Source organism: Hoplias malabaricus, chromosome 1 (genome assembly GCF_029633855.1).
Source record: "Hoplias malabaricus isolate fHopMal1 chromosome 1, fHopMal1.hap1, whole genome shotgun sequence".
Taxonomy (NCBI): Eukaryota; Metazoa; Chordata; class Actinopteri; order Characiformes; family Erythrinidae; genus Hoplias; species Hoplias malabaricus.
Window position 1 is genome coordinate 80,608,777 of NC_089800.1, and position 69,277 is coordinate 80,678,053.

General features: G+C 42.4%; 4 protein-coding genes and 2 non-coding genes across 11 annotated transcripts; 4 read left to right on the top strand and 2 right to left on the bottom strand.

The window, feature by feature from the left end:
- The first annotated feature begins 6,317 nt into the window (after positions 1 to 6,317).
- eprs1 (glutamyl-prolyl-tRNA synthetase 1) lies at positions 6,318 to 27,403 on the top strand. Its single transcript, XM_066674824.1, has 34 exons — positions 6,318 to 6,454; positions 8,554 to 8,638; positions 8,739 to 8,838; positions 8,937 to 9,093; positions 9,915 to 10,048; positions 10,371 to 10,471; positions 10,578 to 10,704; positions 11,132 to 11,324; positions 11,443 to 11,614; positions 12,155 to 12,388; positions 12,478 to 12,562; positions 12,651 to 12,710; positions 16,222 to 16,332; positions 16,463 to 16,599; positions 16,766 to 16,973; positions 18,128 to 18,240; positions 18,670 to 18,787; positions 18,877 to 19,260; positions 19,357 to 19,569; positions 19,889 to 20,134; positions 20,218 to 20,448; positions 20,585 to 20,862; positions 21,542 to 21,593; positions 22,083 to 22,292; positions 22,374 to 22,446; positions 22,554 to 22,633; positions 22,954 to 23,055; positions 23,141 to 23,296; positions 24,389 to 24,586; positions 24,671 to 24,844; positions 24,928 to 25,088; positions 25,206 to 25,284; positions 25,381 to 25,445; positions 26,864 to 27,403. The coding sequence occupies exons 1-34, from the start codon at positions 6,412 to 6,414 to the stop codon at positions 27,012 to 27,014; spliced, it is 5,031 nt and encodes a 1,676-aa protein (XP_066530921.1). The 5' UTR covers positions 6,318 to 6,411; the 3' UTR covers positions 27,015 to 27,403.
- Positions 17,349 to 17,479, top strand: LOC136671050 (small nucleolar RNA SNORA47). The gene has a single exon (XR_010795679.1). It is a non-coding gene; the product is annotated as a small nucleolar RNA SNORA47 (small nucleolar RNA).
- On the top strand, positions 20,913 to 21,043 carry LOC136671061 (small nucleolar RNA SNORA47). Its single transcript, XR_010795680.1, has one exon. It is a non-coding gene; the product is annotated as a small nucleolar RNA SNORA47 (small nucleolar RNA).
- Positions 27,404 to 28,875: 1,472 nt separating the features above from the next.
- On the top strand, positions 28,876 to 36,946 carry si:dkey-229e3.2 (uncharacterized). 5 transcript variants are annotated; one of them, XM_066674871.1, is made up of 6 exons: positions 28,876 to 28,923; positions 31,271 to 31,909; positions 32,992 to 33,140; positions 33,941 to 34,079; positions 34,431 to 34,499; positions 35,635 to 36,946. In XM_066674871.1, exons 2-6 carry the CDS (start codon positions 31,694 to 31,696, stop codon positions 35,737 to 35,739), a joined length of 678 nt encoding a protein of 225 aa, XP_066530968.1. In that variant the 5' UTR covers positions 28,876 to 28,923; positions 31,271 to 31,693; the 3' UTR covers positions 35,740 to 36,946. The 5 variants fall into 5 exon arrangements, with proteins under 5 accessions (XP_066530968.1, XP_066530942.1, XP_066530934.1 ...); XM_066674845.1 differs by lacking the exon at positions 28,876 to 28,923 and adding an exon at positions 28,935 to 29,233; XM_066674837.1 differs by lacking the exon at positions 28,876 to 28,923 and adding an exon at positions 28,935 to 29,228.
- Positions 36,947 to 40,121: 3,175 nt separating this feature from the next.
- Positions 40,122 to 44,189, bottom strand: gpr132a (G protein-coupled receptor 132a). Of its 2 annotated transcripts, none has more exons than XM_066643380.1 (2): positions 44,144 to 44,189; positions 40,122 to 41,601 (listed from the first exon to the last, which is right to left on the bottom strand). In XM_066643380.1, the coding sequence occupies exon 2, from the start codon at positions 41,594 to 41,596 to the stop codon at positions 40,601 to 40,603; it is 996 nt and encodes a 331-aa protein (XP_066499477.1). In that variant the 5' UTR covers positions 41,597 to 41,601; positions 44,144 to 44,189; the 3' UTR covers positions 40,122 to 40,600. The 2 variants fall into 2 exon arrangements, with proteins under 2 accessions (XP_066499477.1, XP_066499467.1); XM_066643370.1 differs by lacking the exon at positions 44,144 to 44,189 and adding an exon at positions 41,694 to 41,906.
- Positions 44,190 to 45,341: 1,152 nt separating this feature from the next.
- Positions 45,342 to 51,445, bottom strand: zmp:0000001267 (b(0,+)-type amino acid transporter 1). Its single transcript, XM_066642467.1, has 6 exons — positions 50,735 to 51,445; positions 48,073 to 48,206; positions 47,432 to 47,561; positions 47,112 to 47,236; positions 45,929 to 46,016; positions 45,342 to 45,813 (listed from the first exon to the last, which is right to left on the bottom strand). Exons 1-6 carry the CDS (start codon positions 51,443 to 51,445, stop codon positions 45,583 to 45,585), a joined length of 1,419 nt encoding a protein of 472 aa, XP_066498564.1. The 3' UTR covers positions 45,342 to 45,582.
- Between the last annotated feature and the right edge of the window lie 17,832 nt (positions 51,446 to 69,277).

The window sequence follows — 69,277 nt, forward strand, 5'->3', positions numbered from 1 at the left end:
ATGACATTTCACACCTCGATTGTCACTTCTGCTGGGTGAATATTAACAGGTGCCCTGTGGTATACTGAGTTGTTGAACATTTCTCATTTTCTCCACTGGGTTTATTACTCTTATAATGCACCACAAATCACCGAAAACAACTGAGAATTCGTTTCCTCTGGTGTATGAAGTAAATCAGAGGATGTAATCGTAGGAGAAAAGCCTGGCTCTCTTCAGTGTAAAGCAGCAGTCTCTAATGGTCCACTTGGCAAAGGTGTCTCCGCGATCCAGATCTCAACTAATAAGGCTGATCCTGGGCTTGGGCTGTAATGCTGTTTTCCGACATCAGCCAAGAAGGCTACTGTGTCCTTTAAGAGCTTTGCGGTCTGCTTCCGTCCGTGTAATCAAAGCTGCCTCCTCTCTCAGCACGAGTTTCAAAGGAAAAGGAAAACCCTGACAGATCAACAAGGTTTCTCTAAGCAAAGCACTATTCCTTAATGTTGTTACAGACTGAAATTCCACAGACCTGCACTGTTATATGAGAGAAATCCACTTGGGTTCAGCAGTGGAGACAAAGATATTGCAGTCCACTTCACTGTGTGTGATCACTGCTCTCTTCTTTTGTATTCTCGAACTGTGAAATTGGAACGGAGTTTGGAAAGTGGTTTGCCAACGAAAACCCAGCACCCGAGACACACTGTTACATTCAATCTTCTGTGAGCCCTTCATCCAGCGTCACCATGGATCCGGGGTCCACCTGGAAATACTGAAGACAAGGCAGGGATACGCTGGACAGGACGCCAGTCCATCACAGGGGATCACACACACCCTCCATGAACGTAATTTCAGTCTTTACAAACTGGTCAATCATTTTTAGCGTCAAGAAAAAGTAGGAAACCTATTCATTACTATGAAAATTACCCATAAGCCTCAGCACCTTTGTTTTTAACACTGTTTCCAATGACAGTGTCAGCGACTCTGAAATCTGAGAGGTCAGTCTATTGTTCTCAGGGCATTAGTTCACTGCTTCCTCATTAGCAGCATCTGTACATCTACACTACCACACCAAGAGCACTGGGTCGTTCTTCTCACAACAGAAAGATGGACAGAAACACATGGATCTTCTCAGATCCAAATTGAGATTTTGTTCCTGAAGATTTTAATCTTTGGTGTACTAAACCTTGCTTGGTGCTTATGCTTCTTGTTTACATCCTTTTGCTTTCAAATATTCTTATACATGTTTGAACCTCACCCTAAAACATTTGCCGAAAACTTTAAACCCAATGGCTATTTTGACCAAAGATATAAAGAAAAATAAATGAGGGTTTTATTAGTGATTTTGAGCAGTTCACAAATTATACACACACTTTCACCAGGGTTTATTCTTGCATCCTCCTCTCAGAGACATTTCCACAGTGAGGTTCATCTGCAGAAACACACCTCCATCTGCTGGCCACAGCGTGCTTCTCTTTTCATGCATCATTCATTCAGTTTATTCACAGAACAAATCCGTTCAGTAAATGAGCCTCTCGCTGTGTGTCTTTGTGTCAGTGCCGCTGAGGGCAGGTGAGGCGCAGTCATTTCGTCAATTGAATCCATTATTCCCACACGAGAATATGGCAAAGTGTAAATGTCCAAAGTAATTTCTCTCTCCTCTCGCCGAGGCCTTCTGTCTAGGTGAGGTGACAAGACAATTACGGCATGGAGATTGACAGAGAGAAAGACCTTTCATTTTTCTGACAATTACAGACATGGCATGGGGTTATTATTAAGACGTGGCCATGTCCCACTGTGTCTCACCGCCAAGAAACAAAGACGAACCAAGTGACGTCTAACTGTCTTACTGCTTTGGAGTTTCTCAAAATTACACTCCCACTGAAACAATAGTGGCAGCACTGAGTTCTGTGGTTCTGTTGGGACAGTTTGAGGGTGAGTTCCCATCATGCCCCACACATCAGTTTGAGAGATTTTATTGTTGTTGTTTTTTGCTTTTTTTTATTGTTTAGTTGCAAATATAGCTTGTGTCTTTATGTGTTATTTTGTGTGTAAAGACAGTGACCGTGTGTATGTTTTGGTAGTTTACATTGTTCGCACGTTCCTTCCATAGTAATCACCTCCCCTACACTGGTGTCAGAAGTGGGATCGTGCCTCAGATCTGGAAGTCTTGAGCTATTTCTCAGCTGAAAGGCAAAAGGCATTAAACTATTAATGTGTGCACATCTGGGGAACATTTGTGGTATTTTAAATGTGCACTTGTATATATTCACCTAAGTTCCTGTCTCTCCGGTTGGGTTCCTTAAGGAATGTCGGTCCATCAAGCTTCCATTTTTATAGTATTAAGCCCTTTTAGAAAATGACTAGTTTTGCCTATGGATGTGGGGTAAGGTTCACTCATTTTTCCGGACTGCACAATCCTGTTTCAAGAAAGATTCCTGAGCCTTTTACCTACTGTAAAATGAGCAGTAAAAATAACCGCAGTTTATTAATCCCATCTGAACTGTCATGTGGTGGAATATCCTGAGGTAATGGAGTGTTTCGCAAGCCCTCAGATAACTGAAAGTGGAGGTAATGTGTAGCCCAATGTAGCACCTGTAAAGGGTGAAAAGAATCAAAATATATATAACATAATTGAATGTTTGATTATGGTTGGCTAAGAGTATATGAAACAGGGGCAGAGTCAGTTTGGGGAGTGAGTTCACAGGTGAAAGACCTGTTTTGTTGCCTGTGGGTGAAATGTCTTGATTGCCTCCCAGCTATAGGCATATTTTCCTACTGCTGTTTCTGAATGTTGTTGTGTCAGAGACTGAACTTCAAATGACTAAGTGGAGTCAAACAATACCCAATGCAAAAATTAAAACATTTATTTCTTTGTGTAACGTTTTTATTTTTTGTTTACGTTGTTTACGTCAGAGATGTGAATTCTAAAAAACATACTTTGTGTGAAAATTATATTGGAGTTTTGAATGGTCCATACAAGGTCATCCTGGCTTCCTACACTTTCCACTTAACCATGTGTAAATCCTACCTTCCCATCTTACACAGCACTTGAAAGTGAGCTGGAAGAAGTCAGTCATACTACAAACTGGTCATCATCACTTGTCCTGGACTTTACAATGACTTTATCCTCCCAGTGCCAGGTTAAAGATCCAGGTGAGGTCAAAGTTCGCGCATGTGTGAATGGAGCCGCTAATGTCCCGGAGAATTCCCTGTACTCATTGCGAGCGCTGCAGATGTCCACCCAATGTGGCACAGAAAACCTCCTGCTGTGCACTGCATGTGTGAAAGGACAACTCCAGGACATCGCTGGACCTGACACATAGGAATTTTTCCGGAGTTCATATTGTCACTATCCAAAGAAAAACACATTTCTCCCAATATAGTAACTTTATAAGAGGAGGGAAAAAAATTATTCAGAGTAATTTTAGAGCATTTCTATTGGCCCATTCATCATGAAGTTTTCACACAGTGTGAAGAACAGCTGTTGGGTTCCGACAAGGCAATAATCTAAAAATCCACAAAATTGAGATAAATGTTTTGACAGTAAAAAATGTGCAAGGGGCATTGAAGATGTGGTCATGGAGGGCGACTGCATCCAGTGTCTGTGTGCGCAGATGGAGTCTGTGTACCTTTTCACACAGCAGCAGCACCAAGGAGATGCAAGTGTGTGCCGAAGAGCACTGTGAGGCACTTGGGTCTGGCTATTGATTCACGTAATGAAAAAGGGACATTGCCCAAAGCATCAGACACCATAGGGAAGACTTCGTTGGGTTGAAACCCACCTGTGTGAGGTTCTGTACTGGGGCTGTTCACTCACCCATAACATCCCCAGGAGCATGAGGAAGCTGTTACAGAGGATGGACAGTGTTAGGCCTAAGCAGCTGAGCCACGGAACAGGCCAAACCAGCTTCGAGAGAGGACTGGTTTAACATAAATCAAAGAGATGGTTATCTTTTGAGAGGGGAGGTTTGCTAAGGCTCCATGGGCTCTGCTTTTCTGCTGGGTTCAAAATATACATAAAGAAACTGTAAGGAAACTATAAAAAAAAAACGCTGCAAAGAATTAATTCATCTGTGGAAGAGAGGAGAAGGTGGAGAACACGGAGGAAAACGCGAAGTTTAGTTTTCGACAAAGAGAGCCCTGCTTTGCAGATAAGCTTTACAAATTCATCACACACGACTCTGATATAATTCAGCTAGGGTTCTTTTCCTGTCTGCTGCATCTGTGATTTCACGTATGGAATTGTTCTGCAGATTAATAGGCTTACACCAGCTTAATGTGTGAAAATGTCAGCCCCCAACTGCAGACTTCAGTGAACAAACAAGCTGCATTTCCATATTTCATCAGACTGGGGTGTTACCTGCTGAAGCGTCAGGCGTTATTAGGTTTTATGTTTCTGCCTTTTGAAATGATAAATGTGATGTGGTATCTCACTGCTCTCATTTCGAGGTGAATGCTAATGCTCTGGTAAATCCCAGGCTCGAGTGGCCACCGTGGCATGAGGCGTTTCAGGGGATGCTTCCATTAGCGCTACGGTGTCTTTTCACCACACATAAATAACAGCTCAGTAGTATTTCATGTTTTTGTCTCATAAAAGGCCATAAAAATGAAAAAGAACAACAATAAAGTACACAAAAAGAATGGTTTTGTGCTTTTAAGTGCTTCACTTAAACTGGCAAAAAGCGGTCATATATTTATGCTAATATGTCTCCTCTGTCCTGGAACTCTAGGTACAACTTATTATTGTGGCTCCTGGGCTCCCTCTACAGTTGCAGAGTGTAACTGACTTTTACAGCACTGAAATCAAGGGGAAGCAGAGGACTGTAGATTTCTACCCTCCTTCAAAAGTTACATAGTGCAGTTTCTGTAGTGCTGAGCCCAGAACAGCAATGACAGAGACTCTAACCTCCCTATTACAGCTCTATGGGGCATCACAATGATGTTAAGGTAAAAATACTACTTAGAGTTGCTTTCAAAGCTGATGTCAAAGTTAAGTCTGTAATGCTTAATTGAGCAAAACTCCTGTGCACAAACAGAACTTCATGAGCAAGTGAATCCACTCTCGGACTCGTGCAGTGCTCTGTGTGCTTTTGCTTGGGCTCTCAGCACAGTATCCACAGAGTGAGATTACTTTTTTATGTGAAAGCATAAAACTACAAAGCCTCTGAGAAAATCTGTAGTGCTTTGCTTTCGTTAGCTTGAAACAAAGTGTTAACCTTGGTACTGGAAATAAAACTGTCCACAATAAGGGAGACATTAAATATAAAATTTTATTTAAAAATTGAGATCAAGTTTTTATCAGTGCGCCGCACTACTCTCTTCAACACAGTGCACTGTTAAAGAGTGTTCCTTTAAAATATAAATCACTATAAGCTGTAGCACATATTTCATTTAAAGTCACCATTAAAATGATATCAGATGCAGAATAGAAACAGAATGATTCTGTAGTGAATAAAGTGAGTGGAATATAAATGTACCCTTTGAGACTTGATTAGATGCTGAAAAGCAGGTATTAAAAAAATACTGATATTATCAGTTAATATATCAGCAGAGGAAAGGAAAGCAAGGCATCTAAAAGAAACCCATACAGACACAGGGAGAACACACCACACAGACAGTGTCCTGAGGCAGGGTTCAATCCCAATTCCCCAAATCCCTGGAGCACGACTGTGGCACCCTTTCCAAATAGTGCAAAATTTTCATTGTAGTAAAACAATCCCATAATGCACCACAATATACAATATACTTGTAGTGTATACTGTGAGGCGGCACGGTGGCGCAGCAGGTAGTGTCACACAGCTAGTGTCTGCGTGGGTTTCCTCCAGGTGCTCCGGTTTCCTCCCACAGTCCAAAAACACACGTTGAGTGAATGTGTGTATGTGTTGCCCTGTGAAGGACTGGCGCACCCCCTCCAGGGTGTATTCCCACCTTGCGCCCAATGATTCCAGGTAGGCTCTGGATCCACCTCGACCCTGAACTGGATAAGCGCTTACAAATAATGGATGAATGTATACTGTGAATAGGACACATTTTGGACACGGTCATATTGAGTCTAAGTATTGATTATGGAATTGTTCTTAGTATATACAATATTTACACAAGTTTGTAACTATGTTACATATTAATAAACTAGCTAGTAGTAGTAAGTGTGCAACTAGAACACACACAAAAATCATTTAAGTTCCATCTAAAAGTGCTCTATGTAGTGAGTAAATGACGTAGGAAGAGTCAGCACACTCTGTCATCCTTTTAGTTCCCTGTGATAGTGCACTCTGTAGTGATAGGTGGCCATTTGGAACACAGCTCCCTTGATCCCTTGTAGTGCGGAAGTGTAGCGGAGGGGTCGGTTTGTCGGGTTTGGAGGCAGCAGGCGGCGCTTCTGCCTCAGTCTCAGAGCAGGGGACAGAGAGAGACAGGAGAGAAAGCGGAGGCAGCATGGCTTTAAACCTCACCATCAACACCAACAACCCGCCGCTAGGTAAGGAGCCTCCCGCCTGTGTGTATCTCTGGTGTGTGTGTGCTGTAAGTTGGTGGTGTGCTCTGGTGTGGAGGGTGGTAGTGTGTAGTCGGCGTGCTGTCGTGGCATCTGTGCTCGTCTGTCTGTGTGCGTTTAGCCCCGGCTTGTCTCCACCCAGGCTTTAAATTCACGGTCAATTCGCCCTAGGGTTTTCTCAACGCCTGGTTACGTCGTTGCTGCCGCATATTCTTCTTCCAGTGGTCTGTTCCACCTTAAATCGTGCCGGGGATATATGTGCCAGAGTGGCAACGCTGCACCGTTTAAGGTGGAACGGCTCATTCGGTTAAGAACTTGCTCTAGCCTCGTGTAGTCATTCAGATATTGATAACTGTGTGTGTGTGTGTGTGTTCCAGAGACTGGGGAGTATGTTCCTGAAGTCTCCCACCACTCTAATTAGGGGTTGAGTTTAACTTAAAGGCTGGTTTTGCAGGAAAAACGTGCTGCGATTTCTGCAGTGGCATGTACTCTAAATATACCTCTGTGTGACTGAGCCACACTCGCCTGCAGTGGCGCCACCCTTTGTTCGGAAGCGGTATTACTGGCTGATGCAAGCGAGCAGAAAGACGAATGTGGTCAGCGTACTTAAAAAAAAAAATCAAATAAAAATGAAAACCTCATCTCTGTTCATCAGAATTACAGATTTATAAGTTACTGCCATTGAAGTGATCCCCAAATATGTGTATATCCAGTGTTTACCCGTTAGTAGAACCCCTTTAAGAACACTACCCTTACAAACTGTAAATAAATATGAATTAAATTATCATTATCAGTGCTTGTTAATTAGGTTGTAATCATCTTAATAATGTAAAACACAGGAGAAAAAAAGCAACAGGGACCTGTTGTTTGCCCAAGGGGGGGACAATTAAACGTTTACAGAGAAGGTTATCGACCAATAACGGTAGCTCTACAGTCAGACCGTCCAATCAGAAGATTTTAGGCTACTTCACCACGCCCCCTTCTCACTCAAGAAACACTCAACTGAACGAAACGCTTCTCGAAATTCTATGTAAACTCTAGAAAAACAAAAATCCCGGACGTTTGTGAAATTCCGCCCTGTGAAATTGTCCGGGTAAAAGAGGACGTCTGGTCACCCTAGGTGTTTATAACTTAATTAAATACCACTGTACTATTTATAAACATAGTACTACATGTACATACATACCTTACATAAACATAATGTATTTCTGTACTGCAGACCACATTTTTCGTACATGTATGCTAATTAATTTTTCATTGGCATGTACTCATTTAACACTAGCATAAATATTGTATGGTTTTAGTGTTTAAATTTGAAACAATTTTGTGGCTGAGCATTTCCACTTCAGGTTTCCAAACACAGATTCAGACAGAAAGGGTTTTATACCTCACACACCTAAGGAACCAATCCCGCAGCTTGTGGGGTGGGGCTTTCCAGCTGCAGGCAAGCAGTTATAAAAAAGGGGTGTGTGGCACATCAAAAGCTTTCTGTGTTTGATCTGAATCAGTGCCCAACAATCATCCTATTCTGCGGCCTGTGTGCAGCTGCTGCTTTGTCATATCCAGAAAAGTGGTGGGTTTTTATTTTTTTAATCCACACACTTCTGTCCATCCCTTGGGTCAGCAAGTGTGTGCACCTCTTTGAAACCACAGCTTCTGCTCCAAAATAATGCAGTGGATAACAGAAGATGAGCCGTGAGAGTGAGAGCTGAGTATAAATGGACTTGTGTTAAACGTATTGTGCAGTGCTTGGGTGTAGAGGCTGTTATTTAAAAGCTTACATCCCTCACTACACGGGGCTAAGGGAACCATTTGGGATGGAGCCATATAAACATATCAGTGTACGCATGGCCATGCTCATCCTGAACACGAATAGCCCATGTTCAACACACATGGGACCCACTAAGATTTGCCCTTTTGATGTACAGGAGATTGTGAAAATGGTGCATAAACAAAAACAGACCCCTGCGTCGTTCTGAGCTATTTAACCATTTAATGGTATATGTCCTAACATTTTATTTCATAAATTTATGAAAAAAGTATTTTCCCAGTGTTTTAATATCTGTTCCACTGTCTGCCTGCAGGGGCGCTACTGGCAGCAGAGCATGTGAAGGGCAGCGTCCCTCTCTCTGTGCAGGAAGGCAAAGACACCAAGCTCCATGTCTCTGAGTGAGTATCCTGATGATGACGTGTTAAGCACTAATCCAGGAGCTTTTCTTTAGACCATGTTCTGTGTCTAATTTTTGTTGTTTTTCACTCATTTTTTCAGTCAGGTGCAGTTCAGTGATGTGAACTCCATCACGCGCTACCTTGCTCGCGTGGCTCCCGGTCTGGGTCTGTACGGCTCCAACATGATGGAACAAACTGAGGTCAGAGGACAGAGACGTGCTCTCACTCAGCGCTGTATAAAAATAAGCCTAAAGCGGTTTGTAAGGGCTGTGAATAACTCTGTCCCTCTCTCCTGTAGGTAGACCACTGGCTTGAGTTCAGCGCTCGACGTATCAGTGCTCAGTCAGACCTGCTTTCTGCTCTGAGGGATCTTGACGCAGCTCTTTCTTTGCGTACATTCTTGGTGGGCCATGGCCTCACACTCGCCGACCTTTGTGTCTGGGCTGCTCTTAAAGGTGAGGGTATATGATGGTGCTTCTTTTGCTGCATGGTCCCTACACTACTCGACCGGGATCTGCTCGGTTTTTCCACTTTTACGTTAGTTTAATCTGGTCCTGGTTCTGGAAGCGGGTTCTTGTTTAGTGGCTGTTCTCTCGTGGTTCAGAGCGAGTCGAGTAGGGACTAAACCGTGGGGTGTAAACCTTGCAGAGCGCTGATTGTCCAGAGAGAGTCGTCACTCTACGCCACGCAACGCAGACGACCAGCACCAACTCTCCATCTGTAAAATCTCCAGCTGCAGCAGAGATCACGTTTGTTTTTATCCGACTCACGACGGCAGCTTGTAAAATTACGCCGTGGTCTTTTGAAGAGGTTCGAACGCTCCTTGGATCGGTGGCCGACGAAAGAATCCAGCGAGAGCTGGACGCTGCAACAAGGAAGGAACAAACTCTACTGATCTGTCTGAACTGATGACGGAGCTGTGTTCAGTCCCAAACAACAACAACAAGCCAATACAGGCAATACAATACAAGCCATGAGTAAACACCGCTTAACGTTACCGCCGCCGTTGTTGTAGTTTCCAAAGCCCACTATTCCCCTTAGAGATGGGGTTTGTTTTAGACGACACAAGGTACATTTCAAGGGGGGAGCTGTGGGAGTGGAGAATGAACCAGGGACCAAACAGAGAGTAGAGCTGAATAGTGTTGGTACCATGCAGTGCAAAGCACTTTATTTCACATCATTAATATTTCATAACACCCAGGTAATGCTTTTCATGACACATGCACAGATTTAATCGTCATGAAATGTGAAGGTTTGTTTACTCATTGTTCTACAGGATGCGGAGAGTGGCAGGCTAAGCCAGGCTCTTTTCCTCATGTGTGCCGCTGGTTCTCTTTCCTGAGCTCTCAGGTCCCCTTCAGTGATGTGGGCAGCAAGTGGGCGAGCAAGCTCACAACCGGTCAGCCTGCCGTAAGTCTTACAGCACTTCGGTGGTACTCGTTTCTTCTTTATCTCTCTTTATCTATTCACCAATCACAGTCGCAGCTGATGGAGCATCAGAGCATTTGATGGCTGTAGGTGTGGTAATAGTATTCCAAGAAATGTAACGAGCTGTTTTAAAGACAGATCACCCACTCCAGCTTTAAGTTTAGATGTCGTTTCCAAACTTGAATAATCTTTCAGAGGGGCACCATTCCCAAAAAAAGTGAACATTTTCAAGTAAATATGTTTAAGACCCTGCTCAGCTTCAGTTGTGCTGTGGCCATCGTCATGTCCTGGTCCTGTCTTTCAGGCAGTGGAAAAGGAGAAGAAACCAGACGTGGGCAAGTTTGTGGAGCTGCCTGGAGCCGAGATGGGCAAAGTGGTGGTGCGGTTCCCCCCTGAGGCCAGTGGGTGCGTGACCTCCAAATGCTGTACAGAGGAAATGGTTGAGTACTGTGGACTTGGGTTTCTCCGTTTGGACTACGTAACATGCTCTGTGTTGTGTCTGTGTCTGCAGTTACCTGCACATCGGCCATGCAAAGGCTGCGCTGCTCAACCAGCACTATCAGGTCAACTTTAAGGGCAAGCTCATCATGCGTTTCGACGACACCAACCCTGAGAAGGAGAAGGAGGACTTTGAGAAGGTATGGAGCGTATGGCACTGTTTCCTACTGCTGTATCAGTGCACTCCTCAGTGCCAGGGGGAGTCTTCCCAGTCCTAGTTTCATTTGCACAAAGTTATTCACAGTGTGAATAGAAGATGGAGCAGAGCCCCCTCTGCTCTGTATCAGAATTATATCGTATCGACTAAAATTAAGAAACATATCGTGATATAAATTTTGACCGTATCGTCCAGCCCTAGCTTTGAGCCGTAATTTCGAGTTTTCATATTTTCTCTTGGGAACCCGGAGCATTGCAACATTTTGCAGTTCTCCTTTATCAATAGCCAACATTTAGCAAAAGTATAATAATACCAAACCAAAACCTACCAAATGAATAAATAAATAAACCTGATTAAACATTCAGGATAAGCCTGAGCTCGTATGTTTATAGTTCTTCTGTGGTCCTCAGGTGATCTTGGAGGACGTGGCCATGCTGCAGATTAAGCCAGACCAGTTCACCTACACGAGTGACCACTTCCCCACTATCCAGCGTCTGGCTGAGCAGCTGCTGCGGGAGGGCAAGGCCTACATCGATGACACGCCCCCTGACGTCATGAAGCAGGAGAGAGAGCAGAGGGTCGAGTCACGCCACCGCAACAACTGTGAGCGCTTGGGTTTATCAGTGAATGTGAATAAAGTTCAACAAATCCCTCCCTTCCACTGACAAGATATTTATATTTTCTCTTTCTTCCTTGTTTCTTTTTTTCTTCGCATTGTAAGCGGTGGAGAAGAACGTGCAGATGTGGGAGGAGATGAAGAAAGGCACAGAGTTCGGTCAGACGTGTTGTATGAGAGCGAAGATCGACATGAACTCCAACAATGGCTGTATGCGTGATCCAACGCTTTACCGCTGCAAGAACGCCCCTCACCCCCGCACTGGCAGCACTTACAAGTAAATGAACACAGAAAAACACAAACTAGGGATATCAGGGAGTGACTCATTAACAATTAACATGAACACAGCCGTCGATCAATTGTATTCACACATAGACAATCAGTGTGTGTCATTCAAGATGGGAGTGATACTCCAGTGTGATCAACTTCTACGTCATTCCTCTCATCACATCTACATTAAAGCATTACTGGGTCCTTTTTTTACTGTGGTTTTATTGTGATGCTCCGCTGAGCTGGAATAGGGAGAGTATAGAGCATCTGTCTTTCTTACTCCAGGCTCAGCACCACAGAATCTGCACCATGTAACTTTTTGGGAAGCGTAGAAAAGCAACAAAGACGACGCTGATGCTTTTTCCCTCACCTCGATCTCTGTTCCTTGTGGCTAATGTTTTTCCAAAGTGACCATATATTTCTGTCAGTGTCTTCCACCTCTTCCAAACCTCTGATGTCTAAGGAAATCTCTCACTCTGTAGTGTGACAGAAAACAGGACCTGATCTGTGTTTTGCACTTACCGACCCGGCCCTTCTCTTCCTCCAGGGTTTACCCCACGTATGATTTTGCCTGCCCCATCGTAGACAGCATAGAGGGTGTGACCCATGCCCTTCGCACCACTGAGTACCACGATCGAGATGAGCAGTTCTACTGGGTGATCGATGCTCTGCGGCTGCGTAAGCCTTACATCTGGGAGTACGCCCGCCTCAATCTGAACAACACGGTTCTTTCCAAGAGGAAGCTCACCTGGTTTGTGGATCAGGGTTATGTGGACGGCTGGTGAGTTCTCTCAGAGCATTTCCCTGTTTTCAGACTTGAAGTAGAGGTATGAAGTGTGTAAAACACTGTGTTCTGTACTTCTCCCTCAGGGATGACCCCCGATTCCCCACAGTCAGAGGTGTCCTGCGCAGAGGAATGACCGTGGAGGGGCTCAAGCAGTTCATCGCAGCTCAGGTACATGGATGTTTTTGTACTGTATTTAATGCATTTTATTTTTGTGGGGTTATTTTTTTTGTCTTATTTTCTTGTCGTCCTCAAACAGGGAGGGTCCAGGTCTGTGGTCAATATGGAGTGGGATAAGATCTGGTCATTCAACAAAAAGGTAAAGACTCATTGATCTTCACTACGTCTAAACAGAATGTGTCTGAAGTCATGGTATTAGTGCTTATCCACTGCACGCTACATGCTCTACTCTACTGGACCCTACTCGGGTTTTTTGCTTTTTTTTTCGCTGATTGTCCAGAGAGAGGCTTCACTCTACGCCACGCAACGCAGACGTCCAGCACCAACTCTCCATTCATAAAATCTCTAGCTGCAGCAGAGATCACGTTTGTTTTTATCCGACTCACGACGGCAGCTCGTAATTACACCGTGATCTTTTAAAGAGGTTCAAACGCTTCTTGGATCGGTTGCTGACGAAAGAATCCAGCGAGAGCTGGACGCTGCAACAAGGAAGGAACAAACTCTACTGATCTGTCTGAACTGATGACGGAGCTGTGTTCAGTCCCAAACAACAACAACACGCCGATACACCATGAGTAAACACTGGTTAACGTTACCGCCACCGTTGTTGTTGTTGTTCCAAATCCCACTGTTCCCCTTAGAGACGGTGTTTTGAGACGACAGTGGTAGTGAAAATTTACCCAGGTCCAGTTGAGTAGTGGACATACCATGCAGTGGAATAGCACCATTAGAGACAGTGACTACTCTACACATCTGGTTCCTTTCACCATTCACTCAGGGTTCTCTAAAATGGCAAGTTTCAAACCACACTGACATTGCCTGGAGTTTCTCTCCTTCGCACTTGCTCTTGTCCATGCATGGCTCTGCCTCCCCTCTCTGTCCCTCTGTCTCATTGTCCCCTTCATCCATTCTTTCTTTTGCACCTTCTTAGGCCTGTATAAGTCCCCAGCTGCTCTTTGAAAGCAAAGGCTTCATGTCTCTCATATTACCACAGCTGTTCCTCTGTTTGATTCTAACACAGAGTCACTGGCTGTGATTTAGCAGAGTAAAGTAAGGAGGCAGTACTCTCTCAGAAGTGTTTTGCATCATGTGTATCCCATTTCTCACACAGTGCATGTCTCAGGCTCAGACGCTCTGCTCGGCAGCTTCCAGTCCATCCCATCCCACTCCCCTTTGGTTGAAGTTAACAGTCATTTCATGGCTCTTTAGTGTAGATGTTTTTTGGTGCTTAAACCAAGGTCTTTGGAAGAAGTAGAAGATGGTGAAATATAAAACAGTGGGAGATATTTTGAACATTGAGCGGTGCTTGCCCCCCTGCATCAGCATTTTACCTTGAAACACACTATTAAAGGAGGCACTGTGCGTTGTTGCCTTTTCTCTGATCGTGAGCTGTTCTCGTATCTGTTAAAAACATTACCGTTAGTGATTTAATAAAAAAAAAAAAATGTTAACACACAAAAAGTAAAACCTGTAGCCACAGAGTGTGTGCATGCCTGTACACATTGCACTTCTCACACCGCGTCCTGGCTGCAAGCGAGCAACACCAGAGCGACGTGACACGTTACACTACATCTACTGCACAAGCTCAAAGTCTGAGCTTAAATCAGCTACTGACGGATCTGAAAACAACTTGAGACTTCACCTAAAATGAGGGATTATCCTGGAAACTATGTTTTTGGATCTCACGCTAACATTCGAAGCAGCTGTAGACATCTGTACGGTTTATAATTGTTGTTAACCCTGCCACACTCTTTCTTCGCTGGCAGCTAGGACATGGTGTTAGAGCTGTGAAGCAGTGGAACTACATTCTCTGGAAACGTGGAGCTCTGTTTAATATCTCAGAGATTGAGCTGGAGCATGGTCTGTGATCCAAATTCAGTTTTATATCTTCACTGACCTCTCCTTTCTAGTGTTCTTGATGCTGTTGCTGTGTGTAAAACAGAGGTCTTCAAATCCGGACCTTGGATCCAGGTTCCAGTCCAGGATTTTAAAATGGCCGGCTTGTACGATACTATAGCTGCGTTCCAAAACCTAGGCTGCGGCCAAGCTCGGCTCATCATAGAAAGCAGTTCCGACGTGAACGATCCCTTGTGTACAGCCTAAAAATGTAGCCTACATTCGGAGAGTGCAACATACGTATCCTTCATGGCCCTCAGTTACCCACAATTCCCACAATTGGAGAAAAATAAACAAGACGTGGTGAAAAAAACGAAGCTTCAGAAGTTACAGGAGCAGAGTTGGTTTACCTTGAAAAGTGTATTATAATTGATTCATTTAAATAATTGTCTCTACACCATATTTAATCAATAAGATTGTTGTCATATTACAGAATGGAAGTATGTATATTTTTATTTAGTATTTTATTTTTTAATTTATTTTAAAATAGTATTATTTGCAGGACAATATTAATGAGCAAATACAATTCAAATATGTTTAATTTAGTCGTGTTAGTGCTTTGAGGCAGATCGGACCTTTCTGGTGACATCACAGCGCAGCCTAGGCTTTGGAACGCAGCTTATAGTTGCAACTGCTACTACACCTGACTGACCAGGTATAGAGTCGTACAGACTGGCCGTTTTAAAATTCCAGCCTGGGGCACAACAGCAAAGAAAGGACAAAATGCACTTTTAATGAATTAATAAATTTAAAGAGGGCCTCTGCCAGTACCAGTATAATCCCAGTGTCATCCTGCATCACTAAAATCACTTCTTATACAGCTGAGTTCAGGTTTATTGATCTTGGATCGTGCAGCTGGAGTCCGTAGAGCTGACATAGGAGGATGCAGGCCGCGCTGTATTAAGGGCTCATAAAGAAAGAATGCATCTCAAGAACATTTTCCATTCTGTCTTACCTGACCTGTCTTTGACCTCTTGAGCTCTACATGAGTGTTTTACATTAAAGTGCATCTCACTCTTCTGTTTCCAAGCTGCCAGTTAGCTGTAAAAAGGTACTCCTCCTTGTCCTCGTTCACCTCCTCCTCGCCCTCCTCCCTCTCTCTTTCTTTCTATGAATTCCTCTCCTCTGTTGGTTTTTCATTGCTCTTCTCATTCTGTCTCTCTGAACCATGACCCCAACTCTGATTTAGCTCTGTTGTCACCGAAGCCGAAATCTTTATCAACAATGAAGTCTAGAGTCTTAACCCTATGGGGCAATTTGAACAAGGACTTGAAAATCTATCATACCTTTTCTGAAGTGATCAGTGGCCTGTTTACCGGAACTTTCAGGGCTGGATCTCCTGTTACAGCACAGTTTTCTGTGATGAGACCTGCTGTTGCTACTCCTTTTGGCTTCCCCCAATGTATTTGCCAATTTATTTGTGTGGTTCCCTCCTTTCATACAGCTCCTGGCAGTTTCTGTACTCCACAGTATCTCACTTCATCTCACTGAAGTGTGTTCAGTCGTACTCATTTAGTTTGTGACTGATTACTCACAGCTTGTCTAAATTAGAATGCTTCTTGTGGTGGAAAACTCAGTATAGCACACACATCCATGCACTTCATCCCTCTCTCTCTGTTTCTCTCTCTTTATACACTTCCCCCTCCTTATTTCTGTTTCATCGTTACTCTGTTCAAGTTTTTGTTGTTGTTTAGATTTTGTTTTTAAGTCTTGTAAGCACATAATCTCTCTCTTTTTTGTCTGTTTCCCTGTAGGTCATCGATCCCATCGCTCCCAGATTCACTGCCCTTCTAAGATCACAGGCCATAACCATTTCCATTCCCGAAGCCAAGGAGGAGATGAAGGAAGCAGCCAAACACCCAAAGGTAACTAGCAGAACTACAGCTTCGGTTCAGCCCTTTTTGTGTCTAAGGTTGTTGCTCTTTTTTAAGCAGCAAGCTTTTCGGGAATATCAGAGCACGCTAAGCTGTGAGTGTGGTTCTCTGCTCCGTTTAGAACGCAGACGTGGGGATGAAGACAGTGTGGTATGGACCGAAGGTGTATGTGGAGGGTGCTGATGCTGAGACATTCACAGAGGGAGAGACTGTGACTTTCATCAATTGGGGGAACATCATCGTCACCAAAATCCACAAGTAAAACCCTTCAGATAAAGCCCCTGTTAGATTTGCACATGTTTAGTGCTGTTTAGCATTGTCAAGTGGTCCATGTGGTTTATTTCTAACTAAAGACATGCCTAACTGTGAAGGGGTTCATACACTGTGCACTGAGGCCTTGACATTTGTACCGTGCCCTCTGCAGAGACAGCAGTGGAGCCATCACATCTCTGGAAGGCCGTCTGAACCTAGAGAACAAAGACTATAAGAAGACCACCAAGATCACCTGGCTGGCCGATACCCCCAAAGCACCCCTCATCCCCGCAGTGTGTGTCAACTACCAGCACCTCATCAACAAACCTGTGTTGGGCAAGGACGATAACTTTAAGGACTACATCAACAAGAACAGCAAGGTGAGTCCTGCTCCATCTGTGTGTTTTCTGAGGCTGTGGTCAGTGCGTTTCCAGGCATAGTCACTTTTAGGCTACAATTCTAGCTGAAGGGTCAGTACAAAGCACTCACTGGGGAGGAGTACAAACCCGTGAGTGCCCCAGGAGCCCCTGGACATACTGGCTCAGAGGACAAGAGCCGCAAGGAGCGAGAGAACGCGTCCGAGAAACAGGGCGGAGGAGGCGGCGGTGGCCGCAAGCAACAGAAAGGAGGAGAGAAGTCTCATCAGGGTCAGGAGAGCGGGGCAGGAGGAGTGGGAGATGGCCAGGGGCCCAAGAAACAGACGCGGTATTAGAGAGATTTTAAGTTTTGTACCTAGGAGCCTGAGAGCTAGAATACGGAGGCTTGAGAAAGTTGTGCTGTTGGTTTAGTGCAGCCATAACTGGTTTTGACCTCCAAAACGAAATCTCAAACACTGCGTTCATGTCTGACGTCTTCATTCAGACTGTGCTGTGCTTGAGGACAGTTTCTCCAGAGTTTAGTACATGAGGCACAATACGATAAACAAAAACGAGAGAAGGAGTCTTACTCGAAAAGGCTGGTTTATTCTTTTGCACAGATCCACACAAATGTCCCTGTGTCAACTGTGGGTTCAGATTTCTCTCATCAGCGTGAAATCCCAGGCATAAATACCGCCATAACACGCTGTGATCTCAGTCATGTTTTACAATGCTTTCTGCAGTGCATTTAAAATGTTAATGTTCCAGAGCCTACCTGGAATCATTGGGCGCAAGGACGGAGTTCACCCTGGAGGGGGCGCCAGTCCTTCATAGGGCATGTTAAATAAATGCACATTGTATTTGAACAAAAACGTGGCCCTATTCCTTCCGTAATTTTGGATGTTAAGGTTCCTAAGTGCAAATTTTAAGCTATTGTTTATGAATGTTAGTATGAGAAATGGCTAAATTTAGGCTGTTGTTTTAATTTAATGACCAGGACTAGACTAAACCCAATAATAACCAATCAACACATTTCAGTCAAAAGACTAAGATTAAAACTAAATTTGGCAGATGACTCTGATTTGTTACTAACAGTTTAAAACCACTGATAGACCTGTAAACACTGGGGGTGTCTGCAGTGCTCTCTAACACCTGTGTGTTCTGTGGGGCGTTCGCAGACAGAGGAGATGATGCTGGGAGACCCGTGCCTAAAGGAGTTGAAGAAGGGAGACATCATCCAGCTGCAGAGGAGAGGCTTCTACATCTGTGATCAGCCATATGAGCCAGTCAGGTAAATACACACACACACACACACACACACACACACACACACACACACCCTAGACAGAACAGTTCTTACTGATTAATAAAATAACTTGTTTGTGGAAACACTGCCGGGGGCAGCACGGTGGCGCTGTAGGTACAGCTCCAGTGTCCTGGAGTTGTGGGGTCGAACCCCACTTCAGATAACTAGGCTATATGTTCTCCCCATGTCCATGTGGGTTTCAACACACGTTGATATGTGGATTGGAGATTCAAAAGTGTCCATAGGTGTGAGTGTGTGTCACCCTGCAAAGGACTGGCGTGTTCCAGGGTGTGTTTCAGTGTTTCCGGGTAGGCCGTTTGAAATATTAGCTTCCAGACCTTCAGCCGAAGTGTTGCCTGCCACTTGTTGTTATGGTATTAAACTATAGATGACCAATCTGACCGATTTGTCTAGTCCTCACAGCTGTAAGGAGAGTCCTTGTGTCCTGCTCTACATCCCGGATGGACACACCAAAGAGATGCCCACTGCTGGCTCCAAGGACAAAAGCAAGGGCCAGCCAGCCACTAAACCTGTGAGTGCACCATTCATCCGTGATCTCCCTGGCGTCTTGTGTTCGGTCGTGTTGTGACAGTAACACGCGTTATGGTTGCCTCTTCTCAGGTGAAGGCTGAGGCTGCCTCTCCAAGCAAATCCACCCCAGCTCCATCCTCCAGCCCAGCGCAGGTTCCCTCAGGAGACGCTTCTGCTCTGTTCGCCAGCATCGTGACTCAGGGGGACCTGGTCCGGCAGCTGAAGACCGACAAAGCTCCGAAAGAGCAAGTAGAAGCAGCCGTGAAGCAGCTCTTAGTCCTGAAGGCAGAGTTTAAGAAGTCGACAGGGCAGGACTACAAGCCTGGCATGGCCGCTCCTACTTCATCTCCTGTACAGACAAGCCCTGTCCCCGTGGCCGCCAGCCCAAGCCCCTCGTCCTCACCTTGCCCCTTTACCCGTGTCGCTGAGCAAGGGGAGGTGGTGAGGAAGCTGAAGGCTGACAAAGCACCGAAGGTAAGTTTCTCTGTCAGAGGATTGCTTTTGTCTGAGTTTAAACGACAGTGTCATTTACGTTTGCGTTAATCTCTGTGTCTGTCTTTCATTGTGCAGGAGAAAATCGAAGAAGCTGTGAAATGTCTCCTGGCTCTTAAAGCTGAGTTTAAGCAACTCACAGGTCAGGACTACAAGCCAGGGATGGCTCAACTCTTTGAAGCTCAGCCACCGCCCACCTCTTCATCCAGCTCATCCTCTGCTGACTTACATGGACAGGTTGCAGAGCAGGGTGAGGTGGTCCGAAAGCTGAAGGCAGAGAAAGCACAGAAGGTGAGTTCTTCAACCTGAATACAGTTCACAATCGTACACTGGACTTGGGAATTATTCCTTTTAATAACAAAAAAATAACCTAAAACTGAAACAGTGTGAAAGGTGAAGAGTTTATTGGGCAGTGCGTTGGTTTTGAGCTCCACAGAAGACTGTGATGGATTTGTTCTGTTCGTGGGGATAATATTGGATCCATAAGTATGTTTGGATTTAGACGATTTACAGATGGGGATCTCGATGTTGGCGCTTATTAATATTGATTTTTTGGTTGTTGTGTCGCTGATGTATTTAAGAAGTCATTGTCTATGTATCCTTTCTCCAGGACCAGATTGATGCTGCTGTGAAGCAGCTGCTGGCTCTAAAGGCAGAGTATAAGCGGGTTACAGGTCAGGAGTACAAGCCAGGAGCTCCTCCAGCTCATGCTGCACCAGTTCCAGCGGCCAAGGTAGAGTCTGCTCCCCAGCCCATCAACAGCAGCGCAGCTGACAACAGTGCGGTGGACATCTACCAGCGTGTGGCTCAGCAGGGTGAACTCGTGAGGAAGCTGAAGGCAGAGAAAGCTCAGAAGGTCTGTCTTTTCACTGAATTAAGTTGTGCCTTGGGATCTTTTTGCTCACGGGCAGGTGATGATGTATATGTTTCTGTTTGAAGGACCAGGTGGATGCTGCTGTGAAACAGCTGTTGGCTTTGAAGACTGAGTATAAGCAGAAAACTGGACAGGAGTACAAACCCGGCGTGGCTCCAAGCGCTGGACCAGTTACTGTGCAGGCCAGTCCTGCTCCACCACAGTCCAGCGCTTCTCCTCAGGCTCAGGCACTGTATGCTCAGGTATCCCAGCAGGGGGAGCAAGTGAGACGGCTCAAAGCAGAGAAGGCCTCTAAGGTAGATGCATAGATTGCCATCATTTCTGCTGAAACCTTAAACTGCATGTATTCTAATCTAGATTTTTTTCTCTTGATCCAATGTGACCACGACAAAACCCATAACCTCCTACATTTCCCTCCTTTTCATGATACAGGAGCAGGTGGACACAGCAGTGAAGACCCTGCTGGAGCTGAAGGGTCAGTACAAAGCGCTCACTGGGGAGGAGTACAAACCCGTGAGTGCCCCAGGAGCCCCTGGACACACTGGCTCAGAGGACAAGAGCCGCAAGGAGCGAGAGAACGCGTCCGAGAAACAGGGTGGAGGAGGCGGCGGTGGCCGCAAGCAACAAAAAGGAGGAGAGAAGTCTCAACAGGGTCAGGAGAGCGGGGCAGGAGGAGCGGGAGATGGCCAGGGGCCCAAGAAACAGACGCGGTATTAGAGAGATTTTAAGTTTTGTACCTAGGAGCCTGAGAGCTAGAATACGGAGGCTTGAGAAAGTTGTGCTGTTGGTTTAGTGCAGCCATAACTGGTTTTGACCTCCAAAACGAAATCTCAAACACTGCGTTCATGTCTGACGTCTTCATTCAGACTGTGCTGTGCTTGAGGACAGTTTAGTACATGAGGTACAATACGATAAACAAAAACCAGAGAAGGAGTCTTACTCGAAAAGGCTGGTTTATTCTTTTGCACAGATCCACACAAATGTCCCTGTGTCGACTGTGGGTTCAGATTTCTCTCATCAGCGTGAAATCCCAGGCATAAATACCCCCATAACACGCTGTGATCAGATGTGTTTACAGTCGATTAGAGGAAGGATGGAAAACCAGGGAAAGTAAAATCAGACTCATCGGCTGAGACTGGGGACACATTTTAACGACAAGTGTAAACAGAATCTGGTCAAAGTAAATCCAGACACAATACGGATACAAAACGCATGTTAATGCACAGGCGCTGTGATGTTTACATGGATCTACGCAGAATTTTCAACCAGCCTTAAGACTTGTGATTTCAGCAGTAATGCAGGGTTATGATTGGTTGCTAATCTAAAGCTGCAAAAACAATCAACGATAGCAGGCTAAACTTCTCATCTGTCTTCTCTCATTAACTTCAGGTTAGGACTTGAGGCAAAGAAGGAGGAAAACCTGGCCGACTGGTATTCTCAGGTACTGCACTATGACTGATGTATGGTGTATTTGGCAAGTTATGATGGTTCTTTAGTGCTGTGCATGTTGAGAGAGGTCCAATCAGTCCAGGGTATGCACAAATAGAGCTGGACGATACAGGCAAATTTATATCGCGATATATTTCTTTATTTTGGTCGATGCAATATAATTCTGATATCGTTATTGTTATTGTAACATTTTATATTGCGATATATATTAATATTGAATACTTGTCCTACCCTATGCACAAAATAGTATTAAACAACAACAATCAAACTAGGAGCATGGTGATTTAGTCACATGATATTTATTCTTATAAAATCAACACCAGGTATTATTTTTCACCATAAAACACCAGCTTCAAAATCATTGTAATGCTCCACTGAGCTGTTGCTACTCCAGGCTCAGCACTGCAGAAACCGCTCTATGTGATTAACGGAGGTTGGAATGGGGTTGCACAGTTCTGAACGTTTATTTTGTTATCCCCAGGTGATCACGAAGTCTGAGATGATCGAGTACTACGACATTAGCGGCTGCTACGTGCTGAGACCCTGGGCCTACGCTATTTGGGAAGGCATCAAAGACTTCTTCGACCGGGAGATCAAGAAGCTGGGAGTGGAGAACTGCTACTTCCCCATGTTCGTCTCTCAGGCCGCTCTGGAGAAGGAGAAGTCTCATATCGCAGACTTCTCTCCTGAGGTTTGGAAGCTCTAGTAAAGAGTCAGTATAGCGAAGTGAGGAGAGGTTGGAGGAAGGTCTTTAGCCTGTGTTTCTGTCCAGGTCGCGTGGGTGACGAGGTCTGGGAAGACTGAGCTGGCTGAGCCCATTGCTGTGCGTCCCACGAGTGAGACGGGTGAGAACGCCTCCTGCAGTTGACACGTGACTCTGTGTGGCTTCAAATGGAATGCCTCAGTGTACACTTCTCTTTCTGCATCATTAATAATTCCTTCTCTTTCACAGTGATGTACCCCGCCTATGCCAAGTGGGTCCAATCCCACAGAGATCTGCCAATCAAACTCAACCAGTGGTGCAACGTTGTGGTTAGTCTCAGCACTTGGGCTGTATTCTCCTTTATATTTGCAGTGCTTTTTATGTTGATACCAATTTTTGACACTTTGGAAATGTATATAATTTCAGACAAAAATTCAGAAAATGGCCAGTTGATCACAGGTTGTTTTTGCTATAAGCTCATTGCTCTTTAAAGTGATGTAATTCCATTATTAGGCTTTTAGATTTTAATATGACAATGTCAGCAGCATAGAATGGGCTTAAAATGGCAATGATACAATTTATCGCAATTATTTTTGGACAATATGTTGAACACAAAAAATTGCTATCGTTTTTTTCTCCCCTGTGTCAGAGGTGGGAGTTCAAACACCCCCAGCCCTTCTTGAGGACCAGAGAGTTCCTGTGGCAAGAAGGACACACAGCCTTCGCCACTCAGGAGGAGGCTGCCGAGGAGGTTGGTGAATGGTCTGATGCACTAATGTTGTTGTTTTTGTGCTTGACCACTGCCTCACACTGTTTGTGCATGTGTGTGTGAGCAGGTTCTGCAGATCCTGGACCTTTATGCGCGGGTGTACGAGGAGCTGCTGGCTATCCCTGTGGTAAAGGGCCGGAAGACGGAGAAGGAGAAGTTTGCAGGAGGAGATTACACCACCACAGTAGAGGCCTTTATCTCAGCGAGTGGCAGAGCCATTCAGGTCTGTACTCACTAGCAGAGCGGCCATGAATATTAGGCACACACACCAACCCCATGAGGAAGGACTAGCGCCAGCTAAGGCCAGCCAATGATCACCTTTTCACCTGCTGAGCTTTGCCATTCATCTTTTGAAAAGTTTGCATTTGAATGTATGGCAGAATCTGTAGTTGATTCTCCTGCACAGAACAGAACAGCTCTGCAGAACTGCACTGGCTGTAGTCTGTAGAAGAGCCACATACAGATAAGATTGCTTTATTGCGTAGCACACAACATCTGCTAGGTACAAAAACTGTATCAAGTGCAAAAAGTAGAATTTAAAAGATGTATCGTTTAAAGTCAAGGCCAGGCCACAGTCAGCTGAAAGTCTCTGGGTCGAACGGTGGCCAGAGTGGGGTCAGCTGCATGTTAAACCCTTACTGATGTCTAGTAAATGTTGCTGATCATGGACAATGTTTGATTGCACACACTGGAAAAGTAATTCATTAAAATTAAACACTTCATTTGGCTAAATACAAAGACAATGTTAAAAACCTCAAAATTTTAAAAACCTCAAAAAAAAGATTTGTGAGGAAAACCCAACCAAAAATTTAAATGAGGGGGAAAAAATAAAATAATAAAAAAGTAAATGCATCTCACATTCACACATAAAAGTAAACAATATTTGATTTGGATGTTTTACAGATATTCAGACCTTGTTTTAAAAAGTCACACACTGGAGTTACAGAAATGTTTATATGTGGCTTTGAAAACACAGTGTCCTTGAATCTCTTCCTTTTTTAATTTTTTATTTTTTTTTCCATGCATTGATGTTAGCCGCCTCATTGCCAACGGTTGATGCTAACTCCACATACTACACATAAAAACAGTGCTGATAAATAAAGTAAATAACTTTTGTTGCGTGTGATGTAGGGCAATGACCAAAAAATCAAAACATTAGGGATAATTAGAAAGTCCAAAATCAAAAATCAGAAGAAAACGTTTGTTACATGTTAACAACATTGTACTCTTAAAAACAGTACAGTTCCAAATCTTCTTGACCTGTAGAGAACCAGAAACACAGCTGATGCAAAACCTCTCTCTATTTTTCTCTCAGGGGGCCACATCCCACCACCTTGGTCAGAACTTCTCCAAGATTTTTGAGATCGCTTTTGAGGATCCCAAGAAGCCTGGCGAGAAGCAGCTGGCTTATCAGAACTCATGGGGCATCACCACCCGCACCATTGGAGTCCTGACCATGGTCCATGGAGACAACATGGGCCTGGTGCTGCCCCCCAGGGTGGCCTGTTTTCAGGTACAGGATAAAGTTACCCCTTAATATCAATCATTCAAAGCCACTTTGAGGTTCTCCTCAACTTCTCACCGTGTGCGTTCGCAGGTGATTATCATCCCTTGCGGAATTACAGCGTCTTTACCTGAAACTGACAAGGAGCTGCTGCTGGCTCAATGCTCCAAGTATCTCTCCAGGCTGCAGAAGATTGACGTCAGGGTGAAGGCTGACCTCCGAGACAACTACTCACCCGGCTGGAAGTTCAACCACTGGGAGCTGAAGGTGCGGATGCTGTCTTCGGATGGTTCTCTGTTATGCTGTGGTGATTTTGGAAGTGACATAAACACTGTATGTTTTGAATCCAGGGCATGCCGATTCGCCTGGAGGTCGGGCCGAAGGATCTGAAGAATGGCCAGTGTGTGGCAGTGAGGCGGGACACGGGAGAAAAGATTGTTCTCCCTGAGGCAGATGTAGAAAACAGAATTAAGCTCCTGTTGGAAGACATCCAGGAAAATCTATTCAAAAGGTATTCAAGTTTACAGGATCCTATAATCCATCGCTAAACATGACAAGCTCTCCTTAACTAAAAGTAATAAGTCTTGTTTGTATTTTAGAAGCATTTCTCTCTTCTTTCTCACTTCAGGGCTTCTGCTGATCTCAAGGGACACATGGTAGTAGCAGACACTATGGAGCAGTTTCAGACCGAGCTGGACCAGGGAAAGGTACAGGAATACCATGATGCCAAAGCTGGGATTTGCTATGATCTTTCCTTTTGAGTGAAATCTGTAACGGCTCACTGTTTTACTGATGTCTCACAGATTGTGCAGATTCCCTTCTGTGGAGGCATCGAGTGCGAGGACTGGATTAAAAAGACCACAGCCAAGTAAGAGACTCTACAGCTCTATTTTTTTTTCTCTGGCCGTAGAAAAGTGGGGTTAAGCTGAGGAACAGAGACTAGGTGACTGTAACATCTACCATACATTATATTTAAACATATTTCATGCCATTGGTACTGAACTGTTTCTACTGATGTTTTCTTGCGACCTGAAACACCTACATGCCACATCATCATAAACAGTTTTGAGGCAGGGTGGTGGGTGGACGAACTCAACACAGATAAACTCATGAAAGATAGCATCTCGTATCATTTATAACCGTAATAAACCAACCATCCATCCAATATCTGTAACCCTTATCCAGTTCAGGGTCGCGGTGGGTCCAGAGCCTACCTAGAATCTTTGGGCGCAAGGCAGGAATACACCCTGGAGGGGGCACCAGTCCTTCACAGGGCGACACACACAGTCACACCTACGCACACTTTTTGAGTCGCCAATCCACCTACCAACGTGTGTTTTTGGACTGTGGGAGGAAACCGGAGCACCCGGAGGAAACCCACGTGGACACAGGGAGAACACTACCTGCTGCACCACCGTGCCGCCCCGTAATAAACCAGAGAATACAAATTAGAGGCCATTGGAGCCTACCCTCAACCAAAGAGGGTCTGAGGTAGGCAGGTCACAGAGTGACACAGACACTCAGCACTGTTTCTGTCTCAAACAAATCATCCGTCTTGATAGTCCAACCTCAGAAATATGGAACAAAGTGCATCCCGTGTTGGTTCAATACCGAACACGTCTATAATGCCTCTTTCACAGTCTAGGGGGTCTATGGGTTCTGCAGATATCCCAGAGTGGTCCTTTCACACATGCAGTGCACAGTGGGAGATGTTCTGTGTCAGATGTGTTCTCACGGTGAGAGATGAATTGCATGCTTTAAGCGTGGAGCAGAGCCTGTGCAGCAGAAACTCCAGAACATTTCCTGCTCCGTTCTCACATATTTTACTAGGGCCCTAAGAGTCCGGGTAATGTCCGGAACGGATGTCGAGGGTGTTTGCGTTCGCGCACACACACACACACAGCTCCTCCTGGTAAAGTCTTGAACATTTCAGAGTTAATGTCCAACTGGTGGCAGCCTTGGCCTAATGGTTAGAGACTGGGCTTTTTGCTGGTTCGATTTCCAGGACCGGCAGGAGCAAGTCACTGAACCCCCAAATGTTCCCCTGTCGCCAGGGATGGCAGCCCACTGCTCTGGGTGTGTGTTTGCTGCCAAAGATGGGTTAAATGCAGAAGACACATTTCGTTGTACATTGTACAATGACAAATAATTGCACGTTATCATTATCAAATGCAGGACCATTTCATATTGTATCTCTCAGTTTATTTGTGGGGTGAAATAACATTCAGGGAGGCTATAGACATCACTGCTTCTGACCCTAACCCTTTCACTTTTGACTGCCCCCAGGGATCAGGACATGGAACCAGGAGCGCCATCAATGGGAGCAAAGAGCTTGTGCATTCCCTTCCAGCCTCTGAAGACCATGAAACCAGGGCAGATGTGTGTCAGCGGCAAGGAACCGGCTCAGTTCTACACCTTATTTGGGCGCAGTTACTGAGAGGGAGGCTGTGCTTAGAGCCCCTGCGTTTAGGTTTAGGATCTGACGCACATCAGAACGACAAAAGCACTAGTAAGAATTTCAGTAATCTAAATCCTCACCTGCCATTTCTAACCTCCAGGATATGACCTGGAGTCCTCTGCTCCTCTGAGGAACACACCCCTCACACCTTCTCTCAGGACACACAGGTGACGTGTAGACGTGTACCTGTTGGCCCTTACGCTGTCTTATGTGGAAGGAGGTATTCATGGTGATTAACCTAGTTCTAATGAACTGTAAAACCCTGTACATCTGTCTGTAGCACGCGTCTAGTACTGTGTAACGTTACCTGTAACATTCGGGCATCTCTCTGACCACCTTGAATCCTGTATGTAATAAAGGGAATAATTTCTACCATGCTTTATGTCTTGATGTCTTTATTCTGTTTTTAATTTGAGGACAGTGTCTTCTTGCAATGTTTTCAGGGCAGGAATAATCCTCTGGCAGCAAACACGTGATCAGTTCTTTAGAGGGAAAAGAAACAAGCTGCTTTTAATGTAAACACACACTGATATAACTGGAGGTTTCTTTAGACAATACTGAACCAAATGTAGGGATTCGGGGATCATGGAACAGCTGGTGGCCATTGGACATCCTGTTTATCCCAATGATTTTAGATGTTGAGAGTAAAGCATATCATTCATCCACTGTCTGTAACCCTTATCCAGTTCAGGGTCGCGGTGGGTCCAGAGCCTACCCGGAATCACTGGGCGCAAGGCAGGAACACACCCTGGAGGGGGCGCCAGTCCTTCACAGGGCGACACACACCTACGGACACTTCTGAGTTGCCAATCCACCTACCGACGTGTGTTTTTGGAGTGTGGGAGGAAACCTACACAGATATGGGGAGAACACACAGCTCCTCACAGTCACCAGGAGCACGGCTCGAACCCACAACCCCAGGACCCTGGAGCTGTGTGACTGAGAGGCTACCGGCAGCGCCACAGTGCCCCAACAGTTTGTTAGAGATTATAGTTGAAAGTTAAATTAATGGCTCCAATTTTTCCTCGTGTCTAACCTAATTATCCTTAATATTTTAGTGTATTCTAGCAATGGTCCACGGGATTTTGTGCTTTAAAAAGCTCATATCAAAACCTAATTTTCTCTCTCAGTTCTTAAAATAAGTTACACCCCATTTCCAGGTTTCGGTTCCTCAAAGTTTGTATGCAGCAAGAATGGGCAAGATATTATTTATTCAATCAGAATTTTTACTTTGTCAGTTTTGTCTCTTAAATAAAGCTACAAGTGACTTAACAAATGACAGATTTCTATTTTTATTGCTTTTTTAAAAAGTGCCCTCCCTGCTGTTTTACATATGTCAGAGGGCATCATAATAAAACAGGTGAGATATCCACAGAAAAACAGCGCTGTCTGCTTTTGGAACAACATTAAAATAGTGTTTACATTGGGAAATAAGATATAGGATTATAGAAGTATAAAGTTACAGTTTGTATGTTTAATGCTACAGATCAGACCTGAGAGCAGACGTTGAGAAAGGACCTGTGACGTGCTCATACCTGTGTAGGGTGTGAGAGAGAACTGGTTTTGCTACCCTCATGGGGGCCTAACCTTACAGTGACGTCAAATCCAAAAAATAAATTCCAGGACATGAGCCATGGACCTGAGGATATTTTATTTAGTCTCGCGTGATTTAAGGTTAACGTTAAGCAAGTAGTACTTGTGGAAAATGTAATGGCAAGTCGCTACAAAATGAATGGAAATCTAATTAATGTCCCCACAAGTCACAGATACAAGTTTGTTTGTGTGTGTATGTTGGTCAGGTGTGTGGCTCCTCCTCCTCCTCCTCCTACGTCAGAGCAGTGTTCACACCGCTGCGCTCCGGTCACCTGCGGCTCCTCCAGCGCCGACTGTGAGTCTCCGCCTTTCTGTCTTCTCTTTATTCGTAGCTTTTTCATCTTTATTCGTATTCCTCACATCCGAGGACCCTCCTCCCACGGAGGCTAGACTGGCTCTCTTTGGTCCCTCGCTTCTTCCAACCCCTCGTTCCACCTTAAACGAGCGCCGAGTTTCCATCCTCTTTCTGTGGAGAACGTAAGAGAAGACGCTGAGACCCAGGAGAGGTTCAGGTCTGAAGCTTGGTCTCACTTTCGTTTGGATTGGATTTAAAAGTTAACCCTTAAATGCCTGGGACAGGGGAAGCCCCTCAGCCTTGAGGTCAGGTTTGTAAAAGGTTCAGGTTCAGATCAGATCCTGGAAGCCTCCTGTGGAAGTTCCACATTTAGCCAGATAATCTAAGCCTAAATCAAAAGCCTGTCTAACAGGAACTGAGCTGAGGGAGATTCTTCTTTGGCAGTCCTCGAATTTGGGCTTAAGTTAGCTGGCTAACTGAGGAAAGACCCCCCTGCTTTCTCCTCAGTGTCTCAGGATGGATAGTCAATACACTTTGTAGCACATACTGTATAAAAGAGTCTGTTTCTAATCTCTGTTTTTTGTGATATCACAAACAAAAAGCCTAATTTGTTTTCATAGAGCAGCCATGTGATAAACAGAAAATACACTCATATTGTGCTAAAGTTATAATATTTTGGAACCAGTAATTTGTACTAAATCACTACTAATATATCATTTAAATTCCATGAATTTACTGTTATTATATGCTGAGTATAACTGTTGCTACACTATTAATACAATCTTTAAATATATTTATATTCTTAATGTAGTGTCAGTCATATTCTTCTAAGTGCAGCGTAGTGTAAGTGAAGTGTATGTTTCTAATTTACAAGTATTATAATATTTAATAATTTATATCGTTCAATTTTGTGTAAAAGTTCATTTTCATTGGTGACTTTTCTTTAACAAACTGTTCGTTTGGATTAGACTTATTTTTATATTTTATTAATCATGGGCAATAACTCAATAACACATTTTCAGTATTTCACATTATTTACAGCATCTGACACTGATTGACGGTCATTAGAGGGCGCTGACGTCAGTTCAGTATTCTTAAACTAACTTTAAAATGAGTTTTGACAAAGCCAAGAGGTTTATGTTTGACAGTGATGTCATGTTTCTTTCATTCATTCATTCATTATCTGTAACCCTTATCCAATTCAGGGTCGCGGTGGGTCCAGAGCCTACCTGGAATCATTGGGCGCAAGGCAGGAATACACCCTGGAGGGGGCGCCAGTCCTTCACAGGGCAACACAGACACACACACACATTCACTCACACACTCACACCTACGGACACTTTTGAGTCGCCAATCCACCTACCAACGTGTGTTTTTGGACTGTGGGAGGAAACCGGAGCACCCGGAGGAAACCCACGCAGACACAGGGAGAATACACCAACTCCTCACAGACAGTCACCCAGAGGAAACCCACGCGGACACAGGGAGAACACACCACACTCCTCACAGACAGTCACCCGGAGCAGGAATCGAACCCACAACCTCCAGGCCCCTGGAGCTGTGTGACTGCGACACTACCTGCTGCGCCACCGTGCCACCCATGTCATGTTTCTTGTATTTTTTATTTATTTTTTATTTTTTTGCAGTAATTCTATGGCTTATATTGTTTATATCAATACTGGAATTATTTCATATCAACCGCAATTATGAAACATATCGCGATTTTAAACATTGACCATATCGTCCAGCCCTAAGAGTAACTGGTTCCAGAATAACGTAAGTATTAAGGATGCACAGATATGGGATTTCTGGTCGAATAACATTTTAGATTCAACCAACTGTATACAGAAATAAAATGAGAAGTGAGAAGTGAGTCTCCTGAGAAAGTTGTTAGACGCATATTTAGTTAAACGATCCATACAGAGACTGGTCACAGCTTTAGACTCTTATTACTGAGATGAAATACAATAATAGGTCTACTACTCTAATAAACAAATAAATAAAAGTAAACAAATCAAACGTAAATCAAAGAATTAAACACAGCGTAATCCCAATGGACCTTTAGAAGTGTACCTTTTATATATATTTAAATACACTGATACACAAACAGAAATGGAACTACAGTAATACAGAAACAGAAAGTGTTCACTCACTTTGAAAAATTTCCATACTGCAGACACTTTGTCTGAACTATTGTAGCACAGCTAGCGTAAACATGACTTTATTCCAGCATTAAATAAGTGCATGAGCAGTTATTGGTTTGATGCTATTATCTGCAGATAACAATATCATTCGGATACAATGCATCACTAAGTACATGCAGCAGACCCTTTCCCTCTCTCCCCAGGCCGTCCACGTCCTGAATCCCTGGAACTCGCAGGCGTTCACGCAGCTCCTGGGAGGAAGTGTTGGATCAGACTCCCAGCTCCAACACAATGGGAACTTCCTGATTTCTCTCTGTCAAAAGAGAAGAGACCGTGTCCTGCGTCAAGCTCTCGCACAAAGTGTAAACAGACCAGCGTTCAGGTCACAAAGAGGAACTGAGGTCTGACTGTCAACAAGGAGCAACTGTCAGTAAAAGCCCTGAAGCTGTGAGCTGTTGCTCTTGTCAGTGGATCTCCGAGGGATTCTTTGTTGATTGGTTTAACAGCAGAGTTCAGAGGACGTCCAGTTCTGCTGTTACTAAAGCTTATGGTCAACACTGACCTGAAACCCGGTAAAGAGTGGTAACGCACTGGTTGGAAGGTTCAGCTGTTCACCATTTTCTGCGATGGGAGAGTGTGCAGTGTTGGACGGCTTTGATGAAGATGGCTTCCACAGCTGTGAGGGCTTCACAGAGTGGTCCACCTACGGCTCCGGACACTGGTCAGAAAGTGAAGGGGACGGCAGTGGTTTGGAAGACTGGAGCAGTTTTCATGGCAGCCTCAGCAAAGAGCTGGAATCTGATCCATCGCCTGAGGAAAGGCACTCTGACCATAAACATAAGGTAATCTTCGCCAGCATGAGGTTAAACCTGTTCCATCACTGCACACAAACAGGTTTTCTCAAGGTCTGGTCACTTATCTTTATCTAGCAGGGGTTGGTGTAGAGGCAGTCAAATGGCCTTTTAAAAATCCAGCACCTGATTGGCCTCTTAGTCAGTGGCATTGATTTTAAAATGTTATTGGTTCCAAGTGATCAAAACTTGCAGCCAGTATCAAAGCCACTGTTTTGAATTGAAATAAAGCTGCATTGCTTTTATTCTCTATTGTACTCTGAGTGCGATCAGTACTAACCCACACTGGTCGGCCATAACTAGAGCTGTCACATTGTGGTTGATATATTGCCATTCAATAATTCATTCATTCATTCATTCATTCATTCATTGTCTGTTACCCTTATCCAGTTCAGGGCGGCGGTGAGTCCAGAGCCTACCCGGAAACACTGAGGGCAAGGCGGGAACACACCCTGGAGGGGGCGCCAGTCCTTCACAGGGCGACACACACTCACACCTACAGACACTTTTAAGTCGCCAATCCGCCTACCAATGTGTGTTTTTGGAGCGTGGGAGGAAACTGGAGCACGTGGAGGAAACCCACACAGACACAGGGAGAACACACCACACTCCTCACAGACACCCAGAGCGGGACTCAAACCCACAACCTCCAGGTCCCTGTGTGACTGCGACACTGCCTGCTGCTCCACTGTGCCACCTCCAGAAATAATTGTGATAATGATAGTATTGTCATTTTTAAGAACGTTTATGCCACTGATATAAATATAATAGCACAATGATACAGTTACACCCCTTTAAAGAGCAATAAACTTTAAGCAAAAAGAGCTATTATGAATATTCAGACACTGGAATTGGAATACAAACTTAAATACAAAATTAATAGTAAATAAATTAAATATAAATGAAATATAAAATATTAAAAAATAGCTCCAGAACAGAGAGACCAGGAAAAAACAGAGAAAAGGATGGAGCAATGACCCTCGACATTTACTTTTATGTTAATAAAATTATTTATAAATTATGTACGTGTAGAGTCTGAAATACTGAGGCTCCTGGGGATGCTGTGTGTGCAGGTGGTGGACCGTGAAGAGATCAGCCCCTGGTGTGTGTTCCGTGATTGTTTTCGCACGGAGGAGACCGTGAAAGAAGTCAATGTGACCGAGATCCAACCACTGTCCCAGTTACTGCACAACTCCACACATGCCCCATCTCACCTGTCCAGGTACTGTCCCCCTCAGCTGCACAGGTACTGTCCCCCTCAGCTGCACAGGTACTGTCCCCCTCACCTGTCCATGTGCTGTCCCCTTCACCTGTCCAGGTACTGTCCCCTTCACCTGTCCAGGTACTGTCCCCTTCACCTGTCCAGGTACTGTCCCCTTCACCTGTCCAGGTGCTGTCCCCTTCACCTGTCCAGGTGCTGTACCCCTCACCTGTCCAGGTGCTGTACCCCTCACCTGTCCAGGTGCTGTACCCCTCATCTGTTCAGGTGCTGTACCCCTCACCTGTCCAGGTGCTGTACCCCTCACCTGTCCATGTACGACCCAGAGAACTGTACAGTAAATCATCAATGTGGCAATAAAGCCCTGTACCTCAGGTTTTCGCATTCTTCATCTTTGTTGTAAGAAGTTTCTGAAATACAGGGCTGTGTTGTGAAGGTGAGTTTATATTATCCACTGTGTAAATCCTGATTGTGCCAAGATCTGGCAACCCTCCGCTCAGGCTTAATCCTCTCTGAGGTTTACCTGCCTGGTGGCACTGCCAGCACAGCACCATATGTTCAAACACATGTTAAAGTTTGTGTACTCTCTATCTCTCACACACACACACACAATGTGATCTTGGCATCTGTTCCTGTTCTCCTCAGACCTCTGCATTGGATTTCAGCAGGTTGCTTTGTTCAGATAAACACAGACATATGTTTGAGAAGCTTTAGTTTGTTAAAGATTAAAGCTGCTCCACTTCCCTTATTATTGCTGATTAGCATTCAGCACCTCTGTGTCTCTCTCTGTGTGTCTCTCCCAGTGAGGCTTCCAGTCTGTGCCATCGTCTGTTGTATGGAACAGACTCTCTGAGGAGCTCTGACCCCAGACACAGCCCCCATTCCCATAAACAGCTGGTCAACTCTCTCCAGCTCCAGCCTTCAGACACCAGCACCTCACAGGTGAGTGGAGCGGAGGAGATAGCTCACAGATCTTTGAACATCTGTACATTCAAAACTGTGACAACATCTGGACCGGCTGCTTCTTACTGAGACTGATGCAATTTTACATTACACAAAAATGCAGTAAACTTATTTGTACCTTTTAATGAGAACATAGGAATGACGAGGGATTGTGGGTGTTTCAGTTATAGTCACTCATTCTGCTTATTAAACCAAGCATCATCTCATTCTCAAACAAGAGACAACAGAACAGGAAAGCAGTTTGATACACGTGTCCACCAGGAGGCACCAAAGTGACCATGAGAGACACAAACTCATGAAAGTAACCAACCTGCTGTCCTCTATTTCCAGAGAGTGGATTTGCCTGATCTTGGGTTTGAGGAGCCTGAAAGTTCTTCAGCTGTTCTCATCCAGACTAAGGTATGAGTGGGTTTTTAAGCCGTGGCTGCAGAATATGACCTCCACCAATCAGAAGCAAGGAAAGAGAAATGTAAATTAGGCTCTGAAAATACACTCAGTACAAAATATAAATTCCTCGTTTGTTTGGATCATAAATTCCTTAAAGGTGATGTTCACGACTTTAATCAAAACACTTTTTTTCTTATAAAACTCTGTGTCTCCTCTCCATGTGCTGCTCTGCAGTTGGTTTGCGCTGGAAACTGCTCTAATGTGTTTACGAAGCCCCAGTGTAAATGGGTAAAAAAACAAAGTGTCTGGGTCCAGTGTGCTAGGCTTTCTCTCTCTCTCTGCTCACGGCAGAGAAACGCCATCTGGAGGTTTTTAGACCACAATGTAAATCACTGTTACAGCACAGCCCTGGAATGGAGGGGGGTTGTTTTCTTACCCTCCTCCAAAAGTTACATGATGCAGTTTCTACACTGCTGAACTGTGTAGCAACAGCAAAGGCTCTATTCTCTCTTTTACAGCTCAGTGGAGCATCACAATGACTGTGAAACTGTAGGTTAAAAATACTTCCCAGTGTGCCTTTAAGGCAGAGTTATTCAAACGTTTTCCTCATGAGGCCTCCTTGGTACTTTCTTGAGAACCTGGGGCTCTCTTTTAACTAAAATGTGTGTCAATATCCAGACTACTACAGTGTGTATATAAAAAATAACAACAAGTCTTCCCATTTGTTCAGAACTTTTATATACAACAATAATAATAAATCAGTGTGTCTGTGTCTTTCTCTGACACAGACACACACGCACACACACACTCACACATACACTTATGTAACTTACTAATGTCAGTGGGAAAGAGAGAACAGAATTGGATTGTGGAAAAAATATTAAAACCTTTAATTATATATATCTGTGCATTTTTTATTTCTCCTCTCATCTGCGCCCCCCTACAACTCCATGGTGATCTCTGCTTTAAGGCATTGTGCATTTGCCTTTCTGCCGTGAATGTGATTTAAAATAAAAGTTTCGAGCCAAGGCCACTTCTCAAAGCTGGAATAAAATAATGATGTCATGATGAAGAGGTGTTATTAATGAAGTAAGACAGTGTGTTTGTAATTATTGCACTCACCTGTGGCCTTGCTTTGTATCTGTAGCTAACAGCACCCACGCTGTGTCAGAATAAACCAGGATACCTGTACCAGATCTCCCACCAGTGGTTCAGCCAGCAGAGTTTAAGGCTCCTTCCCATCAAGAACTGAAGTGTCCATAACCCTGTGTCCGTACTGTGCTTCCACTACAATATTCTCAGCGCTGGCGGATATTCTCTCTTCCACAAAACAAGACATCACTACAGTAATGGAGCATTTCCGCTGCATCCCTACTCTACTCGACTCTGCAACTTTTCTGCTTCTCCATTAGTTAAATCGGGTCCTGGTTCTGGAAGCGGGTTCTTGTTTAGTCGATGTTCTCTCGTGGTTCAGAGCAAGCCAAGTAAAGACTAAAGCGTGGCGTGTAAACCTTGCACAGCGTTGATTGTCCAGAGAGAGTCGTCACTCTACGCCACGCAACGCAGACGACCAGCACCAACTCTCCATCTGTAAAATCTCCAGCTGCAGCAGAGATCACGTTTGTTTTTATCCGACTCACGATGGCAGCTCGTAAAATTACGCCGTGGTCTTTTGAAGAGGGTCAAACGCTCCTTGGATCGGTGGCCAACGAAAGAATCAAGCGAGAGCTGGACGCTGCAACAAGGAAGGAACAAACTCTACTGATCTGTCTGAACTGATGACGGAGCTGTGTTCAGTCCCAAACAACAACAACAACAACTACAACATGCCAAAAACCAACCAGGGACCAAACGGAGAGTAGAGTCCAGTAGAGTGGGTACCATGCAGTGGAAAAGAGCCATAAGACTTGCACAGAGAAGGCCTCACTGCTGAACTGCACTTCACACAAACCTAAAGGAATGGACTGTTACCGAACTGAGACTGTTCTAATATGCACTATCCTAATATGGTATAAGAAGAGATTATGTTAATTATGTATATTAATCTAAGACAAAGATAGACATTACAAATGTATTTGAGTCTTCCCTTAGACTAATGACTGATTGTTGTTGCCAGATCCAGTGAAATAAGCAGTGCATTTGCGCAGTTCTGCCTGGACTCCACACTTTAACACAAGCACCTCGAGGCTTTAGAGACTGAGAACTGAATTAACCAAAGTATTTGCCTTACTTGAAAAATCTGAGCTTTAAAATATATGTAATATTTATGCAAGAAGGATTGTATTTATGTAAATGATATCAAGCTTCAACACTGTAGGTCAATGCACTGAGAAAACTCGCCATGTTACAGTCCGCAGTCTGAATGTGTTTTTGTGAATGAGATTTTGACATTGTGAAGCAATATAGACAACTTTTACAGGAATGTTTCTTCAGAACTAACAGTAAAACCAATAAAAATCCAGAAGTCTACATCTTGTTTCTGACTTGCATTTCACTCCCTCTGTTATCATCTCTTCTCTTTTCCGTTTCTGTCTGTCCACACACACCGGGTGAATGAGTTCACAGTTGTGAATGTGTGATTGTATCTGGATAAACTTTGACCAGATTCTCTTTATCCGTCATTAACATGTGTCCCCACTCTAAACATATGTCTATGGAGTCCCATTTCCACAACTTAAAGAGATAAAGCCGGTAAACTAAGTAAATATTATGAGATATTAAGTCAATTTTTAATCTCTAAGTCATAATTATGAGATACTAATTCATAACTGAGATTGTAAGTCAATTTTGAATAGCTACTAATTTATAACTTTAAGATACTGAGTCATAGCTATGACATTCATTCATTAATTCATTATCTGTAACCCTTATCCAGTTCAGGGTCGCGGTGGGTCCAGAGCCTACCTGGAATCATTGGGTGCAAGGCGGGAATACACCCTGGAGGGGGCGCCAGTCCTTCACAGGGCAACACAGACACACACACACATACATACGGACACTTTTGAGTCACCAATACACCTACCAACGTGTGTTTTTGGACTGTCAGAAGAAACCGGAGCACCCGGAGGAAACCCACGCAGACACAGGGAAAACACACCACACTCCTCACAGACAGTCACCCGGAGCGGGAATCGAACCCACAACCTCCAGGCCCCTGGCGCTGTGTGACTGCGACACTACCTGCTGCGCCACCATGCATTATTTCTGTAATTCTACTTTAATATCTAAAATAAAATCACCTTAATGGCTACAGTGCTTGCACATTTTTTGTCTACATTTAACCCAATCCGTGCAGTGAAACACACATTTACACGCACACTAGTGAACACTAGGGGGCAGTAAGCACACATGCCCTATGACATATTAACCATAATTTAGTAAGTGATAACTCATAAGTGATAATTATGAGATACTAAGTCATAACTATGAGATAGTAGGTCAATAGGCCACTGATCTCTTGAAAAAAAGCACACCTGTGCTGTGACTCCTCTCGAGCAATGTTTTTCTACTCGTGTAACTCTAACCGGACACGAGAAACATGTTCTGTTTACACTTGTGTTAACTGTGGGCAAGGTCTAACTCTGAGAACTTCAGAATACGGTCTGAGAGATTTGTATTAAATCTGCTCACAATGCGTCTTGGAATTGTTTACACCTGGGTTTTATGCAGAAGAGTGAAATTCGAACCCTGATCCAGTCACAAAAATGACATTTTAATGCCAGGTGTAAACCAGCCCCCCCTCACATCCGCACTCACGGTCCTAGCTTCATGTAGATGTTATCTTGTTGCCTGAAGAGTTTCACATGTCAGTGGTGCCAATATCCTTAGCTTTCATCTCTCTCTCTCTCTCTCTCTCTCTCTCTCTCTCAAGTTCTGAAGATGTTATCATATTATTATTTTAAGGTCAACGGAAGTGGCTGTGAACCCAGAACGATAAACACATCTGCCTTGTTGTTCCTGCTCGCCCCAGGCTCTACCCCCTCTGGGCCCTACACTGTTCACCTCATGATCACACACAGGAACTCAGAGACAAGTCCAGAAATTAGTTACATGATTAATGTCCATAACAAGAACACGGCTTTAACCTTTTACTTCACGGGAAATGATCACCTGTGAAATCTTTGTGGAAAAATAGAGTGTAATTAGTGATTATTTTAAGATGATAGTTATATTACATTAGTAATATTTATTATATATTTTATTAATAATTTAAGCTAATTTTAATGTGTTTTAGAGTTCAGATGCCAGAAATATATTTCAGTTGTATTAATAGAGTGACAAAAATAACATATGACTAGTTCACTCAGTGTACGTATATTACGTGTAATTTAATATAATTGAAACATGTTAGTAATGATTTAGGACAAATTAGTGTTTCCAAAATAACATAACTTAAGTATACTTTATTTTTCTACAAGGGACATCTGCTCTCTTACAAAGCTCTCAGTAATCTGTCTCCAAACCTGCTCCATGCACTCTTTCCCACCACAAATTTAGTTAAAATCTAACTTTAAAATGCTTCTATATTCTCTTGTTTGTGTGTTGTGTGAAATTTTCCTTCAGATGGAGCTCAGCTCTGATTCATAGAAATGTTTTTTTTGTGTGTGTGTGTGTGTTATGAGTTTGATGTGTGCTTAGGGTCATTATCTTGATATTGCATACTGTAAAGGCAAGCTTCTGAAGGATGATTAAACCACACTGGTTGAGAATGAAGCCATGAAACCAATGAACACGTCATATCCGCCCTCAGCTCCAGCTCATGTTGATACTAGCTTTTTCCCATGGCCTAGTCTGAAATGTGGCTGATTAAAGGTGCAGTCAGTCATTTTCAGGTTATTAAAGTGCAATTACACTGACACTTTGCATTTGATAGAAAAAATAATCGTTATTTTTATAACTGGGCGGCACGGTGGAGCAGCAGGTAGTGACTCTGTCACAGCTCCAGGGTCCTGGAGGTTGTGGGTCCCGCTCCGGGTGACTGTCTGTGAGGAGTTGGTGTGTTCTCCCTGTGTCTGCGTGGGTTTCCTCCGGGTGCTCTGGTTTCCTCCCACAGTCCAAAAACACACAAAAACACGTTGGTAGGTGGATTGGAGACTCAAAAGTGTGTGAGTGAATGTGTGAGATTGTAGCTATCCAGGGTGTGTTCCTGCATTGTGCCCAGTGACCTACCGCCGCCCTGAACTGGATAAGGGTTACAGACAACGAATGAATCATATCTTCTTTAAAACAGGACAAAATTCAAGAATGTGTTTGAAACTCAAGCAATGATACCTGTGAAAACTGTCAGCAGCACGTGTGTGTGTGCATGCGCGCAAGTGTGTGTTCAGCAGAAGTTCAGGAGTTTGCTGTCGTCTCAGTCCAGACACGGAGGGTGTACGTGTCTGTTGATGCACCTGTACGTGCAGGCGTTAACCACACTCCGCTCATCAGCAACTTACAAAAACTTCAACCATTTCCTTCAAAACATCGTGCAGTCGGCTTTCCCATCTTCTGCGTAGACTTTCTTCATCAGTCTAACCCTCAGACAACTTTTTTCCACTCACTCAATACATATATACATATTCACTCACTCCCTCACTCAACATTTACTCAGTCAGAAACATATGCCTTTGTTTCAAACAATCTTTTTTTAATGCTTTCACGGAAACACCCAAAACTGGGAGTGGTAGAATGGACACATGAGCAAAGGTACGAACAGATGACTAACTCAAGATTCATCCATTCATTCCCAAATCAGCATCATTTAATGTGTTTGGAAAAACTTGGGCCGTGATCCCAAACAGTCATCAAACATCTGAACAGCGTAAGTGCCTCAGATTACTTCAGAAACCCGAGAGTACGTCTCCTAGAACTGGAAGTGAAGGCCCTGGGAGGACACAAAGAGCCCTGAGACATATGAAAATATGTTTACAATATTAACAATGTCCTTTTTTAAACATTAAAAAATAAGCAATTACTTAAAGTCTATAACATTTGCATAAAACTATAATTTAATAAGAAGGAAAGCTCTTGGAAAAAGTATTTAACCATATTTTCCCCCTGCCACGTGTCTCTCTGCCAGCTCTGAGATCAGAGTCCGAAAATGAGACAGAATCCAAAAACCCCAAAAGCTTTCATATGCGTTGCTCTGAGGAGTTTCTGAGGCTGTGGTTTCTGGCTGACAGATCAGTCCTGAGGCTGCCACTCCCTATGTGACTTAAAGTTCTCTGTATTTCCTTACGGATGTTGTCACTGGCCAGCACATAAAGAACAGGGTTCATGGCACTGTTAATGGTAGACAGCCCCAGAGAGATGGTGTAAGGTGTGTAGAGCTTTCTCTCAAAGTCACAGCCCAACTCAGAGAGGTGAAAACTGATGGCCCGTATCAAAAGGATGACGTGGTAAGGGGTGAAGCAGACCAGGAACAAGAGGATGACTGCCACAACAAGGTAGCGGACTTTGACTTTCTGTTCAGACTTTAGGCCTTCGCTTTGCTCCACTTTGGTAAGAACGCCGTGGTTTGTGACGAGGAGAACACACAGAGGGATGAAGAATCCAATAACAAAGCGGGCGTAATTGAAGCACGTCACCATGAATGTCCTCTGCCCAGGCTCAAAACAACGTTGCTCTTCCTTGCCTTCGGTGTCACCTTCAGTCATGGTAAACACTGGGATGTGACCCAGCGCCACCACCGCCACGACCACCACAGTGACCACCACAGCCCTCTTCTTCCTCCTGAGGACCCGGGACTCCATCGGATGCACCACGGCCACATAACGATCCATGGAGACGCAGCACAGGAGGAAAATGCTGATGTACATGTTGTTAAAAAAGATGTAGCCTGTGACTTTACAGGCCCGTGAGCCCAGGCTCCAGGTGTGACTACGGTCTACATAAACAGTCCAAATGGGTAGTGTGCTCAGGTACATCAGGTCACACACCGACAAACACAGCAAGTAAATCCCCAACACGTTCTGCCGCCGCACCTGAAGGAACGTCAGGTAGACCGTGACCATATTGGCCGGCAGACCCACCACGATGACGAAGCTGTAGACCACCAGCAGAGGGAGCCTGTCGGTTTCATACGGAAGAGTGCAGTTTGGCGAGGAGGTTATGTTAGTCACGTCCATGGTCACTAGAAAGGAAAAAGAAAGAGGACATAGTGAGACAGCACCACAACAGTGCCAGAATCATTCGGATACCTGGGAAAGCTTTACTCGTACTTACTTTTGTCATAATGTGGCACAGAACTGATGTGTTCAGGGCTGTGTTCATTCAATCATTCATTTTCTGTAACCCTTATACAGTTCAGGGTGGTCGTGGGTCTGGCACCTACCCAGAATCATTGGGCGCCAGTCGCAGGGCGACACACATTCACACATTCACTCACAGTTACGGACAAGTTTGAGTCTTCAATCCACCTACCAACGTGGACACACCACACTCCTCACAGACAGTCAACCGGAGGAAACCCTCACAGACACAAAAAGAACATACCACACTCCTCACAGACAGTCACCCGGAGGAAACCCACACAGACACAAAGAGAACATACCACACTCCTCACAGACAGTCACCTGCCCAAAATAATGGACTGATTGTTAGAAAAGCAGCCGTGCTGGTGTGAGCTGAACATAAATGTGCTTATTTTAGACCTATTGCACAGTGCTTGGGGGGTAGAAGCTATTATTTTAGGACCTATATCATGCACTACACAGGACTTAGGGTCACAGTTGGGACAAAGACACATAAGTTATCAATGTGTGCATGCTGCTGTTTCATGGATAGATTCGTTCACATTGCACATTGTCAGTTATTTATGAATGTGAACTATCAAGATCCAATATGATCCAATTTGAGCAAAAAAATTGGAATTAATAAATGAGGCTTGTAATGTTATGTTGGGGTAGCTGACCCAGTAATCCTAATAACAATTAAAAAATATAAAAGGTTTTTCTGGCGACTAACAAAGAGAGCTTATTAACACAAGCTTAGCACTGTGCTAACTGCAGACACCTAATATTTTACCCATGAATTCTTTTCAGTCGTGACGTATTTGTTAGATAAAAGAATTTCCTCTATGACTAACATACTGTTATCTCTCAAAACTATCACTTAACCAAGGTTCAGGATTGTGCTTGTAGGAAATTTGTTTGCAGAACCTTGTTTTGTTATTTAGCTAACAGCATGCTACATCGTGAGAACGGCAAAATGAGATTAATCTGTGGTTGGCAACTGAGGTTTAGTTGTTTAGTTTGCACAAAGGTAACCAGTACAGAACTCTGTCAGTCAGAGATATCAGATGAACAGTTTAGGGTGGACAAATGAACTCAGTAGCTGTAATGTGGTAAACTCTGCAGCTAAGTAAGCTAGCTTTAGCTGTGAGGATAATTTGGAACTCATCTGAATATAAATATCTTGAAATACTAACAGGAACTGGTTCATGTCCTGCAGTTGTACTCTGTTCTGATGAAAGTTCAAATTTACTGTTTCCCAAAACCATGTAGCTTTCGCTTCAGATATTTTTACCGTAAATATCCATTTTGTTTTATGGCAAGTTTCCACTTACATTTTCTGTAATGAGTTTCAGAAAGTTGAACTGAGAACCTGTTTCAAACCTGTGGCTAACACTGTTTCATTGTGTTACAGTGGGCTTTTGTTTATAAAAATGTGAAAATATGAAAAATAAATTAACATTAATGTTTCTGACACGAAAACCTAAAGGTCCTTTTTTACACACTGATAAACCACACTTGGAAGCTTTAGACTGAGATTTGGTAAAAATTAAAATCATCTTAATCTGATAAACATTACGTATGTTGGTTTCTGATACATATCAAGAATCAACCTCTTAAGCGAAATATGTGCAGAAATTATATATATATATATATATAATCAAAAAACATGTATCTCCACAAGAGTAACTTTACAGAAGGAAAGAAACTTATTAACTTTCAATGTCATTGTAAAACTCTTTTATTCCAAGAAATGTACCATTTCTATTGGTCGATTGATCATGAAATTTTCACAAAATCTTAAGAATATCTGCTGTGTTCAAATGATGTAGTAAATTAAAAATCCACAAAAATGGAGATACATTTTTCATTGGAGAGCGACGATCTACTCTTTTAAAAATAAAGGTGCTATAAAATGTTCTTTGTGTGATGTCATAGAAGATATTATTTTGGTTCGATAAAGAAACACTTTTGCTGATACTTTTAAATGGGTAATGAACCTTAAGATTGAGTGATGGATTTTTAAAATTCTAAAAGGCTCTGCACACTTACACATCTCTTATACAAACATGGTTCACTTTGATTTATTTTTTTAAAGAGTGTAATAAAGAAACAAACAACAGTAAAAACCCATATCATCTTATTAACCTGAGACCATGAGCAGCTCATTCCTATCTTATAATGATATACAACATCATTTTCTGGGTTTGCGACATATGAAAGCTAAACTATGTTCTTGGAGTTTTCTCAGAGTTTCTGATGAGAAACGCGGCAAAACACCTGCTCACATCTTTTAATAGCGTCAAGCCCCTTCAAGTGACTATATTCAGTCTGCTAAAAAAAAAAATATGGGCTTTTTCAGCTTTTCTTTTCCTTTACAGCTTTTTCAGTCTTAACACAGGCTGACTCTCTGATGAAGCTAAATAAAGAGCTAAAACTCACCCAGTAGTTTTGTAGCCCAGAACAGCAGCGTGGCACTTGGTGGAGACTGACTTCATGTTTGAAAGAGCAGGAAAACCACAGCCTTTCAAACTTCCCCTTAATTTATCATACCGCTCAAATATTGAAGTACATTCACTGTGTGGAAACCTCAACACCTGATTCAGTTCAGAATACAGCTCTAAAGGCCACCAAATAAGAAGCACAGAGGTAATCAACTGTTATTTAATATTAGTGCAGGTTTTACAGGTTTCATTTCTTCTATAACAAGGTTTTTTTTTGTAAGCGAGCTGTTGTTATAATGAGTTTTTTTTTTTTTTTCAGATTCTCAAAGTGGAAACACCATTTCCAAAAAAGGTTTGACACCTTTTAAAACTGCAATAAAAACTGAAATCTGTAATTCAATAATTCACTTGAACTTTTATTTAACAACACAAAAGGACAAAAGGCATTTTCACTGATGAATTTAATTCTGTTTGTTAAATATGAATTGCTCGGACAGAGGAATGTTAATCATTTGGGAGTTGAAGATGATTATTGTTTCAGTTCTGCGAGTGGAATTTTTGCCCATATTTGCTGTAAACAAGACTTCTGAGGAAGCATCCTCAGAATGTTATAAAAAGTGTTTTTATTTGCAGATGAAGCATCTACAGTTTAGCGTCTATGTGAATGGTGATGAATGGGTCCTCTTCCTCGCTGCTGATGTAGAAGCTGCTTCCCTGAACTTCCAGCACAATGTTTATCCCCATTCATGTATCACATACATATGACCAGCATAGGTATACATACACTATGGGCTGTGTTCCAGGCAAGAATTTAGCTTAGCCATGGGTTTTATCTTATTATATATATATATATTTTATTTATTTATATATATATATATATATTATTATTTATTATATGTGGGAGCCCAGATCATATAAAATATATATATAAATATTGATATAAAAATTTTGAGATTGTCCCTCATTTTTATTAGTGATGGTTTCTGTTGGGAAACCCTGGAGGTGGTAACCTTGCTATGACGATTTAATTGCTCATTGATGGTGCTTGTAGTGTGAGCCATACTTATATGGTCAGGTAGAAAAGTGATTGTTCAAAACAATTTAAGACATCAAAGACTTAGGTTTTATTTTTATTAAAATGTTTTTTAGTTAGTTAGTTAGTTAAACTATGGATACAAAACATCTGAACCTTTCACATGATGTCAAAATCAATTTTTTCATTTCTTTTTTGTTTTTTGGAATTAAGTATAAAGAATTACACACGTATTGTCAAAAGGTAAAAAACCAACAACTAGCTCATGTAGAGAAAATCAAACTTATTAAACTTTATCAATTTATCATTGATAATCAATACAATGTTAATGGATAAGTGAGATACTTTTAAAGGAGAAAGCACCGGAATAGTAATTGTCCCCCAACCCAACAGGCAATACAACATTACAGGTTCTTATCAGCTGGCGCCACCTCCAGGAAGAGCTGCAGGAAGACTGTGAGTTTGTCCAACAGGCCTGGGAACAATTTGTAGTGAATAAATGGAATGTAAATTAGAAGTCCACTGAGGATGAAGAGTGTCACGTATAGATACTCGATCTGAGGGTTGTCAATGATAGGTGCCAGAACAAGGAAGGCAGCTGCCAGCAGAACCAGGATAGGGATGAGTATGGGAACCTGAGAGAGTCATAAAAAACAGTAACATTCACATATACACATAATTCACATTCGTTCTCAGTAATTTCAATAAGTAAGACAATAAATATATTTATTTTTATAGGACATCTCTTACTGTGTATGTGCGAGGAAGATCCCGCCTTTTGATTTTTAGGTAAATAAGTCCTGATAATGTGACCCCATAGAAGAACCAAGCTGTAAAGCTGAGAGACAAATGGAGTGGATTTATAGCAATTCATACTGGAGGAACAACACAATAATGTAAAACTAAAGTGCTTTTTGTGGTTACATTAAAGGAATTTATGACCTCTTTTCTTTTTTTTATTTGTTTATAAGTTAATGGTCAGTGGCAATTTTATGAATCAAAATCATTCATGTATCACATACATATGACCAGCATAGGTATACATACACTATGGGCTGTGTTCCAGACAAGAATTAAGATTAGCCATGGATTTTATCCTCCATTCAAATACTGTGTGGTCCAAAACAAGGCGTAAATTCTATGTGGGAGCCCAGATCTATACAGTCAAATCTGCTCAAAAAAAACGTTTCTTCTGAAATCAGTATCAATATGCAGATTGTCCCTCATTTTTATTAGTGATGATGTCTATTGGGAAAACCTGGAGGTGGTAACCTTGCTATGAGGATTTAATTGTAATCAGCCACAAGAGTGTTATTGTGAGATCAGGTACGGATGTTGGATGATTAGGAGGATAAACGTTGCCATCCCTAAAACAAACACATTTCTATGGCTCAAGTATTTGGATGTATCATAGTTAGCTTTGCTAACACCTGTCATTTAGCATTATGACTGTCTCATGTTTATTGGCTGCAGAACATCCCCTTCTATTGCTAATCTTTTTCTTATTGCCTTTAATGAAACCGTGAGTGTATTGCAGTAGTTGAATGTCCCAGTTAGAAGGGAGGTTTACAGTGTTTACTCTGCTGTTTCATCGAGAGCATGCAGTTCAGCCTACCGAGATGTGTCTTGTTATTGTGCCATTGCTCATTTATAATTATAACCCTTATCACTGATTTTTGAATATGTTCACTCATTCTTTATTTCACCTAATTTATTTACCCAGCGGTAATAAGGTTTTATAAAGCTGAAAAGACCATAAATTGATTTACGTGAAAGAGAACACATTCATTGGTTGGAGACAAGATCATGCCATTCACAACAGGGCCCTACAGGGTCATTCCTTTTCAAACTTAATTTTGTTTTAGGCATTGTATCTCAGTATTGATTTTGTATTTAAAGAGAAAACACATGCAGTGTGCATCATTATAAATACCTGAAAAAGTTCACTATGCCCTCAAAATCTCCAGGGATGAGAACAATGAGGGAGATAATAGTGGTGAAGATGAGAGCTGGAGATGGAGTAAGGCGTCTCACATGAGCCATGGCCAAGATATCGGGCTGAAAGTGCAGACAAATATGAGAAGGACTATTTTCGTATTTCATAAAGTAGGAGCTGACAGGTTTTTGGTACACAGACTGCAGATCAGTTTGACATAAAACTGAAGAGAAATGTACTATTTAATTTGGCCATTATTTCCCTGATATCAGACGTTTACTTTAAAACTTGTAACTGAAATGTTTACTCTTTCTTACCATATGTCCCTCTCTGGCAGCGACAAAGCAAACCCGTCCTCCACTGAAGAATGATCCATTCAGGGAACCAAACGATGATAGAGCTGCTGCAACAGACATCACCCAGCCCCAGCCTCCCAGGACTTTATTCCTGTTTTCAAATTTAGAAATGGCAAGTCACCTTCCCACTTCCTGACCAAAAAGCTTTCATTCATTCATTCATTATCTGTAAGCGCTTATCCAGTTAAGGGTCGCGGTGGGTCCAGAACCTACCCGGTTCTGGGGTAGATTATGCCTCATTGTGCAAGGCGGAAACACTCCCTGGAGGGGGCGCCAGTCCTTCACAGGGCAACACACACACTCACACATGCAAGTACACTTTTGAGTGGACTGTGGGAGGAAACCAGAGCATCCGGAGGAAACCCACTCAGACACAGGGAGAACACACCAACTCCTCACAGACAGTCACCCGGAGTGGGAATCGAATCCACAACCTCCAGGTCCCTGGAGCTGTGTGGCTGCAACACTACCTGCTGCGCCATCGTGCCTCCCACCAAAAAGCTTTTAATCAGTAATATCATATATAAGTATGTAAGCTGTAACACATCCGTTAATTTACCGCTGACTGATGCATTATATGTTTTCTGTGCATGAACACCTACCCCCATGTCACAGCCACAGCGCTGGAAAATGCCATCTCTCTTGGAGTCATGACAGCCAGATAACTCACATTGACCAGTAAGTAGAGGACCGTTACCATGGGGATGGCAATCATTATTGCCCTGGGTAGATTTACCTACAATGAGGAAAAATGATAGAAAATCGGTGCAATTACTCTTAATGGTAAACACCTTAAAATATTACTTATCCAACAGGTTTCTAATTTCCCCTCATAACAAGTTGTTAAAAATGGAACTTCAAAACAAAAAAAAAAGATCAAAACACATCTTAAATAACTATGTAAATATCTCACCTCAGGATTTTTCACTTCCTCAGTCACAAAGTTTAAGTTGTACCACCCTGCAAAAGACCACAGGCCCTGGTACAGAGCCATTCCAATGGGACTGACCCCCAACCTTGTACCCTCAAAAGCAATGTCTGTATTGCTTAGGCCTTCTAAGGTGCCTTGAGCCATGGTCACGATTCCCCCGATCACTATCACCATGAGAGCAATCACTTTGGCCACTAAGAAAACAACCTGAACAGCCATGGTTAAGCGAACGTTCATAATGTTGGCTATAGTCACTACCAAAATGCAAGTCACCGCAATACACTTCACCACCAAGGTAGGTGGAGTGCAGCCTGGGTAAAAAGGAGCCACAGCATACTCAGCAAAGCTCAGGGCAATGGCTGATATTCCTGACGGCCTCACCACGATCATGAACGTAAAAGCCACGAAGAATGCTGGGAAGGGACCGTAGATTCTCAGCACATAGATGAAGTCACCTCCAGACTCTCTGTAGATGGTGCCCAGCTCGGCATAACACAGCGCAGCCCCCAAAGCCACCAGGCCACACACAGCCCAAACGATCAAGCTGGCTCCAGGGCTCCCGATGTTAGACAGCACAAACTGAGGGGACATAAAAATCCCAGAACCGATCATAGTGCCAGCCACTAGAGATATGGCACTGATTAATCCTATCTGCCTTTTGAGGTTTAAATTTTCAGGCTCTTTTTTCTCCATGGTGTCGAGCTACAAGCAAAAAAAACCGCAACACTTTTTCCAAATCCTCCAGCAAAAGTAATTATATTCAGAGAAGGTGAAGTGACACCAAGTACAAAGGAACTCTGTTTACAAATTAACTTTTACAGCACCTCAGCTGTCTTTATCACTTCTTAGATTGTCAGAGATAATTTTTTCTTAAATGTTATATGTATAAAGCTCTATGGGATCCTCTGTGGTTTATATTAACTGTGAGTAAACACCTATGCACATTGTCACTGCAAGTAAATAAACTGTAGTGTGCAAACACAACTTAGTGATCGAAGTACAACAGAATCATGCAAGGTTTTTGTGAGCTACAGTGTGAGGAAAGTTAATTTTTGTTTCTCTTAAAGCAACTCTTTTCACAGAAAAATACAACCATGAGTGAAATATTCAACGTCTATTTCTTATTGACAACACTATCATTTTAGTGTGAAGTATTCCTGTAAGAGGCTGTAAATGTTATGAGCATTATAAAGATACAGGAACAAGGCCGACTGTACACTAAGGCTCTCACTAGTCCAGTGCTTCTTTTTTTAAAGGAATACCTTGTTATCTTCTATTCTCACATAAGGTTTAAAACCATTTACTTTAACTCTTACTGATACATTTAAAACTCGTAACATGCATCTGCTTTACATTTTACAGCAGAGATTTACTAATCCCACCTGCTTGCCATGTTTCTGCCAAGCTGTTCATTCATGATCTAGTTAGATCAGATTAGATTAGATAAAAGAGAGGTTTTTTTTAGTGTGTATCGTGTTTATATTTAAAAGTGCTATGTAAAATATGCAAATTTAAATGTGCTGTAACGACCATGGAAAAGTCTAAAGGACCTCACTAATTTGCGAACACTGACTTTGCCATTCGCTAATGTAATTCATTAATTACATTAAATATTTCTTAGCTCGTGAAAAACAAACATGGGTCAGATAATTTCCTATAAAATATAACTGGAGGATGAAGATATGGACAGTGTATAATTTGAGTAGAATCCTGCTGTAATAAGATCCGACATCCTTCATATTTGGAGTGCACCTCTGCACTTATATATAGAAAATTATCACCTCAAATCCCATTATAACCTCTCAGCAATCAAGAGGTTAAACTTCCTTAACTGAGGAATGCTTGCTTCAGACTTGTGTAAAAAGAGAGCTGAGTAATTTTCCACCCCCAGCTAGTAGCTGAGTGGAAGTTACAAACGTAGTCAAGGGCTATAAGGTTTGATTATGGCCTCATTAAATTAAATTTAATAAAACAAAGGAATTGAAGGACAGTAGCTTGTCGACACCCAAATATTTGCTCTTCAGGAGAAGACTGTATATGGCATCAAATATTGCTATATACGTACATGCCAAATTTAATTATAGGTCTGATGTTTTAAGCTATATGCTAATGCTAATGTCTTGGTTAGGAGTGGACCACCCAGGGGTCCCTGCAGACATGTTGGAAAAGCACCAAAAATACCTGTGAATAGCTAGTAGGGATGTTAATTTATGATAGAATAAAATGTTGCAATGCTTTTTTGTTTTTCTGGATTTACAGTAACTCATATAAATCATAAATAATTATGCCCTTATCACTGAATATTTTCAATATCATGAGGTAAAAATGGTTACCTCTGGGCGTTTCAGCTCTTCGGTCACATAGTTCAGGTTGTTCCAGCCATCATAGGACCACAGACACTGATAGAAGGCCATTCCTATGGCGCTGATGCTGGGGTTGGTCCCTTCAAAAGTATTCTGCAGGTTTGCAGTGTTCCCTTGAATAAGTAACACTACACCAGCAATCACTATAACCAACAGAGCAAGGCATTTAACCACCATGAAGAACACTGTTACAGCCATGGCTGAGCGCACATTGAGGCAATTCAGTATGGTCAACAATATGATCCCAACAGCAGCCACAGATTTCACCACTACAACTGGAGCAGGGCAGTCCTCATAGAAGGGTGCAACAACATTCTGTGCAAAGCTGAGAGCCACTCCAGCCAAGCCAGTAGGCCTCACAACCACAATAGATGTAAACGCAAAAACAAATGCCATCAGGTTGCCTGAAGTCCGCAGTATGTAAATGTATTCTCCCCCAGACTCGCGGATGACTGTACCCAGTTCAGCGTAGCTGAGAGATGCTAACATAGCCAACAGACCACAGCCAGCCCATATCAACAAGCCGGCTCCTGGACTTCCAATGTTCAGCAACACAGTTTGCGGGGACATGAAAATTCCTGATCCAATCATCACTCCTGCAATGAGGGACACCCCTCCAACCAATCCCACTTCTGATTTCAGCTTCAGTTTCTTAGGTGTGCTGTCCATATCTGCTGCCATACCTGAGAATGCTTTTTTCAAAAGGATGTTCTTTTCACTAACAAAATGTAAATGAAGAACGGGATGCCACAATGCACCACCGACAATTGAAACAGCTGCCAATTACACGTTTGTAGACACGTAGTTGTAAATTCAGTGTTGCACTTCAGTGTTGTACTCAGCGTACGACATGCTGTGTTTCTGTCTCCAGCCAAACACTTATTGATTTTTTTCTTTCATTTGAGGCATGAAGATATAAAAGGACCGAGGTTCATACACGCCTGGGAAAAGTCTTTTTTACGACAAGCTCTCGTTATTTAATAACTTCTCTATATGCACTCTCAGCACTACAGCACTACAATTGTTTACGTCTAAAGCTAATTTGACATTTAAATGCTACTGTTATTGGTTTCTTTTGTATAATTAACAACACAAGTACAGATAGCAGATTTTGAAAGAAAGCTACATGAACCAATGTATACTTGCTTAATGCCTTTTCTATTGATCTCTTTAAAAGGGAAAACACCTACATATTAATATCAGTGGAAATGAAATAGTCCAGATTTTAAAAACAAAAGAAAAAGGGTGTATCCTCTAAAGATTTTCAGGTAGTGCCTCCAAATGATTCTAAAATGTATTCCAAACAAAAACAGCTTGTTCTTGGTCTTCTCAGCACAATCAGCCATAGCCTGTTGCTTCTTATTGAGGGTTAATCTTTTGCATTCAGGCTTGCTCTAATCAGTGGGTGGTTGTAAAATGGGTGGTACAAAAGCCCTCTAGATTACAGCAGCACTGCCTTTTGTGATTTAGACTACTTACAGTCTGCTACTGAAATTATTTTTAAATTTAGGTTGTTTTTAACCACACTGTGATTATTCTCCAGTTTAGAAAAACCACAAGATTGACCCCAGGACAAAAACCTGAGCACTGACACATTTAGTAAATTATTGGAGACTAAGTGAGATTTCATATCTGGCTGAACAATAACAAAGCATTTCTTTGTTAATTTTAGAATAAGTATCTACAAACTAACTACTGTGAGTCAACATACTCAGTGACAGAAGTGAACAAGTGTAAATGGTTTCACGTAGGTTTAAATAGTTACATTTTTCACCTAACTGAGACTTGCACAAGTTTACTCTTCCACAGAATCTCTGATCACGTGTTCTGCTCCTTCGTATATCTTCACAGCTTAAATTTCACCTACACATTACCTGTAACACATTATCTCAATCAGTTAATTTTTACTGCTGCTTTATAATTTGCTGTGGTCTCTGGTGTCCAACAAAGGAGGATGACTTCCCCCATAGGAGTCTTGGTTCCTCTCAATGTTTCTTCCTTGTGCACTGAGGGAGCTTTTTCCTGGCACACTTTCCCTTGGCTTGCTCTTAGGAGGTTTGGACCCAGACCTCTGTAAAGCTGCTTTGTGATGACTTTGTGTTGTGAAAGGTGCTATATAAATATAGTCTGACTGATTCATTGATTGAAAACAACTTAATCCAAGTGTGGAAATTTGGTCTATCCATCCACAGATATAAATCTGTTTCAAATCAGTTTCACATTCACTCTTCCTTGTAAATATCAAACTCGGAAGATGGAGTTGAAAAATATTATGCAAAAATAAAAAGGTTTCAAGAATTTGGATGACGATTCCATGATGAACAAAAGACTCTGTGTTATATGCAGTCCATAATTAATCAGGCACCAACACAATTTTTTAAATTATGTAATATATATTTGCTGGTAAGGAACAAAAAATGTCATGTCAAAAATATCATACCTCAGCATTAATAAATCGGAATGGACGCAAGGAATTGTGACATTAGCAAATGTAAGCAGCCTGACAAACTACAGGCCTGATAAAGATTTGTTTAAAAGATCAAGAGCGTTTGAGAGCATGGAGTCATGTCACAGATAAAGAGAAGGAACTACATGACCTCAGTGGGTCAAACTACTGATAAAACTCAAAAAATAGCAAGGTAAGCAAAGTTTTATGGATTGAAAATAAGAGCAAAGAGAAAGTAGGCAAACCTAGTTTTGCCGGACCACCATTTGCCATATAGCCATTGTCACAAAGGTGTTTCTGGCATTTCAAAAACAGGAAAGCCCAAAATACGTACCCTTGTCATTGGAAGGTCTGGAGACCTTTTTTTATGTGATTGTGTTGTACAGAAAATGTAGAGGGCAGGACTAATGATTGCAGAAATTAAAAAAGAAGTACAAAGTTTTGTTCATAATATACAACACGGGCATCATTGTTTTTCTTGTTCATTTGATGATCTACCACCAAAGAACAAAGAAGACAAAGAACAATTTGTTGATTTTAAGAATTACAATTACTTATTTATTCAATGTGACAGGTTAGAGTAAAACGTGAGGTTTAATGTGGCTATGCACAGCTATATGGAGTTTTATAAACGCAACAAAATGTCTCCCCAACACAAAGACTTGTGTAAAATAAGACAAATTCAGCAGTCCTCCTCTCTGTAAGATATAACACGTAGAGTTCTGAGCTGTCCCACTGACCTTGTGAACAGCAGAGTAACGTAGCTAACACAGAGCCAAACACAGTCCCAGAAACACACACAAATGGAGTGTGTTCCTGTTTTATTTCCTATTATTTATTTATACAAAACTTTGCAAATGACCCCATCCAGGTCCACTGGGTCATAACCCTATGTGTGAGGCTCTGAGCTTTTGATATGCCCATGGATGAAGCCATGGTTCACAGTGAAGAACCTACTGTTCTTTGGTTCCAGCTGGGAACGTTTTTTTTTCTGGTTAGCGAGATAACCAGTTTATATTCCATCTTTAAAATATCCTTCCCTAGGATTCATCTGGATAAATTCTGCTGTGTAAAGATATATCTTAATGATGTAGGTACAATTAATACCTCAAACTTGAGCATACAGCAATTTGTCTGCTATGCACTGACCCTAATCATTGCAGAGCTACAATATAGCCATGGCCTAAAGGTTAGAACAGTAAGACTTAGGAACTGAAATGTTCTGTTTTGATCCACTGTGAAGGCAGAAAAAAAGGGCAGTGGGAGTGAAGAAGGATAAATTCCTCCCTCAACATCCATGGCTGAAGTGTCTTTACAGCTAGAGCAAGATTCCAAACTCCTAGTCTCACATTGCCAGACTCTCTAGGCTACCCATACCAGCGATGGTTTTGTCTTTACTTCTGCTTCCGGGTGAGGGTACGCTGTGCGCGTTTGTTGCTGCCGCTTCTCGCTGGAATTATTATTATTATTTCTTTTTATTTTTCTTCTTCCCCCCTTCCTCATCCCTGGTTATTTGTCTACTTTTTTTAACTGTTTAACTTCTACGCCTGACGTCTCTCCGGTGGATTCTCTGGACTCCGTTTGCGAGTTTTGTTTACATTGACGCGCTGAGCTGCGTCGAGTTTGCTGTGCGCGTTTGCTGCTTCCGCTTTTTTTTTTCAGGAGTTATCCTGGTGGTTGGCTGGTGCTGCAAGGTGGCAAACGTGGCGAGGCCTCGGGCGTTTCGCACGGGAGTTGTCACCCCCCCCCCCTCCTTTTTTTTTTTTATTTTATTTTTTATTTTTTTGCGCCCCCTCTACATTGGTCATGGCGTTCGGGTACACGCCAGCCCAACTCCACACTTTTTGTTTTCATTTTCGGCTTGACAGTTCCACGCTACATTCATCGCTCATCCACGTCACACAGTCACACGTCACACAGACTTAAACTTGGACTACTTAACTCCCGCTCTATCACAGATAAAGCTCCTTTACTTAATGTTCTCATGGATGTGAACCACATCAGTGTATTTTTCCTCACAGAGACATGGCAAAAACCTGGTGATCATTTCCACCTTAATTTGTTGACTCCTAGTGGTTTTAGGTATTTAGCCAAGCCCAGGCCACAGGGGAAGGGGGGTGGTCTCGCTGTAATTCTTGATGATTCACCTAATGTATGTCTCTGTGAGTTTCATGAGGTAAAATCATTCGAATACATGGCTCTGAAACTGGTCAGCTCAACCCCTGTGCTGTTTCTGTTAATCTATCGCCCACCAAAGACCTCCTCTGACTTCTTCTCAGAACTCTGTGAGATACTCGCATTGGCCAGTTCTGCATGTCCAGCTCTGGTCATGCTAGGGGATTTTTTAACATCCAAGTTGATGTTATCTGTTCATTGACAACTGAATTTGAGTCTCTGTTGGACTGCTTTAGCTTGACACAATATGTTGATTTTCCCACACACTCACATGGCCACACGTTGGATTTAATTTGTTCTTCTGGTCTATCTGTTACCTCTGTCTCTGGCTCTATTGTTGGTGTCTCTGACCACAAGCTTGTTGAAGCATCTGTTAATATCTCTGTTTCACACCAATGCAGTAAATCTACTGTCTCCTTCCGTAATATCTAAGCTATCGAACCTCAATCTTTTTCCGCCCTTCTTCAGTCTTCTGCACTTTCTTCTATTTCCCGGCTGTCCTGTCCCAATGAAATTCTGACTCTCTTTAATGACACTGTTTCTGATGTACTAGACCAATTGGCTCCCTTAAAGACTAGACAGGTCCCTGCTGGTCGCTCCTCCCCTTGGTTCACTCCTGAACTCCGTGCTTTAAAAACCACTGGTAGGCGCCTGGAGCGCCGCTTCAAGAATTCTGGTCTTACTGTGCACTTAATGGCATATACTGACCACATGATTTCTTATAATACTGCTTTAAAATCTGCCCGTTCTGCACACATTTCATCTCTTATTAATAATTCTGGTAACAAGCCCAAAACACTTTTCGCTACTGTTAGTAAACTCATTCAGCCACAAACAATCAAGAACTTTAACACTGCTGAGCAATGTGAAGTTTTCCATAGATTTTTTTATTGACAAGATTGCTAAAATATACCATCAGCTCCTCTCATCTCCTTCTTCACCTGAGCATTGTTTCCATTTGAGCCCAGCTCATAAACCCATGGCTAATTTCTCTCCCATTGATCCAGAGCTTATATCAGAGCTTATAGGTAATTCCAACAATTCCGCAATTTAGGTGTACTTCTTGACTCCTCCCTGTCCTTCAAACCTCATATTAAGGCCCTAACCAAAACATCCTTCTTCCATCTACGTAATATTGCTCGCCTTCGTCCCCTGCTTTCTGTTAAGGACGCTGAAATTCTGGTCCATGCTTTCATTTCCTCCCGTTTAGACTATTGTAATTCTCTCTTCATTGGCCTTCCTTCTACGACCATACACTCCCTTCAGTGTGTTCAGAACTCTGCTGCTCGGGTCCTCTCTTATTCTAAAAAATCAGCTCATATCACCCCTGTTCTTTATCAGCTCCACTGGTTACCTGTCGCACTCCGTATTCAGTTTAAAGTTCTCCTGCTCGCATACAAAGCTTTACATGGTCTGGCGCCAGCCTACCTTTTGGAACTTTTCCACTACTACTGTCCTACAAGATCACTGAGGTCCTCTGAGAGCGATCTTTTATCAGTACCAAAATTTAAATTGGTTACCGCTGGTGGTAGATCATTCAGCGTGATGGCATCCAAGCTCTGGAATTCATTACCACAAAGTCTTCGTCTCTGCTCTTCATTTTCTGCCTTGAAAACCCAGCTAAAGACCCATCTCTTCTCTCAGTACTTCTGCACTCTGCAGGCATAAGTGTATTCCTCTATATTTTTTTTATTCTTATTATTATTTTTTGTGTACACTTCATTCTTTGTGTAAAGCGACCTTGGGTATTAGAAAGGCGCTATATAAATCTAACTTATTATTATTATTATTATTATTATCCATCCATCCATTATCTGTAACCGTTTATCCAATTCTAGGGTTGCGGGGGTCCAGTGCCTACCTGGAATCATTGGGCGCAAGGCAGGAATACACCCTGGAGGGGGCGCCAGTCCTTCACAGGGCAACACAGACACACACACATTCACTCACACCTACGGACACTTTCAAGTCGCCAATCCACCTGCAACGTGTGTTTTTGGACTGTGGGAGGAAACCGGAGCACCCGGAGGAAACCCACGCGGACACGGGGAGAACACACCAACTCCTCACAGACAGTCACCCGGAGCAGGAATCGAACCCACAACCTCCAGGCCCCTGGAGCTATGTGACTGCGACACTACCTGCTGCGCCACCGTGCCGCCCTATTATTATTATTATTATTATTATTATTATTATTATTATTATTATTATTATTATTATTATTATTATTATTATAATAGAGAGAGTCTGGTACCTTTCATTATTTAACGTGGCCAAGAACCATCGCTACAGTAGGAAATTGACATTTTAATGACATAAAAGCGTTAGTCAGAAGCCTGCTATACTGACATGACGCGTAGAAGGAGGCAATTTTGAAAACTGAGTCGAACCAGTACAAAACAATACATGAATGTGCTTATAGACTGATAAACAGATCAATGAGAATGTCAGTCAGAATGCAACCGGCAGAGTCCTGACAGTAAGACCAGCTTAATGCACTGAAGGTATCAAACTCTCAATGTACTAGTGGGTGAAGTGTCTGTGACAGAGACTACCTCCCCGCAACTGCTCCCTGGGCTGTTCTAAAACAGCTATGTGGATAATCAACAAGCATTTACAGAAGTCTTTACTTACTAATGAAAAAAAAAACCACAAATAATGTATTATATTAATCTGTTAAAAAACGATAATAATGTGTGATAACTAGAATAATACAGAAAATATAAACATAATACTACATGATCACACAGGTTTATACACTGAATACTTACTCAGAAACTTATTATTGATTTTACAGTATCTCAGTGCTTTTTTATATATCAATAATGAATATATATTAGTTCATTACCTCAGGGTTCTTAATCTCTTCAGTCACAGAATTCAGGTTGTTCCATCCATCATAGGTCCACAGACATTGATAGAATGCCATTCCTATGGTGCCGACTCTAAGGTCTGTCCCTTCAAAAGTGTTCTGGAGTTTGTCAGTGTTCCCTGATATAAGAACCCACATGCCGCCAATCCCAATAACGAGCAGAGCAAGAAATTTAATTATCATTAAGTACACGGTAAGAGCCATGGAGCAGCGCACATTCAGGCAGTTTACCATGGTCAAGAGCACGAGTCCAATAACAGCTACAGACTTCACTACAATGAGTGGAGGTGGACCGTCTTCATAGAAAGGTGCTACAGCATTCTGGGCAAAGACAAGAGCTTGTCCAGCTGAGCCGGCTGGTCTCACAACAAAATTGGTCATAAAGGCAAACAAAAAAGCCATCAGGTTGCCTGAAGTCCGCAGTATGTAGACGTAATCTCCACCAGACTCACAGATGAGCGTACCCAGCTCAGCGTAACTGAGAGATGCCATCACTGACAACACACCACCACAAGCCCAAATCACCAAGCTGGCCCCTGGACTGCCAACATTCATTAAGACGATCTGAGGGGACATGAAAATCCCTGATCCGATCATCACTCCTGCGATGAGGGACACTCCATCTATCAATCCCACCTCTGACTGTAGCTGTAGTTTTTTAGATGTACTGGCCATGTTTGCTGCTGCACCAACACTTCTTTAATGACAGAACTCTTAACAGTGCTAACAGTGCACCTCCTGCTATGATGTCAGTTAATAATTACAGGTCTGTAGGCTATGCTTAAATCCTACACACTTCTTCTGTATTCTGTTCACCAAAAGAGAAGGTGGATTTTTAAAGAAGTTAGTATTATCAAAGGACTGAAATGTATCGCAAATCTTTACATCTTTAAAGAAATGCACTGGGCTAAGGAGACACACGCACAGTGGTCAGCTGTGTTCTTGATGGCCTCATTGTACTCAGTTTCCATTTTATCAGCTCCAAAGACAATGCAGGTAAACAACTACAGACTGTAGTGAATCATTTGTTGTTCTGCATTTTTTTGTTTGCTCCAATGTACCCTTTTCTTCTGTGGTCAGAATCACCACAGAACAGGTCTGATTTGGGTGATAGATCATTCTCAGAACTGCAGTGACACTGATATGGTAGTGGTGTGTTAGTGTGTGTTGTACTGGTACGAGTGGATCAGACACACCAGTGCTGCTGGATTTTTTTAACTCCCAGAGTGTCACAGCTGGACTGAGAATAGTCCACCAACCAAAACTATCCAGCCGACAGTGCTGTGTCCACTGATGAAGAAATAGAGGACAACTTTACATCTACAAGGTCTGTGGACAAACTGTTTAAAAACTCCACTGTTGTGTGTGAACTGGAGCATTTAGGTGTCTTCAGCCAATGACCTTCTGGTCCCAAGCTCACTTCTTTTAGGCCACTTGGAATACATTGGGATTTACATTCATTATCTGTAAGCGCTTATCCAGTCCAGGGTTGATGTGGGTCCAGAGCCTACCTGAAATCACTGGGCGCAAGGCAGGAACACACACTGGAGGGGGCGCCAGTCCTTCACAGGGCAACACACACTCACACATTCACTCACACCTACAGACACTTTTGAGTTGCCAATCCACCTACCAACATGTGTTTTTGGACTGTGGGAAGAAACTCCTCACAGACAGTCACCCGGAGCGGGACTCGATCCCACATCCCTGCGCCACCGTGCCACCTTTGGGATTTACATGTTTTTCAATAAAACATCTACAATCCTGTATTCCAAGACTAGTCTTAATCATGCATTGATAACAATGCCATTCCTTTAGATATCATAATGAAAAACATGTACTGAATATGTAATGAACATGTGTATAACATTCTCCTGTTTGCTTGTTACAAAGTCAGAGAACAGCAATAGTTACATGTAGAACCAAAAAAGCTCATAGTTAATACTCAGTCCTACCCTGCAAATGTTCTACGGCTTCATAGAGTTAATCTTTTGTCTTATGTCCCGCTGTAACAAGGGGTCTTAGAAGTGAGTAGTAAAAAAACTTATAGGATTTGCAGCAGCACTGCCACTCTCACTTTTAAATAAACATAAGTCAATAATTAAAGAAATGTAAAACAATCATGTCTTGTAAATGCTGTCATGTTGCATCGTATATTCGTATATTAATGCTGTCTTAAGGTTTAAATTTGAAGATGGGCGTTAATTCCTTCTTGTCCCTACTCTAAAGTCTTCTAGTGTTTATTTTAGAAATAAAATTAGCATCTTATAATTGATATATACGCAGGTCAATGCTAAAGGCTTGCATGCTACACTCTCAGAAAAAATGTCACTGTAATGGTACCCTGAAATGTACATATTCAGTATCTTTAGTCAGGGAAGATAACTGTACCATATTCTATTGTCACTGTAGATTTTAAAGTTGTGTTTGCCCCGTCTCATCTTCACAAAGCTTCCTTATGGAGAAGAGAATGTAATGTAACTTTAAAGAACACAGCTGTACTTTAAATCCACTGTTGTACCTGTAAAAGTACATTTAAACGTAAATGTAAAGTTACTTTAGTGACAATAATGTACCTCTTCTGTTTATTAATATGGATGGTTGACAGCAGAGTGGTTCTTGAAATGTCTATCTAAATTAACCAAGAAAAACTATCTAACTATACAAATCAGGACATTTGAGCTATTGGTATTTTATATACACAACAGTGACACTACCTGCAGCACCACCGTGTCTCCCCCATACCTGCTGTATTTAAAGTATATTTAAAGGGAACAGGGTTGTGGGGAACTGCAGTTCTCTCTGGTTTGTTTACGTTCAGAATCTGTGCGCCTTGTTATGTTTGAGGAAAACAGTGAAGTGATATTTGTACATGGCTGAAAGCTTTACTCACTGTAACTCAAGTTGTTCAGATTTGTAGCATTTTGGGTTTCTTTACTGTCCTGCAGTTAGCTGTCTCCCAAATTTGGAAACATTCCCACCTTAATAAATCAGTAAATATAAGTCACTATTACCCACCAATGAGGCAGGAATAGAGCAATATCCTCATTCCTGATTTTCAATGTTTGGAATTCTTTTTGTTGTCTAAAACTCCAGATGCCTTTTCTCTGCCATGAGCAGAGAGAGGTAAAGCCTGGTATACTGTAAGTACTCCACAATTAAACGTGTAGCAATTTTAACATGTAAAAAAATGAGGGCTATAAACAAAATTGTAAACAAGGAATTTTCAATGTAAATATTAAAAAATTGCTGCAGCCTGTTATGCTTTTCATTCTGCAATGAAATGCTTTCCGAACCTGACCTACAATAAATCAAAATGTGAGTCACCTAAGCGCTGAATCAAACAAAAACAACATTCCGTTTTATTGATGATGAGTTAATAATTATTACCTCTGGGCGTTTCAGCTCTTCGGTCACTTTATTCAGGTTGTTCCAGCCACTGTATGACCACAGACACTGATAGAAGGCCATTCCTATCGTATTAATCCGGAGGTTTGTGCCTTCAAAAGTGTTCTGGAAGTTGTTAGTCTTTCCCTGAATAATAATCACCAGTCCACAAATTGCAATGAAGAAAAGGGTAAGAAATTTAAAAGCCATTGAACACACTGAGATAGCCATGGAACAGCGCACATTCAGGCAGTTCACTGTTAATACCACTAAGATTGCTATAACAGCTACAGACTTCACCACCACAAATGGAGGTGGGCACTCGTCATAGAAGGGTGCAACAGCATTCTTGGCGAAGACGAGGGACTGTATAGCTGTGCTGGATGGCCTCACTATGATAATAGATGTAAAGGCAAACATAAAAGCCATAAAGTTGCCCGAGGTCCGCAGTATGTAAATGTAATCTCCTCCAGACTCACGGATTACTGTACCCAGTTCAGCATAGCAGACAGATGCAAGTACAGCTAAGAGGCCACAGCTGGCCCATATCAACAAACTGGCTCCTGGACTTCCAATGTTTTTCAGAGTAGTCTGGGGGGATATAAAAATCCCTGATCCAATCATGACACCTGCAATGAGGCAGACTCCTGATATCAACCCTACTTCAGATTTCAGCCGCAGTCTCTTAGGTGGGCTGTCCATGTCTGCCACTGAATGCAAAATGCATTTTTTCCCCCAAATAGAGGTAGTTATAATGTGGGATGTTCTGCTGATAGGATGCTAATGTACACTCAGCCCATCCCACAGTCAATAATTATCTGGGAATTCACCGATGTTCTACTGCTCTTTTGTTTTCGTGCTCTGAAACATGAAGTTAAATTGTTGTAAAAGGCCAGCGCTTCAGCAGAGGTCACAACTACACTGACATTGTTTTTTAACATGATCCAGAGCAAGAGTCACCAGTCTGACTGCATAGGGGCAGGGTTTCATTCCAGCTAATCAGGACCACAGATCATTTAAACTAAACGGTTGTCTGAATACTGAGCTAAACCTATTTTACAAGTATCAGGTGTGCTTCTCTTTAACTGGAATATAAATCCATAGCAACCCCAGCATTTTTTGGAGATGATACACTGGGGTTTCACTGTAAGCAAAAATGAACTGTTATTCCACAGCTGCCACAATGTTCTTGAAAGGTTTACATTCCTTGTTTTCTGGTCGATGTTTGGCAGTCTTGCTTCTTATTCCAGAAAACACTACCAAATTTTTAAGGAAACAGCAAGGAGCACGTTTATATAAGGTATGTCTTTGCTGTTGTAGATGTTAGCTGGTAATGTAGCATTTTCTGTTCAAGTGTTGTGGAATATCAAGTGTGTATGCGGTAGTAATATTTGTTCAGTTCATTTGTTCATGTATTTATTTCTACAATACACTGGATACTGTATCTTAATTCTTAAGGGAACAAGGGAAAGAGAAGGGACCATAATATCCATCCATTATCTGTAACCGCTTATCCAATTTTAGGGTCGCGGGGGGTCCAGAGCCTACCTGGAATCATCGGGCGCAAGGCGGGAACACACCCTGGAGGGGACGCCAGTCCTTCACAGGGCAACACAGACACACACACATTCACTCACACCTACGGACACTTTCGAGTCGCCAATCCACCTGCAACGTGTGTTTTTGGACTGTGGGAGGAAACCGGAGCACCCGGAGGAAACCCACGCGGACACAGGGAGAACACACCAACTCCTCACAGACAGTCACCCAGAGCGGGAATCGAACCCACAACCTCCAGGCCCCTGGAGCTGTGTGACTGTGACACTACCTGCTGCGCCACCGTGCCGCCCGGGACCATAATAACAACCATTATTTTACATAACATGGTTCAACCGTCTTTCTCTGTCTGGCGATTTGTTTACGTCACTCGGCTCTTTATTGCTCTGTGGGTGTACAATATAAAAATGAAGTTGAATTATTTTGACGAGGGCAGGAATTGCCTCATCCCCATTTATTATTAATATTTCACCCCAGAGAAACTTAACCTGTATTTACTTTCACCTGCAATGCGTTTTATGAACACAGGGGGGCACACCTGCTCAAGGGGCGGGAAGAATCCACGTTCGTCCTGCGAGGGAGAGCCCCAAACACTTAAAGAAGGAAAACAATGTTGAAACATTTTTTTTATGTATGTGTGTGTGTGTTGGGGAAATGAGAGTATTGTTTAAGACGAGTCTAGTTTATGCCATTGCAAACAAACAGTGTTATTTGATTTATGAAGATTAGTCACACACTCGAAATAGGGAAGGGCTTAGAGGATAAACAGGGCCTCTTGAATTTAGCAAAGGGCGGGAGAGACGTGGGTCCTCGGGATCAGTGGAGCAATGTATTATTGATTTTATTGATGCGTTTATCTGGATTGCAAATACATTCCTTTGTGTGCTGTGTGATTTTGTATTTGTGTGTGCAATAAAAGTGCCCTAGAACCTACTTTGCGAGTGCTGCATTCTCTGTTAAATAGGCCTCAGCGGCCTCAAGGCCACACCTCCAAAAGAAAAAACAAAGTTTAACGCTTCCACGGATTTATAAGGATTACTTCAAGATTTTGTACAAATAGGTAGCATATTACCAGAGTTTCTGTGTTCATATAAACTGGACAGTACAACACAAAGCTCCTGCTATTTAGAATGAGTAATGGTAATTCCGTTAACGTGAGATGTACAATCAGTTATAAATCATTGATGAAATAGAACTATAAAGATATAAATATGTTTGTTTTTAATATTAAATATATAAATATTAAACTGTATTACTACAAGCCAGTTCCATGATGTTCTATATATCCATTATCTGTAAGCGCTTATCCAGTTTAGGGTTGCGGTGGGTGGTCCAGAGCCCACCTGGAATCATTGGGCACAAGGCCTTCACAGGGCAACACACACACTCACACCTACTGACACTTTTGAGTCGCCAATCCACCTACCAACGTGTGTTTTTGGACTGTGGGAGGAAACCGGAGCACCTGGAGGAAACCCACGCGGACACGGGGAGAACACACCAACTCCTCACAGACAGTCACCCGGAGCGGGAATCGAACCCACAACCTCCAGGTCCCTGGAGCTCTGTGGCTGCGACATATACGTACAAACTGTTGTCTTGTTAGAATAAAACATGGTCAGTGTTCTTCAAGTTCTGACATTACTGAGTATACTCAGACAGGTATACAGTAAATCTTGATAATGATAAAGCTAAAGTGCTGTTTGGGTCTGGTGATTATCTCTCTATACTTCTGTGTCAAAATTAACATGTTATTAAAGAATCCTGTGTTACAAGGCTTATGTAAGGTTTATTTAACATCCATCAGCAGTACTCATTTATTTACACAGCAAATTCACCAGTGTTAGTCAACACCATTCGTGTAAAAATGTAACCTTGTCAAATACTCTGTGTTAATTTAACACTAATAATGCTGATTTAACACTGGTGAATTTGCTGTGTAGGTTTTCAAAAGGTAAGCTAAACTAGCCATCACTATTAGGAAAAAAATGCTTTTAAAAATAGTATAAGGACTAGACCCCGATGGCGCAGTAACATGCTAAAGTTGAACAAGTCTATGTACCTATGGACACATTCAAGTCTTCAGTGTTGTTGTTTTTTTAAGTGTGTTTTCCATCTGGCCAATACACTGGCCTTCATTCAACTGAACAAAACTCCATTTCCTTAAGTTATTTTTTGTCTATTCAAGCTGTTCCAAGTTTTTTTCACAAGTATTTCCTGACTGCGTAAGGTGGTTGTTGTTTAAATCCAGATGAATTCTTGGAGAAAACAACACTCTGGCTGATAATTCAAATACACTCTTGGTCTAAAGCTGTTAAACATATCAAATGCAGCTTTAATCAATATGCAAGCAATAGCCTTTTACCAACATTTCACTCATTCAATTTAATAGAAAATGATATATATATGTGGGATTACGTTAATGAATGTGATTTTTTTTTCTTTTTAACAGCCGTAATTGGTAAATGTAGATGTAAGACAGTAGCAAAAACAATGTATGCTAAAATAGTGTATAAAACAGTCAGTGTTTAATCTGGATAAATGGTAAATTCACTAAATGAGTTTTACTCATTTAAACTTATCTGAAAAAACTGAAAGGAGCTTGAGCTTGTTTACAGGGTTTTTGTCTGTGACGCTTCTTATATACTATACTGATTTAATGCTTTGTAATGCTTTATCATTCACAATTTTGTCTACAGAATCTAATTTGCATATCAGAAATGTTTACTTCCCATTGTCATGAATTTTTGAAAACTGATGCTTCCCTATTCTGAAGTTAAGTAACAATGAATAATGCAGTCGGAACCACTGTACGATTAAGGAACAAAGGCAGGATATGGACTACAGCTTAAAAATAAAAACAGTGTAACCAATACACGCAGTGCATCAACATACAGTACTCCACACACTTCCTTGTAACATGAAGGGAAAGACTTCATAAACAAGTGGAGAAAAACTATAATAATTTTTGCAGAGTATGACCTGTGGCATATAGTTTATCAACTAATACCTGCACATTTTTGTGGCATTTTTAAACATGCTGAGGAGGCCCAAATGTCCTTCATACTGTATCAAAGCAACAAGAAGAGAGGATCTTAGTGAGGCTTCATTATTGGGAAATGAATGGCAGGGGCTACTGATAGAAAAACTAGAAAGTGTTTTATTAAGAACAGTGACGTCAGTGTCATCAGCTTTTAGATCTGTGTAAACCCATAATTAAATAGGACTGAAAACAGCGGCTGAAAACACATTTAGTGGGCTTGATGCTTTTTCGTGTGTGAAAAACAGAACTGTTCCTCAGGTGACTGAGAATGACCAGAGTGTGTCAGCAAGAAAAGCCCATCCACAACTATATATTATAACAAGTCTGCAGTTCACAAACACTAATTATAAGGACAAATGCCCTTTGAGAGCATAGTGGTGAAAACAAAACTCATAGGCACTGACATCAGACTGAACATTTTTATTCTGTTATGAGACAGAATCTAGAAAGAAGATGAATGTTGTCAATAAGACATTCATCCATGCAGCTAAAATAACTACAGTGTGGTTTTAAGGAAGGTGTAGATGCTTGTATGGCCTGGTCAGTCCTCTGAGATTAATGTCATTGAAAGTGTATAGATTAATAAATGACCCTCATAACCTTGCAAAACTTAAGACTGTAGACCAAGAGGAATGGGCCAGTATTAAACCACAGTGCTACCAAAAGCTAATTACTGCAACAACAGCATCTTTGCAACAACGTTCCAATGCCTTTGTGGTACTGGAATAGTTTTTGCCAGTTTTATTTTGAAACAAATCTACGTTTATACTTATGTATTTTGTTCAATTTAAGCATATTTAAGTAGCGCAGCAGGTAGTGTCACACAGCTCCAGGGACCTGGAGGTTGTGGGTTCAAGTCCCACTCCGGGTGAGTGTCTGTCTGTGTGTGTTGTCCGTGTAGGTTTTCTCCGGGTGCTCTGGTTTCCTCCCACGATCCAAAAACACACGATGGTAGGAGGATTGGTGACTCAAAATGTGTGAGTGTGTGAGTGAATGTGTGTGTGCGCCTCCTCCAGGGTGTATTCCTGCCTTGAACCCAATGATTCCAGGTAGGCTCTGGACCCACCGCGACCCTGAACTGGATAAGCGCTTACAGATAATGAATGAATATTTAAATTTCACTACAAAGCCAATCACATGTGGGCAAATCTGAAGTGGATATGTGCAGTATAAATAAGTATCTTAATGTGTTTTTCCTTTAAAAAGCGCTAAACTGATCTGGTAGCTCAAGGTGAGCTAAAATCTTATTAGAAAACTCATTTTAAAATATATATGTCCTCAATATCCTTTTATTCGTCACTTGTCTGTGTGTTGCTAAGTGGCTTTACCTAGCACAGTATATCACTGGGCTTCACTAAGATGAGACCACTGATTAAATCACCATGGGTGTGATTAGATCTGCTGCACAGCCAGAGTCTGCTTATCAAGATTGACTTAAGGTGCTGTGAGCAACAATAGAATGTGTTTAGCAACAAGCACAGAAGGATTGCAATACATAGAGAGAGAGAGTGAGAGAGAAAATGGAATAGAGACTGGAGACAGGTATATAGTGTAACCAATGGATTCTATTTGAAGGAACACTAGGTAGTTTTTTTGGGTGGGGGGGGGGGGTTCACCTTAAAATTGCAGCTTCACAATCATTGTAAAGCTTCACTGACCTGTAAAATGGAGAATAGAACCATTTCTGTTGCTATCCCAAGCTTGGCTCTATCTAACTCTTGGAGGAGGTAACCACATCCCTCCTCCCTCCCTCTTGATTTCAGGAGAGTGCTGTAAAAGTGAATTACGCTCTGTATTGATAGGGGGAGTCCAGGAGCACAAAAGCCACTGTTTTTACCTAGTGTCTCCATTAGCATGCATTAGCACGTGGTAAAAAAGAATTCACATGGTGTCACACTGAAACTCGCAAATGCTTTAGATGATTCCATAGAATCCCTACAATGAAAACATCATAGGTTGAGTAAACTCACCCTGATATAACCTGATTCTGATATGCAGTTTAGAATACTGTATATATTTTTCCACCGCTAACATGCTAACACGTTGCTAACTGACTGAACAGCTAAAGGTACAGGGTGTGTGCATAGCTGCGTTGGCTAAATGTTATATATATTTAAAGCTGTTTTTGAGTCAGCAGGGTTACTTCTGCTTCAGTTTCCCTTGTTTTGTTTGAAATTTGACTGGGTGTCTATATAAAGAAACCCTTTGGGAACCATATTAAAAATGCTGTTTCATTTAACTTACATTTTACATTATACTTCTGCCCCAGAATTTTAGATTTGTTTTAATATTCCTCATTTCTAAAATGTTCCCTGTTCCATGTTTGTCACGCTACTGTGTTCATCTTTCCGGTCGCACAAGCCAGTAGAGAGATCAATGTGTAAATGCTCAAAGGGCAACTCATGTATAACTTCACAGCCTGTTGAGTGGGTAGAGCTTTAGTGTGGCAGGAGGCAGACCCAGACATCTGATCAACAGCCACCTGGTCCCAATTACATTAAAGCAAAGCTTGTGTGGGATCCCTCATTAAGAATGAAAACCCAAAGCCACATGGCAGGAACCTACAGGAATCATGGGGGCAATAAGAAAGTCTCCTCACCACATCTACCCTGTCAACATGACACATTCAAGTGCTCATAGATGTGTAGCACATAAACCCACACATTCTCTGTGTCTGCAAGTGAGCAATGGCCTACCTCAGTCCTCCTGTAGACTTTACTGCAGGAGGCAGAAATTAGATTATTTCTCAAAACAAGCACTTACAAGGGGTAATATATGCCTTGACAACATGGATAGAGTTCTACTATTGCTCGTTCCTACATGTTTCAGAGCTGTTTCAGCCTGTTACTTAAATGATGGTACCTAATCATTTGGTGTGTTTTCCAAACCACTAACTTTCAGTCAGCAGTCGCAGCGCAGCCCGGCAAACTGCTCCACGTGCATCATTCAGTCTGTAGCCTCTCCCAGACAGGCACGGATGCCATAAGTACTGATGCACTGTATAATCATGCTGACCGCATGGGGAAAGCCACC

Coding starts and splice junctions, on each gene's coding strand:
- eprs1 (XM_066674824.1), top strand. CDS start 6,412: ATGGCTTTAAACCTCACCATCAACACCAACAACCCGCCGCTAG. Junction 11,615..12,154: donor CGCACTGGCAGCACTTACAA/GTAAATGAACAC, acceptor CTCTTCCTCCAG/GGTTTACCCCACGTATGATT. Junction 18,788..18,876: donor GCCAGCCAGCCACTAAACCT/GTGAGTGCACCA, acceptor GCCTCTTCTCAG/GTGAAGGCTGAGGCTGCCTC.
- si:dkey-229e3.2 (XM_066674871.1), top strand. CDS start 31,694: ATGGGAGAGTGTGCAGTGTTGGACGGCTTTGATGAAGATGGCTTCCAC. Junction 33,141..33,940: donor GCCCCATCTCACCTGTCCAG/GTACTGTCCCCC, acceptor TGTCTCTCCCAG/TGAGGCTTCCAGTCTGTGCC. Junction 34,080..34,430: donor CAGACACCAGCACCTCACAG/GTGAGTGGAGCG, acceptor CTCTATTTCCAG/AGAGTGGATTTGCCTGATCT.
- zmp:0000001267 (XM_066642467.1), bottom strand. CDS start 51,445: ATGGCAGCAGATATGGACAGCACACCTAAGAAACTGAAGCTGAAATCA. Junction 46,017..47,111: donor GGCATAGTGAACTTTTTCAG/GTATTTATAATG, acceptor TTTGTCTCTCAG/CTTTACAGCTTGGTTCTTCT. Junction 45,814..45,928: donor ATCTTCCTCGCACATACACA/GTAAGAGATGTC, acceptor TGACTCTCTCAG/GTTCCCATACTCATCCCTAT.